The 72089-nt window shown below is 34.0% G+C and overlaps 3 protein-coding genes and 1 pseudogene across 4 annotated transcripts; all 4 read left to right on the forward strand.

Annotated features, from left to right (window-relative positions):
- The first annotated feature begins 11248 nt into the window (after positions 1 to 11248).
- On the forward strand, positions 11249 to 12674 carry LOC150035052 (uncharacterized). The gene is made up of 2 exons (XM_090315215.1): positions 11249 to 12072; positions 12500 to 12674. The coding sequence occupies exons 1-2, from the start codon at positions 11249 to 11251 to the stop codon at positions 12672 to 12674; spliced, it is 999 nt and encodes a 332-aa protein (XP_090171341.1).
- Positions 12675 to 13966: 1292 nt separating this feature from the next.
- Positions 13967 to 14599, forward strand: LOC120080990 (secreted RxLR effector protein 161 pseudogene; annotated as a pseudogene).
- A 2736-nt stretch (positions 14600 to 17335) lies between these two features.
- Positions 17336 to 24508, forward strand: LOC120081876 (uncharacterized). 2 transcript variants are annotated; one of them, XM_039037051.2, is made up of 12 exons: positions 17337 to 17512; positions 17615 to 17728; positions 17854 to 17977; positions 18055 to 18188; positions 18301 to 18448; positions 19018 to 19196; positions 20921 to 21161; positions 21751 to 21849; positions 21996 to 22141; positions 22341 to 22448; positions 22579 to 22667; positions 23732 to 24508. In XM_039037051.2, exons 1-12 carry the CDS (start codon positions 17444 to 17446, stop codon positions 24288 to 24290), a joined length of 2010 nt encoding a protein of 669 aa, XP_038892979.2. In that variant the 5' UTR covers positions 17337 to 17443; the 3' UTR covers positions 24291 to 24508. The 2 variants fall into 2 exon arrangements, with proteins under 2 accessions (XP_090171837.1, XP_038892979.2); XM_090315711.1 differs by lacking the exon at positions 21751 to 21849 and having other exon boundaries at positions 17336 to 17512.
- A 4633-nt stretch (positions 24509 to 29141) lies between these two features.
- On the forward strand, positions 29142 to 34492 carry LOC120081611 (auxin efflux carrier component 7-like). The gene is made up of 6 exons (XM_039036638.2): positions 29142 to 30739; positions 30837 to 31110; positions 31347 to 31432; positions 33028 to 33185; positions 33290 to 33366; positions 33917 to 34492. The coding sequence occupies exons 1-6, from the start codon at positions 29524 to 29526 to the stop codon at positions 33981 to 33983; spliced, it is 1878 nt and encodes a 625-aa protein (XP_038892566.1). The 5' UTR covers positions 29142 to 29523; the 3' UTR covers positions 33984 to 34492.
- Positions 34493 to 72089: the final 37597 nt, after the last annotated feature.

Below are 72089 nucleotides of genomic sequence, written 5' to 3' on the forward strand. Positions count from 1 at the left end.
TGACCGAAAACAATAACTAAACGACTATAGGAATAAGAGTTATTCTGGGAATAGTGTTTGGTCAAAATTGTTTGTTTTAGTGAAAGAATATCGACTGCCCCTCGATAGCACATATTCTGATTCACTAAAATATCATTGCAAATAAATAATGGTTATGGGTACATTATTGCTTTTGCAAAAATTTGATTTTGGATTTAGTTACAATTTGCTAATTAGAATTTGTTTGAATTTTATCAGCATGTCGAATTCTGTAATACTCGCTTCCGATGTACATAACACTAAAATCAAATCAACAAACAAATTACTAGCGGTTGATTATACCAAAAGAGTTTTAATAGAGGATTGTTCTCTATCTCCCAACTCATCTAAAATTATGAATTATGTAGATGAAGATGTTGAATTCGAACAACAAGATAAATATGATTTACTTGTTATCGAAGCATGCTTAATGGAAAACGATAAAATCTGGATAATTGATTTAGGTGTCGTAATCATGTATGTACTATCTCACAGGAAACAAGTTCTTGGAGACAGTTGATAGAAGGTGAAACAATCTTTAAGGTAGGGTCTGAGGAGATTGTTTTGGCCAAAGTAGTGGGAGATATGAAGTTATTTATAGAAGATAAGTACATTTATTTGAAAAATGTATATTATAGTCCTTCTATGAAAAGGAATCTAATATCCATCTCCTTTTTACTAGAACAAAATTATAAAGTTTATTTCGAAAATGGTGAAGTGTTCATCAATATGGGAAATAAACAGATTTGCTCTGCAAAATTAGAAAATAACTTGTACATGTTAAAACCAACTGGGGATTAAGCTGATTTGAACATAGAGATGTTTAAGACTACTGGGACTCATAAGAAAAGGAAGATTTCTCCAAATGCCTATCTTTGGCACTTGAGACTGGGTCATATAAATCTCAACAGGATTGAGAGATTGGTTAAGAGCGGTATTTTAAACAAGTTGGAAGATAGTTCATTACCACCATGTGAGTCCTGTCTTGAGGGAAAAATAACAAAAAGATTTTTTTCTGGAAAAGGTCTTAGAGCTAAAGAACCCCTAGAGCTGATTCATTTAGACCTTTGTGGGCCTCTAAATGTTAGAGCAAGAGGAGGGTATGAATATTTCATTACTTTTATAGATGATTATTCAAGGTATGAGCATGTTTACCTAATACACCAAAAGTCTGAAACTTTTGAAAAGTTCAAAGAGTATAAGGCTGAGGTTGAAAATCAATTAGGTAAAAAGATTAAAATGCTTCGATTCGATCGAGGTGGTGAGTATATGGATATAGAATTCTAGAACTATTTTATAGAACATGGACTTCAGTCTCAACTCACAGCCCCTGGCACACCTCAGCAAAATGGTATGGTAGAGAGGAGAAACAGAACCTTGTTGGACATGGTTCGTTCCATGATGAGTTATGCTCAGTTACCAAATTCTTTTTGGGGACACGCATTTGGGACTGCAATGTATATTTTGAACATGGTTCCCGCAAAAAGTGTTTCTGAAACACCTTACGAGCTCTGGAGAGAACGTAAAGGAAATTTATATCACTTCAGAATTTGTGGTTGTCCAGCACATGTGTTGGTGCAAAATCCTAAAAAGCTGGAACACCGTTCAAAAGTATGCATATTTACAGGCTACCCAAAAGAAACTAAAGGTGGTCTCTTTTATGATCCTCAGGAAGATAAAGTATTTGTATCGACAAATGTAACCTTCCTGGAGGAAGATTATATAAAGAACCATCAACCTCGCAGTAAGTTAGTAATAGAAGAAATGTCTAGAGAAACGACAAATGTATCAACAAGAGTTGTTGATAGAGAAGGTCCATCAACAAGAATTGTTGGTGAAACTGATACTTCATATCCTTCTTGAGAGTTGAGAATGCCTCGTCGTAGTGGGAGGGTTGTGCAATAGCCTGATCGGTACATGGGTTTAATTAAAACTCAAGTCATCATACCAAATGATGGTTTAGAGGATTCGTTGTCTTTTAATCAAGCAATGAACGATGTGGACAAAGACCAATGGATTAAAGCCATGGACCTTGAAATGGAATCTATGTATTTCAATTCTGTCTGTGATCTTGTAGATCAACCAGAAGGGGTAAAACCCATCGGTTGCAAATGGATCTACAAGAGAAAATGAGACCAAGTTGGTAAGGTAAAGACCTACAAAGCTAGACTTGTGGCAAAATGATTTACCCAAAGAGAGGGGTTAGATTTTGAAGAAACCTTCTCTTCAGTTGCCATGATAAAGTCTATTAGAAGACTCTTGTCCATAGCCACATTTTATGATTATGAAATATGGAAAATGGATGTCAAGACAGCTTTTCTGAATGGCTATCTTGAAGAGAGTATCTATATGTCTCAACCAGAACGGTTTATACAATAGGGTCAAGAGCAAAAAGTTTGCAAGCTAAATCGATCCATTTATGGATTAAAACAAGCTTCTAGATCCTGGAATATGAGATTTTACGCTGCGATCAAATCTTATGGCTTTGAACAAAATATTGACGAACCCTGTGTCTACAAGAAAATTGTCAACAAAACTGTCACTTTTCTGGTGTTGTATGTTGATGATATTCTACTCATTGGGAATGAGGTAGAATATCTAGCTGACCATAAGAGATGGTTGGCTTCACAATTCCAAATGAAAGATTTGGGAGAAGCATAATATATTCTTGGAATCCAAATAGTTCGGAATCACAAGAACAAAACATTGGCATTATCTCAAGCATCATCTTATATAGACAAGATGTTGTCTAGGTATAAAATGCAAAATTCCAAGAAAAGATCTTTACCTTTTAGGCATGGAATTCACTTGTCTAAGGAGTAGAGTCCCAAGACACCTCAAGAAGTTGAGGAGATGAATCGAATTCCATATGCATATGCAGTTGAGAGTTTGATATATGAAATGTTGTCTACTCATCCCGACATATGCTATGCCGTAGGAATTGTCAGCAGATTTCAGTTCAATCCTGGTCATGAAAATTGGACTGCTGTTAAAGACATTCTCAAGTATCTTTGGAGAACGAGAGATATATGCTCGTGTATGATCCTAAGGATCTGATCCTTACTAGATATGCTGATTCTGACTTTCAGACTGATATTGATTCGAGGAAATCAACTTCGGGGTCGTATTCACTCTGAACGGAGGAGTAGTTGTGCGGAGAAGCATCAAGCAGAGTTGTATTGCGCACTCCACAATAGAAGCTGAGTATGAAACTGCAAGCGAAGCAGCAAAAAAAGCAGTATGGCTCAGAAAGTTCCTAACAGATCTGGAAGTAGTTCCTAACATGCACTTGCCTGTCACTCTTTATTATGACAACAGTGGAACAGTTGCAAATTCAAAGGAACCACGAAGCCATAAAAGGGGAAAACATATCGAACGGAAGTACCATCTCATCAGGGAGATTGTACACAGAGAAGACGTCATTGTCACTTAGATTGCTTCCCAAGACAACTTAGCTGATCCATTTACGAAGGCCTCTCGGCTAAAGTGTTCGAGGGTCACCTAGTAGGACTAGGTCTACGAGTTTTGTATCACTAGGGCAAGTGGGAGAATTTATGGGTATTGTAATGCCCTAGTTTATTGTATTTGTATATTTTATTCTCTCCATGTAAACTCAACATTGTTTATATTTGTATATATTGATCCACTAGAGTTTTAGTCCAAGTGGGAGTATTGTTGGGTTTTATGTCCTAAAACTCGCAGTTTGTAAAATGATAAACATTTTCTATTATCAATATACTTGTTATTGATCTCATAAATTGTATGAAGTCTAAATCCAATAAACTAAGACCCATGACTATTGTATGAGTACTTGAACTTTATGTGGAGACATAAGAGTGGATCGGGTTCAAATAAATAGTCAAAATGATCTATGGTACATGAATGAGGTTGGGTATCTTATTTTGGTAACACCATTGGATGCAGCTTACTCTGAAGTTGTTGCAAAGAGTTGTAAAGTGCTACATACGATGTGATCCAATTCGTACATGTTATGACATGAGGAGTGGAGGCGTCCTACGCAATGAGTTTGCATAAGATCAGGACCAAGAAATATGTCACTCGTACTTTATAACGCTGTTTACTGTTTAAAACTGACTATTTCACCTAGATGACCTGGGTAACTCGATCTTAATCTTGAGCTAACTATGAACTCCTATTTATTCGGGATTGCCCTTAGATTTGCATAGTTGAGGGTTGGCTCAACACCACGGGCTCAATAAGACTCCTATTTCAGGGGTAAGACCGGATAGATAGCTAGGGACATAGGGTGCAAAACGGAGTTCACGCCTACCCGATTTAGGGATAGAAGAAAGGTTGTCTCTCAAGTACTGAATCCAGGTCTTGAACAAGGGGCCCCACTCTCTCACTGGGCTGAGCGAGTTTGGTTTGGTGATTGGATCACAAACCAGTTGTTCATTAGAGGATTAGTAGGGACTTGAGGAATAAGACATAATCACCGGGGTAAAACAGATATTTTACCCAGCCATTATTACGAACAACCTGTGAAAGGTCGACTTGCTGATTATGGTTAAATCATATGGACATAATATATCTACAGTGAGGGGAGTGCAACTATGGACTTTAGTGGAATGACCCATTAGTTAACAAATGGAGATTAATTTGGTCTAATGAATTTAGCGAATTAATCGCGGATCATTGAAGCCCATGATCTGTAGATTCGCGAGGTCCCCCTAGTAGCTCGTAACGGACTAGCTCTAGAATAGTGTGATAAGTTAATTTGAAATGTTCAAATTGGAATTAAGGGAATTAGTAATTATATGAGATATAATTATGTTTAATTTTAGAACTAAACAGAATAGGAGAATTTATATATTTAAATATGATTTAAATATATAAAGATGGATATGTGTAGGGGTGTTCAAAAAACCCGGTAACCTGACCAACCCGGACTACCCAAACCAAACCGTAAGGGTTGGGTTGGGTTAAAAAATTTTAAAAATATTAAATTTGGGTCGGGTCTCGGGTTACCCCATTCCAGGGTCGGGTCGACCCGACCCAAATATATATATATGTATAAAATAAAACATAAAAGGGAGGGGAGCATTACGCAATATGCACGGCCCAGGCCCACGCCATCCGGAGAATAGAGATTACGCTTTCTTTTTATTATATATATATATATATATATATTCTATTTTTTTTTAAAAAAAAAGAATTGGAATGAACCCTCGTCGTGCCGCTCAGACTCAAGTTAAAATTTTCTTTTGTTCAGTCCATACATACCACACAAATGCAGACCGTTCCCCTCGCCAGTCGACTGCCATTGAATCGCCGGATGCCGCTCCTCTCGCCGCTCCCCTCACCTACTGCTCCAACTCCAAGCTTCACGAACTTCAAGCTTCACTCTCTCTTGCAAATTTATTTTTGTCCAGTCCGGTCTCCACCTCGCCTACTACTCCAACTCCAAGGAAGCTTCACGAACGACTCATCATTAGGGGTATTTTCTTCAATAAAGCAAGTAGATAACTTTTGTTACATTTTTTTGTAGGGAATGCTTTACTGCTCTTTTGGCCCTTTACTACAATTATCCTATTTATTTTTTAAAAAATTAATTAACAAAAATTAAGCTAGTACACTAAAAGGGAATATTATATATTAATATGATAAGGTAAATGTAATGTTGATAAGATAATTGTAATGTTGAAAAGCAGTTATATTCTATATAAGAAGAAGAAAGCAAAGAAAATGGTAGTGTGCGTTACATTTTGTATGCATTTTGTTCAAATATCATTTTGTTGACATTTCAAATCAGATACTTATGTATGCAAAACGTTATGTAGCCTTAATTACAAGCTTCACGCCATCCGTTTAACCGTGATTGATTAATACATTAATTTTCGTTCAATCTCGCAGTGTCTTGAGAACAGTTAGATAGATTCTTTAAAGTCGTCACAACGGACACGGAATCAGACACTGCTGAATCACCATTTTCAAACTTCCTTGTGAGTAAACTAATTTAATTTTTATTATGTAGTGTGTACATATATTGTTTATTGAGAAGCTAGATACTGTTTGTTTGTTATAAGTTAATCTTTATACAGTTAGATAGTGTTTGTTATAGATAGTGTTTGTTTGTTTTTTTCAATTGTATAGGTAAGTGTAATTAGTTGTTTACTAGTTTCATTTATTTTATAGATGGACAGCAGTAGTGGTAATGCAAGTGGAACTAGTAATAATGAAATGCCTCCTCTTCCTCCTCCTCCCCCTCATAATGTTAGCCAAACTCCTAAAAATATACCACTTTTACCTTCCAAGTCCAATCAAAAGAGACCTAATAAACCAACCTCATCTGTGTGGGATCATTTCACAAAAATGGAAGCAAGTGGTCATGATGGAGCTAGGTGCAAGTGTAACTATTGTGGTAAAGATTACGCATGTGATAGTAATACTTGTGGAACTAGTACTTTATGAAAGCACTTAAGAAATCAATGTAAAAAGTACCCATATAAAATAGAAGAAAAAGAAAAAACCACCCTAACTCTCGTACCTTCAAATGATGGAAAAGAAGTCAATGCTAGTAACTTTGTGACGACATTGTTTAGCCAACAAGCGTGTAGACTAGCATGCGCTAAGATGATAATTATGAATGAGTTATCGTTCAAATTTGTTGAGACAGAGTGTTTTAGATATAGTGTTTCGTGTCCTAAGTTTGATGTTCCATCGAGTGTCACAATCGCTAGAGATGTATATCAACTTTATCTTGAGGAGAAAAAAAAGTTGAAATCATTTCTAGTTAAAAGCTCTCAAAGAGTTTGTCTTACTATCGACACATGGACTTCACTACAAAATGTGAACTACATGGTCATTACTGCACATTTTATTGATTCTGAATGGGTTTTGCATAAGAAGATTTTGAGCTTTTGTCAAGTTGCTAATCATAAGGGGAGACTATTGGGAGGATGATTGAGAGTTGTTTGTTGGAATGAGGGATTGAAAAAATTTGTTCCATCACCGTTGATAATGCAAGTTCTAATGATGTGGCTATCTCTTATGTTAAGAGAAGACTTAAAAGTTGGAAATCAGTTGTTTTAGATGGAGAACTATTACACACGAGGCGTTGTCCCCACATTATTAATCTTATTGTGAATGATGGACTGAAAGATATGCATGATTCTATTGCTAATGTCCGTAATGCTGTGAGATATGTTCGATCATCACCTAGGTGAATGGAAAAGTTTAAAGCTTGCGTGAAACAAGAAAAAATTTAGTGTAAGGCTCTTGTTTGTTTAAATGTGGCAACTAGGTGGAATTCTACTTATTTAATGCTTGAACATGCAATTAAATTTGAGAAAGCTTTTAGAACTTTAGAGGAGGAGAAAGAAGACTCATATTTTGTTGATTACTTCGAGGAAGATGATCGTGGAAATAAAAGATTGGGGACCTCAAGTACATCTGATTGGTTGACTGTAGGTGTGTTTATAAGTTTTTAAAGAGGTTTTATGATACCACCACAACGATAAGTGGATCTTCATATGTGACTTCTAATGTTGGTTATAAAGAAGTTAATAAAATTCAATTTGCTTTAAACAAATGGAGCAACAATACCAACTCTATTCTAAGTATGATGGCTACGAATATGAAGACCAAGTTTGATAAGTATTGGGGTTCACTTGAAAAAATGAATAAATTGATGTTTCTAGCTATGGTCATTGATCCTCGGTACAAGTTAAAGTATTTGAATTATTGTCTTTCCAATGTTTATGACAATGATGTGGTTAAGGATATGATTGAGAGTGTGAAATTATATTTGTATCGTCTATATGACTTTTACAAATCACATAACACTTCACTTCGAGTAGTCGTAATACCAATGATTCTCAACAATAAAAAATTGTCAATATAAATGAAGATGATCATGGAGTGGACGAAGATATAGATGATCCGTGGATAACTTTTAAGAGGGAGAGAAGAAGAAAGTTCTTTGGAAGTGGAGAATGTTTTGTCTTCTTATTTGTCTGATAAGGTTATAGAAGATAAAGATGATTTTGAGATATTGTATTGGTGGAAGATGAATGGCTACAAATATCCCATTTTATCAAAAATTGTTCGAGATGTTTTGGCAGTTCCGATATCTCCAGTTGCTTCTGAATCTACGTTTAGTACAGGAAGGAGGATTCTTGATTCCTTTCGAAGTTCTTTGACTCCAAAAACAGTGGAGGCCTTGATATGTACACAAAATTGGATTCGTGGCAGCTCAGTGTTACTAGATCTCCATCCACAACTTGAAGAGTTCGAGACTTGGGAAAATATTGAATCAGGTAATTAAATGAATTTTTTATTGTACATATCTAACCTGTTTAATGCTCATAATTAATATATTTAATTTTGCATGATTTGTTTTGTAGAGAGTCCATCCTCCTCTGGTGTTTTGAAATAAGGAATTGAATTTGGAGCATAATGATGATTTTAGTGGTAAGTTTTATTACCATAAGATCAAATATTATTATTATTTATAAATGATCCTCTTGGTTTAATGTATATGTAATTTTTTTAGGAATTGAGAAGTGAAGAGACCAAAGAATCAAAGATGAAGAAGAAAACTCAATGGAAAAGTCATTCTTCATGCTCATGGTGCTTTTGAATGATTTGGAATTTTATGTAACAAACCAATAGTTATTATTAAACTTGGACTTTTTATTGAACTTGGAATGATTATTATTGAACTTTGTATCTTTGAGTAGAGATTTTGAACTTGAACATTTGAATTGAATTATTTGAGGAAGTTTCTTTTGAAGTTTATATTGAATCAATGAATTTATGGTGGTTGTATTTTAATATCAATGCTAAAATTTCACAAAGATTACATGTTTTTTATTATTAAATTTTTATTAATTGATTTGATATTAGAATTAGTTCACTTTTTTAAATATGAAGGTTTATTGATCCACAAAAATCAAATAGAGAATGAGAAGAGAATGATTAAGGAAGTAACAGAAAAAAAAGTCAAATTTAAAAAAAAAAAAAAAAAAAAAAAAAAAGCAAAACGGTGACCCAACCCGAAAATTTTGGGTTGGGTTGGGTTGGGTCGGGTTGACCCTCCAAAAAAGAACTCATAGGGTTCATTATTAGCCAACCCGAATTTTTGGGTTGGTCTACAAAAATCTTCCAACCCGGCCCAACCCGGACTATGTACACCCCTAGATATGTGTTAAAATTAATTTAATATTTGATATTAAATTAATTAAGTTTTATTTAATAATTAATTTATGAAATTGATTATTTTTTTATTTTTTAAAATCAAATAGATTTTTTAAATACAAATTTTATTTTTAGATAAAATTGAAAAATTGGAAAACTAAAACACAAAATGGAAAAATGGGTTTTTCCATTATCCATCTTTGAACTAGCTTACACATGAAGCAATATATTTGCCTTGTCTTCTCCAAGCATGAGCTGCAACTCATGCAACTCTTCTCTTTGCATGATGATCAGCAATATAATGAGAAGATTTGAGTGAAAATCAGACATGCAATCTACAGAATTTTGAGAGTAAATTCGGTTTGAAGAAAAGTTCTTCAACAAAGGTTGCTACAGTGAGCTTTTCTCCTTCATCCCTTGATTCAAGCTTGTTTTGAGTCCCACAACTCAATCTAGAGCCTCAAGAGAATAGTGGGGAAGATCTTGAGATGGTCTACAACAAGATATGGAGAAGATTGCAGTTGGAGGAAGCATGCTTTGTATTATGCCAAAATTAGTGAATTTGAATGCTTAGATGATCCTTGTGCTTCCACTGCTATTGATACAATCCCACAAAATATATTTGATATGTACTCAAATACGATTGATTTCATAGCAACTTGTTAATTTTTTTGGCGGATTCATGATTTTTTTTTAAATTTATTTTAGAATATTGTATTATATGTTTGCAAATATTCTAACCAATATATGAAATATAAATGTACTCAAATAGATAGTTGTACCATTAAGAAGTTTCGAAAGTTCAATGTAAATCACAATATATATTATATATTATAAATTTCATTTATATATCATAAATTAAAAGTAATTGGATATAGAAAAAAATCTCCACCATAGTATAAGAATCCCCGATAGACTCAATTTTCAACACAAATCATAGTATATATATCATATAACAATTATCATACTTGGGGATTGATATATATATATATATATATCAACATTCGATCATCCATCGTCCACACCCATCTGTCGCCTTTTAACTGTTCACCACATGACCGTCGTCAAGTCAATTCACGCACTGTTCGAGCCTGCAAAGTCAAGCAAATATTCCAGTCGAGTCGTGCATTGTTCAAGTTTGTTGTTTGTTGCCCAGTACCGTTCGAATATATTATGTCGTTGTCGGTGATCCACTCGCTAGTGGACTCTATGAAGGTGGAGAGAATGACGGTGGGTTGCTGTGATCCGCTCGCTAGTGTGGTCGTCAGGGATCCATTCGCTAGTATGGTTGCTGGGAATTTTCTCGCCAGTGTGGTTGTCAGTGGGCTGCTGTGAAGGTGGAGAAGATGAGAGATAAAGAGAAAGAGGGATAGAGAGAGAATTGTTAAAAATAGAATTGGTTATATTTAGTTTCTTGTTGCTAGTCTTTAGAGTTGCTTTTCTTTGTGCTAGTCTTGTGCTATTTGTTTTGGGTGGTTAGTCGGTTATTTATGGTGTACTTTGAGCCTATTTAAGGTCCAATTAGAATGAAATTCAAGTACTGAAGTTTTATATCACTTCCTCTCATAGTTCTCTCCATTCTTTTCTATCAGTGGTATCAAAGCCCGGTTGTGATATCGTTTTTCTTAGCCATTAAACCAACTCTCATTCCTTTATCTTCTACAATAGCTAGCAAGCATAGACAAGGCCTCAGACAACTATGTGTAACCAACAATTCCTTGTTTTGATGGTCATTATGATCACTGGAGCATGTTAATGGAGAATTTCTTATGGTCCAAAGATTATTGGACCATTGTTGAAGCATGAGTGAATGAACCTATTGCTGGAGTTGTCTTGTCAGAAGCTGACCAAAAGAAGCTAGAGGAACGAAAATTAAAGGATCTCAAGGCAAAGAATTATTTATTCCAAGCCATTGATCGTGCCATCTTGGAGACCATTTTGCAAAAGGATACATGCAAGCAAATTCGGGACTTCATGAAGAAAAAGTATCAAGGCACAACAAGGGTGAAAAGACAGCAGATCCAAGCTCTTCGCTGAGTTCGAGATTCTTAAAATGAAGCAAGGTAAGTCCATGGATGGGTATTTCTCACGGACCTTGGCTATAGTAAATAAGATGCATATCCATGGAGAGAAGATTGAAGATGTAGATGTGGTTTTGAAGATTTTTCGGTCGATGAATTCTAAATTTGCATATGTGGTTTGTTCAATTGAGGAATCAAAAGATATTGATACATTATCAATTGATAAATTACAAAGTTCTTTACTTGTGCATGAGCAGAGAATGACGTCAAATACAGGTCCAACCGAAAAACAAGTTCAGAAAACTTCAACTCATGGTGAAAACTCTGTAGGGAAAGGATCAAATAGAGGACATGGTCGAGGTTGTGGATGGTGGCAAGGAAGAGGACGAGGTAGTGGACATGATCCACACAAGCAAACATCCAACAACAACTCGAGACTTGATAAGTCCAACATTCAATGTTATCGTTGCCATAAGTTTGGTCATTACAAGTCTGAATGCACAACCAACTTCAACCATGAAAAAGGAGAGCAATCCAATTTTATAGAGGAAAAGGAGCAAGAAACTCTATTGATGACGCGCCACCACCACGAGGAGTTTGGAACTAACATATGGTGTATAGACACTGGTTGCAGCAATCATATGTGTAATAACAAGTCTCTCTTTTCTCATTTGGATGAAAGTTATCATGCTACTATGACATTTGGTGATAATTTTAAAGTAAATGTTGTGGGTAAAAGAAATATTCAAAGTAAGATAGAAAAAGGCAATGTTGAAATCATATCAAATGTGTTTTATATTCTTGATTTGAGAAGCAATTTACTGAGTGTTGGACAGCTACAAGATAAGGGTCATAACTATCAAAGAAGACGCCTGTGAGATATATGATCCAAGAAGAGGATTGATAGCTTGTGTTGAAATGACCTCGAACAGGTTGTTCCCACTCAAACTAGAAGGTTTGGAGTTATGTTTCAAGACTAATGTAGATCAAGACCTCACATGGCATTGGCATTTGCGATATGCCCACTTGAATTTTAAAGGCTTGCAAGTCCTTTCTCAAAAGCAAATGGTAGTTGGCCTTCCTCAAATTTTTCCTCCCACAAAAGTATGTGAAGATTGTGTTGTTGGCAAACAACATCATGAGAGCTTTCCAAAAGGCAAAGCATGGAGAGCACGTAAATCCCTAGAGTTGATCCATTCTGACATATGTGGCCCATTAAACCCAGTATCAAATGGGAAGAAAAATATTTTATTTCTTTCATTGACGATTTTTCTAGAAAAACTTGGGTTTATTTCTTGCAGGAAAAGTCTGAAGCATTCTCAATTTTCAAGAGCTTTAAAGCGATTTGTTGAAAATGAAATTGGGAGAAAAATCCTTCGAACGGATCGTGGAGGAGAATACATGTCACAAGAATTTGCAAATTTTTGTGCTCAGCATGGAATTCGGCACCAGTTGACAACAACCTACACACTTTAACAAAATGGTGTTGCTGAAAGAAAAAATCGTACTATCCTCAACATGGTTTGAAGTATGATTGCAAATGGAGAGTCCCAAAGAAATTCTGGCCAGAAGCAGTAAATTGGGGTGTTCATGTTTTGAATCGAAGTCCGACTTTTTTGGTGAAAACATGACTCCTCAAGAAGCTTGGGATAGGCGTAAACCATCAGTTGATCACTTTAAAGTGTTCGGGTGCATTGCATATGCACACATTCCTAACGAGAAGAGAAGGAAGCTAGATGACAAAGGTAAAAAAATGTGTCTTTCTTGGCATTAGTGAGCAATCAAAGACTTACAAACTGTTCAATCTAATCACAGGTAAAATTGTAATTGGCCGAGATGTTATATTTGATGAACACACTTAGAATTGGACAGAAGTTACTTCAGAGAAACAAACAGTACCTATGAATTTTGAAGACAGTGATGAATCTTTGACACCTCAACTTGAAAATCTAGTACAACAATCAGTTGAGCTTGAGGCTACTGAGTCTCAAATAGGATGTGCAAGTTCTTCAAGATCACAACGAGTTAGAAGGAGACCAACATGGATGAAAGATTATGAGGTTAGTGGTGATCTTTCTGATGAGGCATTTGTCCATTATGATTTATTATCAAAATGTGATCCATTAATTTTTTAAGAAGCTATCAAAGATATAAAATGGAAGCAAGCCATGGATGAAGAGATTAAGGCGATTGAGAAAAACAACACTTGGGAGCTATCAGAACTTCCTAAAGGGCAAAAATCCATTGGTGTTAAATGGGTTTACAAGACGAAGTTGAATAAAGATGGCCAAGTAGACAAATACAAGGCTCGTCTTGTTGCAAAGGGGTACAAGCAACAAATTGGCACTAACTACAATGAAGTTTTCGCTCCGGTTGCAAAACATGATACGATTCGAATGGTGCTAGCATTGGCAGCACAAAGAAATTGGAAAATTATTTAAATGAGCGTGAAATCAGTCTTTCTACATGGTAACTTGAATGAAGAAGTTTACATAGATCAACCCCTTGGATATGTTCAACAGAGTAATGCAAGAAAGGTATATCGCTTGAAGAAGGCTTTGTATGGATTAAAGCAAGCTTCTAGGCCTTGGTACATTCGAATTGAGGCCTACTTTATTAAAGTTGGATTTGAAAAATGTTCATATGAACATATTCTCTTTATTAAATTCCAACATCCAAACAAGATTTTGATAGTATGTTTGTATGTAGATGATTTGATATACATAGGAAATGACTTGATTATGTTTAAAGAATTCAAGTAGTCCATGATGGCAGAGTTTGAAATGACAGATCTAGGGATGATGCACTATTTTCTCGGCATTGAGGTAATACAATCAGTAGCGGAAATTTTCATCAATCAGAAGAAATATGCACTGGAGAGCTTGGACAGGTTTCAAATGGAGAATTGCAACTCAGCCACAATTCCAGTTGAACCCAATTTGAAGCTCATAAAGGGCCATGAAGGAAAGAAGGTCAACAATACTCTCTATAAACAAATGGTTGGAAGCTTGATGTACTTAACAACTACAAGGCTTGATATTATGTATGTTGTAAGTTTAATTAGTAGGTTTATGGAATCTCCAACTGAGCTTCATCTCCTTGCTGCCAAAAGAATCTTATGTTACTTAAAAGGAACTCCTGGTCTTGGCATACTTTATCAAAAAGGAGAAAAACTAAACCTTGTTGGTTTTAGCGATAGTGATTATGCAGGAGATTTAAATGATAGAAAGAGTACTTCAGGGTATGTTTTCATGCTTGGTTCAGGAGCTATCTCATGGTCTTCTAAGAAACAGTCAATTGTCACATTATCTACCATTGAAGTTGAAATTGTAGCAGCAACATCATGTGCATGTCAAGCCATTTGGTTGAGGAACATTCTTGAGAATTTGCATTATAAGTAAGAAGAAGCATCTATCATTCATTGTGATAACATATCAACAATCAAGCTCTCAAGGAATCCTGTCTTGCATGGATGAAGCAAACACATTGATGTAAGATACCATTACTTGAGGGATCTTACAAATGATGGAATTATCAATCTAAGCTACTGTAAAAGTAAAGATCAAGTGGTAGATATTTTAACCAAGCCTCTCAAATTAGCAACATTTGTGAAGCTTTGAAGCTTACTTGGGGTGGTTTCCTCTACTACTTTAAACTAAATACTAAATTGCATAGTTTTAGTTTATGGGAGGGTGTTAAAAATAGAATTGATTATATTTAGTTTCTTGTTGCTAGTTTTTAGGGTTTCTATTCTTTGTGCTAGTTTTGTACTATTTGTTTTGGGTAGTTAGTTTGTTATTTATGGTGTACTTTGAGCCTATATAAGGTCTAATTGGAATGAAATTCAAGTACTGGAGTTTTATATTACTTCCTCTCTTTTGTTAGTTCTCTCCATACTTTTCTATCAGTGAATGGGGATTTTGAAAAAAGAAGTTGGGTAAAATAAAAATTATACGGGAATCAAGAAATTTTTTAGTTTTCTTTTTTGAAATATTGTTAATTGATTGTAGGTTGAGGACAAAATAATAATAATAATAATTGAAACCTAATATTTGTATAATTAAGAAGTCTACATAACATTCTTAAATAATAAAAAAATTAGACGTAAATATATTATAAGGTATTTGGCAAAATTTAAGGTTTCATTCTACAAAATCGCCCAAGAATAAGTTTTATGTCAGCTCAAGTGACATGCACATGGCCACAAATTCCTAAATCCCTGATTTTTCCTTGTTTGGTTCGTAGTAGTTGTTGTTAATGAAACTATAAATACTAAGTAATTTTAGAATAAAAAACGTGATCGAGTTACGTATACGGAGTAATTGTTGATATTCCTCAATAACAATTGTCCTCCTAATTTTGGTCATGTAGTTAACATAATCTCCATATTTTATTATTATTTTAGATTTTGTTTAATCACTTTTCGAAATAATCTCATCATAATTAAATATCCAGATTTTTCTACCAAAGTATATTTTAAATATCATATATTATTAACTTTTATTTTATCCATTTATTTTATTCAAATCTTTGAATGGTTTTTCATTACTTTATATGTATTTAATTTTATTCAAATCTTTGAATTGTTTTTCATAATTTTTTATATACATTCTTAATAAATTAGCTATATGTTTCTCATATTCTTAATAAATTAGTTTTATATACTGTTTTTGCTACTATTTTAACGATTTCGAAAAAAGAAATACCATTTCATAAAAAAATGGCCATAACTTTTGTTACTCACACAAAGTGTTCATCGATTTAGGTTTTGTTGTGATTTCTCTAACAAGCTATTGTTCTTGCTATAATTTTACAATGGATTAGACTCCTCTTTGATGATCGATGGGAAGAGAATTCTCACTACCGTGATTTTCGAAATTTTGAGGCTCATATATCCATCAAATTCATCGTTCCAACAATTTGTGGAATATATCCAAGGTAAAATTTTTCCCTTCGTTGAGTTAACTATATATTTAGTTTAATAATGTACTGTATTGATTCTGCCAATTCGAATATTGTTAAAGATAACGATATTTTGTGGTTGATGTTAGTTTTATTAGAGTCCCTCTATTTGATGAAACTACAAATACCATGTAATTGTAGAATAAAAAATAGGATCGAGTTATGTATACAAGGTAATTTTTTTTATATACATTCTTAATAAATTAGTCGTACATTCTCATATTCTTAATAAATTAGTTTTATATACTGTTTTTGCTATTATTTTAACGATTTGGAAAAAAGAAATATCACTTGTTCTGGTTTTTTTAACAAGCTACTATTTTTGCTATGATTTTACAACAAATTAGACTCATCTTTGATGGTCGATGGGATGAGAATTCTCACTATCATGATTTTTGAAATTTTAAGGTGCATATTCTATCAAATTCATGGTTCCAACAATTTTTGGAATATATCCAAGGTAATTTTTTTTTCACTCTAGTGAGTTAACTATATCTCGTTTGACAATGTACCATATTGGTTCTACCAATTCAAATATTATTAGGATTGTTGAAGATAAAGATATTTTGTGGTTGATGTCAGTTTTATCACAGTCCCCTCAAATTGATTTATGTGTAAGGGTTGACCATATCTTTGTTGCCCCGAACACTAGAAATACACTATATTTGAACAATGAATCAGTAATCATTCTTCCCGACCTCCTGAGGACAACATTAAAATAGTTGATTTCTAATATTTCGATTCCTTCAATCTTATATTCCCATTAGAGTAGGTTTACTTTTTAGGAGCAAGTCTGTATTGAAGAAAACAGTTTATTTCTTGTACACGTGGATCAGGCACTTTGTCAGAATGCATTGTTTAGTGTGTGATAGTTGTCTAGGTAGAGTGTATTTGTTGTTTTCAAACGGTTTTGGAACTCTCACTTCTTTAGAATTCCATGTGGGGTAGTTTTGACAATTGTTGATCATTATTTTCTAATTTTCTAATTTATTTTCTAATTTTTATAATTTAAAAATTTTTTTTTGCTATTCATCCGAATGAAAACTTAAATTTTGTTATTTATCTAGTTGACTCATATTTAAATAGACTATTAACGTAGAAAGCGCAAACCTGATTCCAATCATTCATCACTTCCAATGGGCCGAGAGCGGTTAAGAAACACAGCGCCGGGCCCAGGTTCAGAATCCTTCTCGTTTGAGCTCGTCTTTGTACTCAACAGTTTCCCGCCAAATCAATGGCAAATGCAACTGCAAGCAAAGTGAAAACGAGCTCCTCAACCTAAAATGGCGCTGCTCTGTTTTCTGCTTGATCTGAGAACCTTACCTCCTCCCATTCTCGCCGGCTTAACGGATGTAAGAACAGTTTGGATTCCGATTCGTATAATCTTTCATCTTGCTTCTATCTCCGGCTGACGAATCTCACGATTTCTTTTTTGTTCCGTGTTCATATGTTAGTCTTTGTTGCAGCTCGCCAATCTCTATGCTGTTTCATCATCATCATCCGCTGCTAGAATCGGCTTGTGCTATATCTTGAAGAATGTCTCCTCTGTTCCTGATGATGACGCTCTTGTATGGATCTGCAAAAACTTTTCACTGACTCGCACACACAAAGATAGACAGGCGCTATTAGATCAAAGGCGTTTGAAATTTTAGTTTTCTCGGCTCTGAATTGCTTGACTAGCTGAATTGAACAGTTGGAGGTTGCGTACAGTCCTCATAGAAGTTTTAGTCTCCGTGAATTCCATCGTGCTGTGGGGAATTTGCCAACCGATGCCTTTATTCCCGAAATCAATGGCTATGAAACCCTCTCTTGTCGCGGTATCTCTCTTCATAACTGCTCTCTACTGGCATTTCTGTTGAATGTTTATGAATTGAATTTGGTTGCTGCCTGATAGATGTGAAATTATCGGCTGTGTTAAGTGATCAAGTTCTATACTCGTGGGGAGGTGAAGATGTAATGAGGAAAGTGATTGTACTAAGCGCATCTGCACGTTATGATTTGGATTCCAACTTGGAAAGGACACTTATGGTTGGCAATTTATTTCGCTGAACTGCTAAGATTTTTGTCCATCTTCAATTTGGATGATAACGCTGAAGGGTTTCTTTTTTCTTTTTTCGGATTGTGTTTTTAATTTCCTCAGGAGGCGGTTAATATGCGCGTTTCAGTTGAGTTTGTGATCTTTAAGCAAAAGTCGAGCCATCTCAACGTCATTGAAGAGGAGGATTCTAATGGGCTCGTAAGACGTATTTCGGACTTTGATGGCTTCTCTCTTAAATTATATCTTCCAGGTAGACGTAGAACAATAGTTTACTATCCTACACATATATCAAGTAAAAAGAAATTAAGTTGAGAGTTCATGAGATGTCCTTACTCTGTGGGCGTTGAGTAATGTGGTGATCTTTCACGTGATTACTTTTAATTAATAAGAAGCAACAGTTCCACAAATTCTTAGTAGTTGGTGCTGGTGCATATCTTGTTCATTTACATCTGGAGAATTTCAACCATTTCTGATCTAATGTAAAAATGGAAGTCCTTGAGCAATCTTGATGATGGGGAAAATTGTATCAAGGATATTACTTCATTAACAACTGGGAGTGACTAATGCATATCAGCATCAATCCTCTTGATCTATTAGTTGGCCCTCATTAAGAAATCATCCTTCCTCATTGTCTATTCGTCTGTTTAACCATAATTGTTTATTGTAGTTATGGGTCCTTTTTTAACCTTGTTAGGGACCTTCACATCACAAATTGTAATCCTCTGTTATTTCCTATATGTAGTCCATCGTATCTGTCTATTGGCAGTGGATAGAGCTGAAATAAGAAGCTAATGTTTAAAATATTTTACAAATTTGCAGATGTCAGAATATTTCAAAGCCTTGTGAGACGATGGTTGCAAGACCTCAAGGATGATATGAAAGAACCATTATTGGCTTGCTTTGATTTCAAAAGAAACCTCATTTATTCCACGAACCAGATAACCTGCAACTTATATATGACTGTCACGCAGATGATTGATGGTTTCTCCCCTTGTCAGGTATATTCTGTCAATCAGATTATTGATTGCTTATCTAAAATTTTTACCGTCAAAGTAATTCTAGAGTAATCAATTCTGCATATTCTGATGGGAAAATAAATTTGGGTTGAAAAGTATTTTTGGGCCCAATACTTTTATTGAACTATTGAATTCATCGACATTGTTTCAAACTTGTAACAATCTACTTCCTGCAATTTAGTATGTAAAAATCTAGTTTCTCTAGTATAACAATGGAATGATTTATTCATTACTATGTAAAATATAATTAAGATTTATTGTGGTTTTCTTACTAATTATATATTATGGTTTTCTAGAAAGATCGCTGAACTGCTTAGTGCTTACAAACTATTGTGACTAAATTGTAAAATAATAAATGGTAACACTTCCACCTATATTAGATTTTTAGAGATAGGGACTACATTATGACAAATTTTAAATAATAAGAACTTAATTGTTATTTTTAGATCGGTTTTACCTTTTGGTTGGAAAGCCATCCTCCATTGTTTGTTATTCTCCATGTCCTATAAATAGAAATTTTATTATTATTATTTTTTTTTTTTGGAGAGAATTAAGAGAATTGTATTTTCTTGTAGTTACTGATAAGCTCATTCAACTTTATTCAGTAGAGAAGTAAAAATATATCCAAGTTCATTAGTTTATGAGAGCTTTCATGGACTATTTCCTGTTTCGATAATTTTCAACAATTCAGCAATAGTTATCAAAGAAACAGAAGCGAGACGCGATTAAGAAGAAGAGGATAGAATCACACAAGTACTTATAGTGGTTCGAGAGAAATTTACATCCACTTTTCAATCAGAGAGGGAGAAATTTCATTCATTGGAATTCTGACAGAGAAACGAGACGAATAAAATCGACCATAAACTCAAACTTGACACTCTTACAACTAAATTCCATGTAAAAAGTATATATCAAGTTAGTTTACACGCCAGTTGTCTAACCTAACGCCCAAGCTAACAGTCAGTACCAAATTAACTGTCTCATAAAAACAAATAGCAAATTAACTGTGATAAGTGAAAACAACAATCAGAAACCAAAAGTAAAAGCATTACAGATGTGAGTCAATGAATCAATCATAAAAAACCAACATTTCCGTTTATGCCTGGCAGTAGAGAAAATAACCTTCTTACTTCTTGAAGCTTTCTGACGGTACCATGCTTTATCCTGATTCCAAACTGTATTATTCTTTTAAATATTTTTTTTTCCAAAAGCAATTTTTGATAGGATGCTATTGGAGTATTATTAAGATATTAACGATATAGTAGTAATTAGAGTAGAGTCTAGACAGTTGGTAGAGGATTTGTTATAAATTGAGTGAGTGAGGAAGAAGAGGTATACATTATTCTGGTGAGTGAATTTGGGCGCGAGAGAATTCTCAAAAAGGAGGATCTAAGTACCTCGAAAAACTTTTGGTTTATCTGGTAGTTTTTTACCTTTAATATTTCAATATCATTTTAGCTCTTTTCGGATATGGTCAAAATTCTAATAAAAAGAAATAGCTCAAGTTTGTATGTTTATTTGTAAATGTTGCAAAATGAAATGGTATAATAATGTTGAATTTTCATTTCTGGGAGTTCAATTATAGACTTCATATTCTCCTAAGTAGGAATATCAAATACCAATTACCAAATTGAATGATTTGGTAGCTTTATTCTGTATTCTTAGGCTGTGGGTAAGAATTTTAACTGTTACTGAAAATGTTGTAGACATGCAGATGCCATGGTATGCCATTAGAAGTCTACAGAAGAAAAGGGATAAAGGAATCTTCCTGCGCGATTAGCGGGGATTTTCTGGATACCTCTGACATAATAAAAAACTCAACGAAAGTTGGAGAGAAAACAATCCTATTTCTGCCATCAGCTCAGTGCCTTACCAAGTCTCAACAAAATTCTTCACAAATTAAATTTGACATCGTACAACGAACCAACTTGGGAACCTTATGCGAAAGTAAGTTGGTTCTGAAGCTCATCTTTTGTCAATTGCCTCCCATCTGCCTTCCCTGTTGACATGTTTACAATTTGGGAATTTTCCTTGAGATATTAGGGAATGTATGCTAATTAGCATTTGTCTGATACTTTCCTTTTCTGTTGCTCCACTACTTTAGTCGTGGAAGAAGATTTTTGAGCTCAATTTACTACTCTTCGTACTCTGTTGGCTGCCCATGTTTGCGTCGTATATCTATGAATCTTCCGAAATAGTTTTCCGAATGAAAATTAGACACTGTTACTTATAGCCGTTATGTAAAGTATCATTAATAATTGGTTATCTTACCTACTTTAATTTTTATAATATAAAAACCCTATCCCTGCTACCCTTTAAGTTGACTTGAAGGTTATGGGTTGGTGACTTTTCTGACTAACCCAGGACATGACATAGATAATAAACTATCATATATCAATGCTTGCACGTACACTAAAGACTGGTGGTCATTTTTTATTTTCTTCCCAACCTTTAACTTCTGTCATCAATGATTCAATTAAAATGTAGTCAACTATTTAAGGAATCTCTTTTTCTAAGTTTTGACAGTTTGATGTAGGTGTTATTATGGGAGCCGCTTATGTTGTAGTTCCATCATCTTTATGTGAGTTAGAATCTGCTTCAGCAGGCAATGATCGGTTTGCATTGAACGCTTTAGGTGCATAGGACTACCTCGACTTATTTTGTTTCATTGTGCTTTACCTCTACTTTATATGACATCCCCATATTACCCCTTCGCCCCTGGTTTCATAAGAAACTGATATTTTTTTTTATTACTTCTTTATTCCTTTCTTTATTTGGTAGCTTTTCAAGGACTTTGTGGTGCTCTCCACTCATTAGATCAGGGGTTGGTTTGCCTTTCAAATTGGAATATGGAGACCTTGAATGAATCTACTTTCCCTTGCTATTATATTCTACAACCGTCACAAAATGGATCAATGTTTCTTAGGGTAATAATCGAATCTTTCTTATGATATATGGAGTGTGTTCTTTCCTTTATGTAATGATAATTGTCTTGACCTATGACTTTGTGTTTTATCATTTTGATTTAGAATCTATTCCCCATGATCAACTACAAAGTGTGCAAAACACAATTTTGGTTTAGCTTTCTTGTCAGCTTATCTCTGAATTATTAAAGGAAAATTGCAGCGTCTTGCCGGCTCTGAGGAAGTTTGCTATGTACCAGACATCAAGACTTTGATTACCACTCATGTTAGCAAGGAGATCCGGAGTTCCATTCTAGTCTCATTGGAGAAGGTTGAATTTTCCTTCAAACTTTTCTAGGTGCACTATTATATAAACTGAGGAAGAACTAAGATGCAATTATGGTACTCTTTTAAATTATTTCTTCGTGGGGTTTAAAAATTATTTTCTCTCTCATCTGCAGGTTGGACTAAAAGACTACAACCCGTTGATGCATGAAAGAGGCCTCCACCAAAAACTGAACGTTCTTGTGAAAGATAGTTTGGAGTTCAGGTACTAATCTTCTTCTCCCTCCCTATTGTATACCAAGAGTTATATTATAATTTTTTTTCACATTAACTAAGGTGTTAATGAATTTAATTTATTACATGTTAAATTTTCTTTAAAAAAAAAACTTCTGAAAACTATTTTCAACTCTGTTTTCTTTATTTAGTTTTCAACTGGTTAAAAGAAATTTTTGAAATACTAGTCGCATGCTAAAAACGTATACATTTTTTCTCTTAGTTTCCGAAGTTTGGAAAAGATTTAAAAAAGGTTTTGGAATCAAATTACAAAACTAGAAACAAATTCTAAATATAATATCCTAGCTGGCTCTACATTCCGGATTGGTGATGAATGCACTAAAACAAAGCTGTCAGAGTCGAACGAAATCTAATCTATCTTGATTTTCTAATTAAAGAAGAGCTTCCTGGACTACGATTATCCTCCTTTCTGAAATCTAAATAATGTCAAATAATTTCCTAGAGACAAAGATAACATACAACATTGTCGCCTACAATAATATGTGTCACATTTGTGTGTCACATCCCACATTTCAAGGAAATTTGTGGGGATTTCTTGTAATTATGAAATTGACAAATAAAGATAATAGAAAATGTAAACAATAGAGAATCAATATAAAAATTTATATGATTCATTAACAGTGTATTAGTTACGTCCACGGGTGGAGGAAACAATTTATTTTTAGAGAAAATAATTCAGATTACATGTCAAATGTGCCTCTAGAGTTAGTTTTAGAGAGTTTATATTAAATACTTTTCTAAATATTAGGGTCAAAATCATAAACAAAGTAAATATGACAAATGCAAATACAACTTATCGTTAATCGATCGATGAGATTCCATGTACTTGGTCATTTAAAACACCAGATAACATATTCAAGATATTCTAACATATATCCAACTTAATATGTCATCACATCTAAGAAAAAAACAATTAAAAAATTATATATTGCCCACATTCTGTATCGCCCAATTGCGTAGCCCTTAATTTACTTTTTGAAATTTTGGTTATAACGATGATTATTAAAGCTGAAAAATAAAACTTGGTGTACACAGGTCGTTAACTCCTACAGCAGAAGAAGGAACCTCCGGCAATGAAGCTAACGGCCAAGATTCTTTGAAAGGAACTGTGAATTCTGTAAAAGACGTTGAAATTCTAACCGCAATGGATGGCGCCGGTGAATCGAACGGCCCAAATTCTTTGGAAGGAACTGTGAACTCCATAAAAGACATTGAAATTGTAACCGCAATGGATGGCACAGAAGCTGGAGTTGCTGAAACTTGGGAGCAGCTAGTAACCTATGAATTCTCTGAAACCTGTCCAGTTTATGTTTCGAAAGACAAATCGGATGGATTTTCTCTCTCACTTCCAGATGGCAACAGACAATTGGGTGTGAAAACGTCAAGGATTTTAGAGAGACTTGAGGCACCAAGACAAAGAACTAAGGCTATATCTCCTAATACTCTAAGCACTGGCTTGGTTGATTCAAATGCTCCAACAAAAAAGCCACCAATCCCGTTGGTGCCAGTTCTGACCCGAGACCAAGGCTTCACAGGTACTCAATCTCAACTTATGAAACCCAATTTCAACAAACTCAAAAGAAAACGTACATGACCACCCCTCCCCCCAAAAATAGAGTTTGTTTTTTAATCCCATAGATATAACTTTTTAAAAAATATATATGGTATGATGGGACATTAGAAATGACATTGTATTCCATGTTTGTACACCCTTACTAATGGTTAGAACCATTCAATTTTAGTTAATAAACATTGAAAACAATATCAACTCTAATATTCCTACATATAGTATGTATTTTTATTAGTTGTTCATCTAGATTTTGCCATTTTTATAAACAGGACCGTCTGATTTCTAGTAATTAAAAGTTGGGTGTACTTTTTCCACCGTTATATCTTTGATAACTTAGAGAGTGAAATGTGGGAAGAACGAAAAAGGTCGATTTGTTGTTTTTTTTAAAAAAAAAAATTAAGTAGTTGTAAATTCTTAATGATGGTTTGTGGCAAAGTTTTTAGTAGTTAGTTGAAAGATTGCGGTTAACCGGTGGGGAAGAAGTTTTGTTATTTTTTCAGTTTGGTATGGTTTTTAGATGGACATAAAAATGCTGAAATTTAAATGTGGGGTTTGTGGGTTTTCCTATTTTTTGTGGTTGATTGAAGTATGAAGAATGTAATGTAATGCATCTTTTACTCATAAAATTGGAAACCAAAGTTGATATTCGTTGCACTAAAAGGGGATTGGAGTTGAGGTTTCGTGCAAGATACAGGTTATAAACTGTCACTTTTATATAACGAATTTCACAATTTTATATATATAGTGTACTATTTAGGGTAAAGATCAATGACCTCGTCTTGTTATTCGGTAAGCATGCTGCCCCCTCCCTCGGGTTTCATTTCAACTCTGGTGGGTTATGATCGGAGTTTACAAACACATATTCCATCTATTGATTTCAAGCTTTCATAATCTACTTTTTAGGATTATTTTCAAAATTCAAGCAAACTTTTGAAATGTTGTTTCTATTTTTTGAATTTTAACTAAAAATTCAAATGTTTACTTAAGAAAAATAAAAACTATGCTAAGGAAATTATGAGTAAACGTACAATTTTCAGAAACCAATTAAAATGTTGATTTTGTATATTTTATAGAATCATTAGAACAATTATCAACCTTTTACAAAGGTGAATAAATAGATACCAAAAAATCAATAAAGGAAAAAAAAATAAAAGAAAATATTAATTAGGAATAAATCTTAATTTTAAAAAGTCAAATAGTTATCAAATGGGCACAGATAACAATTCTGTTTTTAGCTTTCTGTATTTGAAATTAAGCTTTAAAAATGTTTTAAAATTGCAAGCCAATTTTTAAAAACTAAAAAAAAATGATGTAATTTTGAATGAGTAGATTTAGAAAGTAAAAAAACTTGGCAATGCCGTCTTTTTAAAAATTTTCCCTTTATAGGACAGAATCCAAAAGCAATCTAAATAGAAATGGAATTGATGCACATAGGCTATGCTTAAATCGACAAATATAAGGATTTAAAATATAATTCTAAAACATTCGATGATCAAATTTGTATTATTTTGTTTTCCTTTTTTACTTTGAGTTTAAATAAGAAAAATTATTCTAAATGAAAAAAAAAAAAACAGGAAATATTTATAAACAATAATAAAATATCATAATCTATTTGTGATAGATTATCATAATATAAATAGATATAGATAGTAGTTTATCGCGATCTATCTTAGATATATGATAGTAAAATTTTGTTATGTTTATAAATATTTTAATTCATTTTTTATATTTAAAAATATTTTAGTTCATTTTCTTATATTTAAAAAAAAATGAGAGTGAAATTAAAGGCAAACATCGTTGGTCGATTATTAGAAGATGGAAAAACAATTTATTTATAAACAAAATCTTCCATTTGTCATAAATAATATTTGATTTAAGGTAAATCCAAGAGGCTAAGGAAAAAATATATAGAATATAAAGATAAAATGAGCTAAATTTATTATTTATATATACCGTAGGCGAATATCTTGTTAGGAGTACGAGAAGATGGAAAGAATAATTCAGCGTTAGAATAATTTTATTATTTCATGTGAATTTTTTTTGGAAAAATCATTATCCCTAATTGGTTCGACATATCTCTTGAAACAAATGTGAGAATCAATGGACTATAATTCATAAAATAGCACAAACACTCAACGATCAAGCTTCTTTTTTCATCATGATTTGTGAAATTATATTTTTTGCAAAAAGAAAAAATCTTGACGATCCGGTGTCAATACTCAAAGTTTGGTGTAAATAGGGGATCGAAGATGCCTTCTCACTCTCATTTCATTTCTCATTCCAGCGAAATACTCGATTTAACTTTATAGCGATCATGTTCTCCATGTCGTTTTTACTATTTTATTTTTTGAAAAAAAATAAATAAACCAACTACCATGGAAAAATTTAATTAAATAGTTAAATTTTACACTAAGGGTTTTTCATCTATATGGTTAATTAGACAATATAAACTTATAGAGAAATTATTCATATTTTCTCAAACTAAATAATAACTTATTGATTTTTTAAAGAAATAAACTATCAAATTATTCATATATATAATCTAAATCTAAATATTTAATTCAAACATATATATATATATTCATTATCTTGACCATTAAATAGTAAAATTTGAAATTTAAATATAATAATAATAATAATACAAACAATAATCATAATAATAAATTAAAAAAGAAAAAATGGGACAAGGATGGAGAGTAGGATGGGGGAGGAACCTGTTTAGCTTACGATTATTTTTTTTTAATTTGGGTTTTTTCGTAAATTCACTTCATTAATGGTCTACTTCAATTCTTTCTTAAATAAACTTGTGAAATTCTTAGTCAAATTCAACAAACACAAAATAAGTTTTAAAAACTATATATATATTTTATAATTTTAAGAAAAATTTGGACTTGATTTTTTGAAGCATTAGTGAAATATGGATAACAAAGCAAGGAATGTAGAGGTAGAATGAGTGTCTATAGACTTAGTTTTTAAACAAAAAAACTAAATGGTTATTAAACAGAGCCTTAATGTTCGATTTTATATATTAGATCATACGATTTTCATAAATGATCACCGTTACCCTTTAAATAATGAAAAGAATGATTTGAAATTTTGAATATGAAAAAAAAAGTGATTTTAATCCTTTTTAAATCACTCCAAAAAGTTATTGCAAGAGTCTTAAATGCATTCATATCATTGAGGTATCTCTATCTTGAAAGTGCTACATCTAAGAAATATATATACCCTAAAGAAATACCCTAATGTTCTAGCTTTGCCCTAACCAAGGCATCATCGTTCTTAAGTATATAATGTCATAAATTTTCAAACACTTCTAGAAAAACGATCCTTCCATCTACCTATAGCTTGAACTTTTATTTGTGAAATATTGACTTTGTAGATAGTGATGATAATATGCTTTTCATATGACATGGCTAATAAGTATTAATAATTAGTTAAATATCATGAAATTTATAGATTATTCATCTATTAAAATACTATTTTGATTCATATAATTTGGATTTTGTTTCATTTTAGTTTATATATTTTTTTAGTGTCTAAATTTAAGGATGAGGATTAAAACGTGCCTGACCCAACTGACATATAGTATGTGTTAGTGACTAAGATGTTTGTGATTTGAATCTCTCATCTCTACGAACTCTCTTTTGTCCAGTTTGCAAGAAAACTAGACTAAAAGAGTATCTTTCTTCAACCATCACAAACGCAACTTTCACTATACGTTAGGTGGGAGATTTAAACCTTTATCTTTGCTAATTGATAATTTATCTAAACTTAATTTAAGTATGAAAAAATCTAATTATATATATGATTTCACCATCCTTCCTTATATATATATATAAATATAGATATACCATATCTCTCATTAATGGTTAGGATTCTTCATTGAATTTACCATAGAGTCATCCTTATTTTACTTTTGGCAAAATCTAATTATTTCCTAATTAATTATTTATGCCTTAGGGGAAAATATGAATATCACACAAAAAAACTTATACTTCAAAATTATAATGGACAATATTATATTAGTGTAAAAATAGGAACAATTAAGAATATATTTATGCCCATTTCACTTAAAAACTTCTCTCTATTTTGCTCATGGTTTTTATTTTTTTATGCTAACTTCCTCTACATGCATGAATACCAACTCTTTTCTCACAAACTTATCTACACATACTTTCTTTTACAAATTTCTAACTTTAGCTCCCTTCTAACTAATCTTTTTCCAAATATTTTCATACTCTCTCTACCTTAAAAAAGAAAAAAGAAAAAAGAAATAAAGAAAAAAGAACTTTCCACGTATAAATTCTTTGTATACATACCTTTTTTCCTTGATGTCTTTTAAGACGTGGTCTACAATGACAAAGAAATAAAAGAATATTTGTATAAATAACCCACTTAACTGTTCAATCACAAAACGTCACGTTGTAATTTTTTAAAAGAACTATATATATATAGCTCCTTGTTATTGACGAGGATGCATATAGATGCGGTGCATCTAAGTATTACTCAAGATCTGATATTTTTAACCATTTTAAATGAGTAAATTAGGTAAGTTTGAGCATAAAGGTGAACTAATTGAAATCCTGTCGTTCGAAAAGATTACAAATAACAAAAGAAAATGGAGTAAATACAATAGTTATGAATCCTTATTTTTAATGTTTGAATTGTGAAACTAAAAATTAAAAAAGGAATAGGAGAGAGCAAAAAAAAATGGTTGAGATCTCATGGTGGTGGGAAAGGAAGTTTAAAGTTAACCCAAGGGTTAGGTTAAGAATGAAGAAGACAACCACATGGTATGGTTAGTTAGAGAGAGTAGTGTCCCAATTGTTTAGGGAATGGTCCCCTTAAAAAAAGCCCAAAAAGTCATAAAGAAAAAGAAACCAAAAGAACCCAAAAGCCACATCTCCATTCCATTCCACCCACCCCTTCTTAGCCACAACATCCTCTCAATCTATCTTCTCTTTTCTTCTCTATATATAAATTATAGATTCTTCTTCTTCCATCTTCCCTCTCGCCTTCTACAAATCACTCACTCACTCACTCTTTCACAGTGGAAAACTCCATTTCCACTCTGCAATTTGCCTCTCTGCTCTGCAACCACTCAAAAAATTCTCTACAATTCGTTATCTAACGGTTTTGTTCTTTCCCAAATCTACCCATCATCGAGAATCGAATTTTCAGTCACTTCCCTTCATACCCACTTCAATTTTGAACCTCTACAGAAACCCCCATTACTTGTTTTTCCTCGCCGGAGATGATCACCGGAAAGGATTTGTACACTGTCTTGACGGCGGTGATTCCTCTGTATGTGGCTATGATTTTGGCCTACGGTTCTGTACGTTGGTGGAGGATCTTCTCCCCCGACCAATGCTCCGGGATCAACCGCTTTGTCGCCATTTTCGCTGTTCCTCTGCTTTCGTTTCATTTCATCTCTACTAATGACCCTTATGCTATGAACTTTCGGTTCATTGCTGCTGATACTCTGCAGAAGATTATCATGCTTGTTGCTCTTACAATTTGGGCGAATTTCACTAAAAATGGAAGTCTGGAATGGATGATTACCATTTTCTCGCTTTCGACTTTGCCGAATACGTTGGTGATGGGGATTCCTCTGTTACAGGCTATGTATGGAGGTAACTCTGGAAGTTTGATGGTTCAAGTTGTTGTTATGCAGTGCATTATTTGGTATACGCTTTTACTTTTTCTGTTTGAGTATCGTGGAGCGAAGATTCTGATTATGGAGCAATTTCCTGAAACTGCGGCCTCCATTGTTTCCTTCAAAGTCGATTCCGATGTGGTTTCGCTAGATGGGAGGGATTTTCTTGAAACCGACGCTGAAATTGGCAACGACGGCAAGCTTCACGTCACTGTAAGGAAATCAAACGCTTCACGGCGGTCGTTAGGGCCTTGTTCGCTTCCTGCGTTGACGCCACGGCCGTCGAATCTCACCGGAGCAGAGATTTACAGTTTAAGTTCTTCCAGAAACCCTACGCCGCGAGGTTCGAATTTCAACCACACGGATTTCTACTCTCTGATGGGGTATCAAGGACGGCACTCCAATTTTGGCCAGCCGGAGTTGTATTCCGTTCAATCGTCCAGAGGTCCGACGCCACGGCCGTCGAATTTCGAGGAGAGTTCCGGTATTCCGGCGGCGAATTCTCCGAGATTCGGTTTCTATCCAGCGCCGAATCCAGAGTTCACGAAGAGCGGTAAAACACAACCACCGCAGCAGCCGCCGCCGCCGCCGCAGAACGGCGGCGGCCCGATGAGTAAAGCCAGCCATGACGCGAAGGAGCTTCATATGTTCGTTTGGAGTTCAAGCGCTTCGCCAGTTTCAGAAACTGACGGTCTCCATGTATTCAACGGGACCGATTTTGGAGCTACTGAACAAATTGGACGACCCTCCGATCAAAACGCCAAGGAAATCAGGATGTTCATCGCCGATCACCCACAGAATGGGGAGAAAAAAGGTAAAATCGCAAGAAAAAAAAACCCAAAACCCAGTAATCAAAAACCTTATTTAATGTATTTAACAATAAACTATTTGTTGTGATTATGATTAATTAGTTGCTGAAAGTGAGGGAAAGTTGATAGGAGAAGAGTTGCATTTAGACAATGAGAAAGAAGAACATGTTCCTATAGGGCTCCACAAGCTTGGCTCCGGTACCGCCGCTGCCATCTCTGCAGCCACCCCAGCTCCGGAAAGTGGGGCGGCGAAACAAATGCCTCCGACGAGCGTTATGACACGTTTGATCTTAATCATGGTGTGGAGAAAGTTGATTAGAAATCCAAACACATATTCAAGTCTCATTGGCCTTGTTTGGTCCCTTATTGCCTTTCGGTACTATATTTTATATTTTAACGTCATTGATTTTAAGTTATATTTACTGTTTCATAATCAAAATTACTATAATGATAATAATTTATTTTTATTATTCATATTTCACATAACATCGTTAACTAATTTTCTGAAAATATATCTAAATAAATCCTACTTTTTATATTAGGATCGATTCATCTAAGTATTGTTAGTTGAAGTGTTTGGTTTGAATCTCATTACTGTGTGTGAATTTGCAGTTGGCATGTGTCTATGCCTAAAATAATAGCACAATCAATCTCCATTCTCTCAGATGCTGGGCTTGGAATGGCAATGTTTAGCTTAGGTAAGTCAAAACTTACCATTACTACAAATTACTATTTACTATTTACTTTTTATATGCTTGCAAACGTGTTAATCTATGGCTGTTTAAAAGTTTTGGGGTTTTGATTTTCTGATTTGGAAGAGCACAAAATGGAATCATTATCGAAAAGGGTGTAGACTTGTAGTTGATTGATTGGTCTTTTGACCTTCAAGACAAAGTACTGTTCATTCTTTTATTTGGAAACTTTCCAATAATTGACTATTGAAGTAGGCTATCAAAATATGCTCTTACTAGGTTTCTATGTTTGTGTTTGTGAACTTGAAGTTTTATTTATTCTTATTCTTTTTTTTTTTTTTTTTTTTGAAAAGAAACTTGAAATATTAAGTTATCACTTGCTTATAAATACTTACGTATTAATTTATTTGTTTGTTATCTATTTTTTAATGGCGGTTTTAAAATTTATGCTAAATTTTGAGTAGTTTTTAAAAATTAGTTTTTAGTTTTTAAAATTTGAGTAAAAATTCTAATGTTTAGTTAGGAAAAATGACATTAATATATAGAAGTTATAAGAAAACAAACACAAATTCAAACACCACAAACCAAAAACCATGGTTCAGTTGGGTAGAGATATTATTTTTAGATTTTAGTTTTTGAAATTTATACTTATTTCTTCTTAAATTCCATATTATAGTTTTTATATTTTTGTGAGAAAGATTTTAATTCTCTGTCAAATTAAAAAATATAAACAAGTTTTTGAAAATTATTTTCTTCTTTACTTTTCAAAATCTGGTACAGTTTTTAAAAACGAATATGAATAATAAAGTAATGGGGTATTTGGCTCATTGACTAGTTAGTGTTAAATAACTCAACTCTACAAAACTTCAATAGTATTCATTATTGAAGTTTGCATATCTTTTTTTCTCTCTTTTATACATTTATCGACGAACTCCAACTAAATAACCTCGTACCTCAAACATAGATTTTCTAAAACCAACATATTAACCCCAAACTTCAAAGCTCATCCCAATCCCCAACTACCCTCTACAAAAACTTATAGGTGGAAATAGTATTTACAAACTTAATTTTCAAAAACCAAAAACTAAAAATCCAATTACTATCAAATAGATCTAGATGATTGTCCAACGGAGTCTAAGGTTTCAATTAATTGATTGGTTTTTATCTTTTGACCAGGAGAAAAAGGGTACATTTTTTGTTTGGAAATTTTCAAAATTTCCACTTAGCAATGGTGATTTATTGTATGTTTGGATTTTTTTTTTTTTTTTTTCTTTCAATCCCAAATTAAATTTGGCAGGTATTAGGTTGGTGTTGTTGTCCACTCTATCTGAAATTATGGCTTTGGTCCTTATACTGCCAATTAACACCAACTCACAACCATCCATTTGCTTCTCTCACATTCTCTGTCACAAACCAAATCCATAAATATTTATCTTCTTCACTACAAATGAATCTCTACCACCCAACATCTGGGTCCCAATCCTCAGTGTCTTTGATGGTTTAACTTTTAAGTTCCTTGTGCTCACATTTCCTGTTCATTCTTCTTCTTTACTTTCTGAAAATGAATCTCATTAAATGGTCCAAATGACTTTTTCCCATAGGTATATTCATGGCTTTACAACCAAAACTAATTGCTTGTGGAAACTCTGTTGCTTCATTTGCCATGGCTGTGAGGTTCCTCACTGGCCCGGCTGTGATGGCGGCTGCTTCGGTCGCTATTGGTCTGCACGGAAATCTCCTTCGCGTCGCTATTGTTCAGGTTAATTACTTGTACTATCTGTTTCACTGTTAATTATAGGATTAAAAACTTGTATGTCACATTAATGTAAGTGATTAAAGGTAACCTTGATCTGTTCTTTGTAGGCTGCATTGCCTCAAGGCATTGTTCCCTTTGTTTTTGCTAAAGAGTACAACGTCCATCCTGCCATTCTTAACACCGCGTAAGTTTCTGACAAAATCTAACTTTTCGGTCATGTTTGGTAATGGTTTCGACTCCCTTTAATAACTATTTGGTTTTTTTTTTTTTTTTTTTTTTTTTTAAATTAAACATATTTTCTGTCAATTTCTAACCATAGTTATTTATTTGTTTTTTTAAATTTATACTTGTTTCTTCTAAAGTTTGAATTATGGTTTTTACATTTATTAAAAAAATACTTGAATTTATAGTCGAATTCTAAAAACAAAAATAACATCTAAAAACTATTTCTTTTTGCATTTTCAAAACTCAGGTTTGGTCTTTGTAAACATAAGTAGAAAGTTAATACAAAGCTTATAAGTGAAAGTAGTGTTTATAAGTTTAATAAACTAAAAACCAAATAGTTATCAAAACGTATTTAAAAAACTTTTTGAGTTCAATAATGACTTGATATTAACAAAGTAAAATTCCATGTTGAATTTGTTGTAATATTATTTCATTCCCAATTAATATTAATATCTATTTCTTGGATTTTGTTCTAATTAAAGAAAGATGGGTGTTTCCATGTATTGCAGAGTCATCTTTGGGATGTTAATAGCACTTCCAATCACTCTTGTCTACTACATTCTTCTCGGGTTGTAAAAATCTCACCATTACCAAAAACACAACCAAAATCCAAGAAAAATTTATAATTCTTTTCTTGTAGCAAATGGAAGAACATCATCTCAAAGATTTGATTTTCAACGACCGAATTAGCAAAAGGATGTTCACTAAAGGTTTGATTTTCCACTCGACATGCGTTAAACTCAAATTAGGTTAGCAAAAAAGTTCCAAATATTTGGGGAGATTACTTGCTCTGTGGGACCAAAGCTTAGTACAAATCATACTAGAAGAAGGCCAAAAAAAAAAAAAAAAGAGTTGAAAAGACAAGAGCAAGCAAAAGTAAATGCTAATTAAGCTGCAGAAGAAAGGAGGGAGAAATAATGACAAATGGGGAAACATTCATGAGGAAATCAAGGAAAGTGGTTGTTTTTCTCTCTCCTTTTTCAACTTTGCTTGTAAAGTTTGTTAAATTTTCAATGTTTTTTGTGTTCAAAGAAGAGGACAAATTTGACTAACTTTGATAATTTTATAAAAACCATATTCTCAAATGTGGATTGCAATGAACAGAAAATTCTCACACAAACATATAGGCTTATTATTATTGTTATTGAAGTTTTTGTAGTCAATGGCCATTATTGTCCTTTGAACTTGATTGGTCATGCAATTATATGATATGGTTTGTCATTTTGCTTTGTTTTGTTGTTGTAAATTTAGAGAAGCACTTTTTGCAAAGATAAAAAGTAGATGAGGAGATGATAATGTACTTTCAGCATCATACAGTACAACACAGTGGGTGTTATGGACTTTTTGGGTTACATAAAGGGAAAAAGGAAAAAAAAAAAAGTGCGAATAAAAGCATCTTTTAAAGCAAAAGGAAAGTTTGAGAAAAGTATTTGAACTTGAATTGGGGGAAAAAAATAAGTATACCCTAATATATGTTTTTCAATGGTTAAACACATTCATTACCGTTCTAAATACTAATGGTTTGATTTTCAAATTTGCAATTGTTGAATTCAACCGAAAAAAGAAGGTTCCTAATATTTTTTGTTTTAATTTGGTATCTATGGTTTAAAATATTTCTATTTAGCTCAAAATAATACACAAATATTAAAGACTAAACAATATAGTCCAAGAACATATTATGCCAAATTAAAATTTAAAATATATATTAGGCAAGTTTTAAAATTTAAAGTCTATTAAACACAACTCTAACTTTAATATTGAATATATGTATTAAAGTGCTATTTAAACATACTTGATATATACTTACCTTAAATTGAGTTTTCAAGAGAGATTAATTTTTCTTAAGAATAAAAATGGTTATTATTGTCATCATTATTTTAAATTTAGATGCTAAAATAGATTTCTAAAAAATATTGGAGTCAAATTTAGGTCGTTGAAAATGTAAGCATAAGTTCTATTCTTTTTCTTTTAAAATAATATTACATAGACATTTTGATGAAACTATGACTCATATTTTTTTTAAAAATATATAAATATATTATAATTATATCATAATTATAGAATTATGCTCATGTTAGAGTACAAAGAGGAGAAAGATCCTAAAAATAAACACCTCATTGGTATGAGGTTTTAATGAAAAACCATGTTAACTTAATTAATTAAAAACAAAAAGGGAAGGATATCAATTTAAGAGAAAAAAAGAGATATTTTTTTCTACCAAAGAAAAAAAAAAAAAAGAAAAGAAAAGAAAAGAAAAAGGAGGAAAGTAAGAGAAAGTATGTTCTACTTTTTTGTTTTTGTTTTTGTTTTTTTTACTTTAGCCTTTTTCACTTTATTTTTAAGATGTGTTCCCACTAAATAAACTACACTTGTATAATTCTTTCAACTAAAGCCAAGGGGGCTTCTCCAAAACCAGTTTGTTTGATAATTTGGGTGGACATGTCAACTAGGTTTTTAAACAACTTTTTTGTACAACAAAATTTGATGGGACTTTTCCTAAGATATTTATTTTTCCATATTTCTTAATCATAAGTTAGTGGACAAAGTTATTCTTCATATTCATTTTTTTCTCATTTTTATCCTATGGTTTGTGATCACATTTGTATCATGTAATGTGCATCTATCTTAGAATTACCCTAGGCGTGTTTTAAATATTATTCCATGGACTTTTCTTCAGTTTTGACGAAAATAGTTAATTCGACTGATATTCGAAACGTTTCATATACGATTCTAGAATTTACCTATAGATATGTTGGAATTTATTGGGTGGAGGTTTTAAATATTATGAAAATGATATATATATTAGAGACATCTCATTTAATTCTTAATCAATGATTTGACAATACGACTTGTAGTCAACAAACTCTATATGAATTGTTAAGTGACAAGTAAATTCTCCATATGCTCATTATAACATAACATAGCACTCAAATGAAGCATATTAGCTCAACTAATATTCAACGACTCATTCTTAATATTGATTAAACATCTTGTTAACATGGTCACTTGAGGTATTCTTCTCATATTGAAATCTTATAGAGTTCTCCTCTCATACTTGTTATCAGTTGAACATATTTTAAATTAGTACTAATTAATCAAGCATTTCACAAAATTTCCTTTTTTTGCAATTTTCGTGAAATGTGGACACTTGATTTCCACCCTCCAATATAGATTGTGAAATAAATAATACTTAGGATTTCATAAGTAAATGAGAAAAATGAATTAACTCATTAATAATGTAAATAAGTAATAAGGTGAAAATTCAAAATTACAATTTTTAAAAGAGCAAGTGAACAAATTATTAGTATTTGGATCCATTTATTACAAGAAAAAGAGACTCTCTTAATTCATGGAGAGATGACTAGTCGAAAGAGAGGCTCTCTCCCGACGCCGTAAAGTAGGCGCATCGGGAGTATGAACTCATTCCCGACGTCGTATAGTGCCCGTCGGGAGTTGGTCCATACTCCTGATGCTTGAGGAAGGAGTGTTGGGAGTTAGGCAATATCTCCCAACGCCTTCATTAAGTCATCGGGTGTAACGACTCGACTCCTTAGGACTTGTGCTAGGATGTTGTTATATGCATGTATATATCTAAAAATGACATTTTTCATGAATTGGTTAAAACCAAATAAATAAATTTTATTAAAATTAAATAACTAAAAAAAATCATTAATCAGGGTACTCTTAATTTTAAATAAAACATTACTAAAAAATTCGTCTAAAACAACCAACAGTGCAAGTACTGAATGTTTTCTAAATTCAATTACAAAACTAATATTTTAAAACATGATAACATGAAATCATGGGGCAGAAGCATTGACTAGTCCTAGTGACATGGTTACAAATTCCTCTTGTCATTCCCAAGTGTGTCCTTACCCTTACCTGAAAAAAATATAATAAAGAATGAGTATAAAATATTCAGTAAATAACTCCACTACCGGGGTCAGGCTATGCACTTATATCCAATAAATGCAATATACTAGTGGGACATGCATATAATTAATTAAATCCTAGATGGCCATCTAGTGAGTGATTAAACAAAACCTAACACGTATCTCGTGGCTCGAAAGCTCACAAATATATTAGGGCACCAATCGACACTCAGTAACATAGTAGTGTTAGGAACTTATCTATTGACATATAATGCTTTCAAAAATTTTTACAACATAAATCATAGTACATGTCTCAAGGTTCCACACATAGTCATATCAGTAACATACTTTAATCATAGTCATATCAGTACATTCTTTAATCATCATGCTCATCAAACAGTTCTAGTCACATCTTGCTTCTGAATATCATCCAAATAAATCTATTAAATTATACTGTCTAGGTTGCCTGGCTCAAAGATGATTCTAGTAGTAAGATTACTTACTTCGAAATTAAATTCAAATATACTTAAGCAAGCTTATCTTCTCCTTGTCAAACAAGACCTAAAATAATAAATCAAATTTAATCTCAACATTAAGGGGCTAATTCCAATAAAAAATTAACCAAATAAATCCAAACAACTTTGCAAAAATGTGTTTTAATCCAAACCGCTCCCAATCTCTCCAATAGATTGGTTCTAAATCAATCACCACAACTTGAGGATTAATATCCCAAAACTACATCATAAATTAATAAAAAAAAGGGTTCTAAATTTTGATACTTACCAAAAATCTTACTGAACTACCTCCAAATATGTTGCACAACAACCAACCACACTTCTAACCTTCAACCAAACCCCAAAATGTGATGGGTAACAACAAATTAAGGCCAAAATCACTGGGAAACAAAGATCTTCAAGAAAACTCACATAAATACCCATTATCTTATCCAAAACAAACCAATCCTTACCTTGTTGGGGTTGGTGCCCTAAATCTCGTAGGGTCCTATAGATTGTAATTGTATTGTACAAACATCTTATTTATCTAATAAAATATGTGATGTTTTATTTGACATTTAGTTGCATTAAACTCACAAACCAATAAACTAATATCCAAGGTTATCTTGTAGCTTAAACATGTATGTAGAGACAAGCGCGTGGATCATGTTTAAGTGATAACCTAAATGGTCTGTAGTAGATGGATAAGGCTGGATAACTTATCCTGGTGACACTACGAGTATGACTCGCTTTGTAAATGTTACAATTGTTATAAAGTACTACAGATGATCTGATCTTGATCATCCATGTGGAGACATGTGAGCGGGGGTATTCTATACAAAGGTGTTTGTATAAGACCAGATCACAAAATTTTTAGTCTTATTATATAACATTGTTCATAATAGAGACTTACATTTCACTAAGATGACCATAGGTGACATGACCTGAATCCTGAGTGAGTTGTGAAATTCTGCTTATGAAGGCGGTCCTTCGATTTGTATGGGTGAGAGTGATCAAATCGCCGACTCAACAAGCTTACCATTTTGGGGATTCGTCTGATTGGGGAGTTGGGAACCTGTTACATAAGAAAGAATTCACTCCTTCCCCAACATCGGGGTAAGTAGATAAATTTCTCCCTTAAGGGTTAATTGTGGGGCTTGAACAATGTGGCACCACACCTTCTCCTAGCCTGAGAGGGGTTTGGGCATAGTTGGACTATGATTTATCGTTCATTAGAAGGATTAGTGGTACTTAAGGAGTTAGATATAACTATAGGGGCAAAACAGGTAATTTTGGCCCAAATGTACTTACGAGAAATTTTGTGAAGGGTCATTGTACTGTTGATTGATTATATCCATTGGACACAGAAATATATCTGTAATGCGAAGAGTGCAACTGTCGATCTTTAGTGAAGCGCTTGATAGTTAACAGATGGTGAATAATTTAATTACAACTCCTGGATTCTCACCCAGAGAATACAGAGGTTTCAATCGTGGTAGTGTCCTTTTGATCAAGGGATTCTTCTTGAAGAATGATTCTCCGAAGGTAAGGGTTTCTAAACCATTTTTCTTTTCTGCAATTTATTTCAAGCATGTTGTATTTTAATTAAATGCATACATTTTTCTATATGTTTGCTGTAAAATTTATATTTTGTAAATTTTGAGTTTGGATCCGATCCCGTTTCTGCTCAAGGACCTTCCATGGTTCATTCAATTGGTATTTGAGCGGGGTGTTTAGCCCAAATTTTTTTCAGAATTTCCGAATTATTTTACAGTTTTTTGGTGGGATTTTGCATTCTATAATTTTTATATGATGAATGTTTGAGAATGTGGATGTTTAAAATTGTTAAATGTTTAAAATGGTGAATTTTGTCATATTTCATTGCAAAATAGATGTCACTTAGGGTACGTTAGATTATTTTGCTAAAACTGATCGATTTTTCCTAATGATTTAATGCAAATAGACTAATATAAATAATTTGTATGGTTTCAACAAATTTATTCATAATGACTTCCGTGACTCTTAATTTACTCGCCGCCTACAAGCTAACGGGTGATAATTACACAACTTGGAAAAATACAATCAACACTATTCTGATCATCGATGACCTTTGGTTTGTCCTAATGGAGGACTGTCCTCCCATTCCAGCTCCAAATATTGCTCGAAATGTTCGAGAAGCATATGAGCGATGGACACGGGCAAACGAGAAGGCACGAGCATACATCTTGGAAAACCTTTCTGAATCTTGGGCAAGAAGCCTGATCTCATGCTCATGGCCTGTGAGATCATGGAGTCCCTGAGGGGAATGTTTGGACAACCGTCCGCACAGCTCAGGCATGATGCTCTCAAATACATCTTCAATTCCCGTATACAAGAAGGGACATTTGTTAGAAAACATGTTCTTAACATGATGGTCCACTTCAACGTGGCAGAGATGAATGGGTCCATCAACGATGAAGCTAATGTTGTGATTGGTGTCCTAAATCTCCTGGTAGTCTCGTAGTTTGTAAACATTCTGTCAACATATTGTTATTAATAAAATAAGTATTATTTTATAAGCATTTACTCAATCCAATAAACTAAGATCCGAGTTTATTTTATGTAACCTAAGTATGTATGTGGAGACATACAAGTGAATCATGCTTTAAGTAATAACCTAAATGGTCTATTGTAGATGGATAAAGGAGGGATACCTTATCCTGGTGACACTACGGATACGACCCACTTTATAGATGTTACAAGTGTTGTAAAGTGCTACAAATTGTCAGATCCTAACCATTCATGTGGAGACATGCAAGCGGAGGTATCCTATATAAAGAGTTTGTATAAGACCGGACCACAAAATGATTAGTCTCTTTATTAACTGTTGGGGATGATGCTCTAAACTCTCGTTGGGTCCTATAGTTTGTAAACATAGTTTTGAACAAACGCTTGTGATGTAATAATATATGATATTTTCTTCACTTTTGTCTATGAACATTGGATGTTTTAATTGCTTTACCACAAACCAATAAACTAAGATCCCTGGTTGTCGTTTGTAACTTAAGAATGTATGTGGAGACATATAGGTGGATCATGTCTTAAGTGATAATCAAAATGGTCTGTAGTATATGGATATAGGAGGGAAACCTTATCCTGGTAACGCTATGGATGCGGCCCGCTTTGTAGAATAGTTACAAGTGTTGTGACTTGCTACAGATGGTCTGATCCTGATCATTCACGTGGAGACATGCGAGCGGGGGCATTCTATACAAAGAAGTTTGTATAAGACTGGACCACGAAGTGTTATAGTCTCGTTATATAACTCCGTTCATGAAAGAGATTTCACTTCACTAGGATGACCATAGGTAACATGACCTCAATCCTGAGTGAGTTGGGAACTCCTACTTTTGAGGGTGGTTCTTGGATTTGTATGGGTGCGAGTGGCCAGATCTCCAACTCAAACCTACCACTTTGGGGATTCGTCTGATTTGAGAGATGGGAACTCAGCTAGACAAGATGGAATTCACTCCTTCCCTGGAGCAGGGATAAGTAGATAGACTACTCCCTTAAGGGCTGATTCTGGGGCTTGAACGATGTGGCGCCACACACCTTCTCATAGCTCGAGGGGTGTCCACACATAGTAGGACTATGTTGTATTGTTCATTAGAGGGATCATTGGTACTTAAGGAGTTAGATATAACTACAAGGGCAAAACGATAAACTGACCTAGCTATACTTACGAGCATCGGTGAAGGGTTATCGTACTGTTGATTGTTTATATCTGATGGACACATAAATATATCTGTGGTGAGAAGAGTGCAGCTGTTGGTCTTTAGTGGAATGCCTGACAGTTAATGAATGGTGGATCTCGTGGCTAAAGAGTTTAGTCAGCTATTCACGTACTGTTGGAGTTTCGAGCCATAGGTCTATAAGGTCCCCTTGGTAGCTCAATGTATTCAAGTTAAGAATCAGTTTTTGGGTCAGTTTGAAGTGTTGAAATTGACAAGAGGGAGTTTGATTATATGATTGAACTAGTCAATTATATATGATATGATTGACATTATGTATGAGATCCACTATTTGGAGGAAATTGATATAAATATGATTTATATCTAGTGTAGGAGAAAACACTATGATTTATATGTTGCATTTGATGTGATATTAAACTATAGGTTAATGAATATAATATGATTATATTTATTATTTAATTCTAACAATTTTAGGATAATTGTGCCGATTTTTTCTCCATGACCAAATGATAGTGGGAGGTTGCATTCAGTTTTCATAACTGAAGGATAAAATGAAAATTGTTTTCATTTTGCATTAGATTAGACATTCACTCACGAGTGATGTATACTGCCTATCGCATAGCAAACCGAGAGCCTACACGATAGCTCAACGTTTCTAAACGATCATATACACACATGCAGTTTACTAAACGATTGCATTGGATTTGCTAAACGATCGTCTAGCTTTTTCCTAAACGATCGCGTGCCCGAGCATCTTACTAAATGATTGTCTATACGATCGCAACCTTTTTATTAAACGATCGTGTACCTCTACCTAAACGATCAAGCATCGTCTATACGATAGACACCTGACTTCTTCCACTTGCTTGGTCGTGGTATACGATTGGCTTTTCCTCCTTCCCTCTACCAAATCCAACAAAGTCCACACCTGCTGGATTCTCACTCAGAGAATACCGAGGGTTCCAAGTGGTGGTGTCTTCTTTGCTACTGAGTTTGTGAAGAGTCCATTCGTAGGTAGATGATTTGGTGGACGATAGCTTGAACATTCTCTACGAGAGCGAGAGGAGCAGTCCTTGGATGAGAATGAGTTTGAGGCGAAGAATGGTTCTTCAGCTGGTATGTATTTCGTTCTCGTGTTGTTTAAGTTTCAAAGCGTGTCTGTAATTTGACAAAACGATAAATTGGCCCAATTGTACTTACGAGTAATTTGTGAAGGGTCATCGCGTTGTTCATTGGTTATATGGACACATAAATATATCTGTAGTGTGAAAAGTGCAACTATCGGTCCTTAGTGGAGTGCCCGACAGTTAACGGATGGTGGATCTCGGGATTAAAGAGTTTAGTCAGTTATTCACGTATCGTTGGAGCTTCAAGTTACAAGTCTATAAGGTCTCCTTGGTAGCTCAACAAGTTCAAGTTGAGAATTAGATTTTGGGTTAGTTTAAAGTGTTCAAATTAAAAGAGAAAATTTGATTATATATGATATAATTAAATTTATTCAATTATATGTGATATAATTGATATGATGTATTTGATACATTATTAATTGGAGGAATTAATATAAATGTGATTTGTATTAAATGCCATAAAAGAGAAAAAAAAACTATGGTTTATATGTTGCATATGATGCAACATTGAAACTATAGGTTATAAATATAATATGATAAGTTAGTTATTATATTTATTTATAATATATTAATTATATGATAATTAATTATTTTTTTTCTTTAATAACCGACTTGAATGGGAGGTTATGCACAGTTTATGGTAACTGTGAGATAAAAAGGAAAATGGTTTTTCAAAATTCGGAGAATGATTCATTATTATATCGTTTCAAAAAAAGCAAAAACTATAGAGTAAAAGAGTTTTACTAAACGATAGTATCTCACAGCCTACACGACCAAGTATCAAGTTTACTATACGATAGTTACTCGTTATTACATGATCGAGTAACAAGTCTATACGATAGGATTCTTCTTCTACACAATCGAGTATCAAGTCTATACGATAGATTTTCTTCATCTGTCGCATACTCAATCGTCTTCTCGATCGTTTACCTCATTTATTCCTCTATCCAAAGTCATATAGAGCTCACAACTCCTGGATTTTCATACTGAGAATACCAAGGTAACTTTTGTGGTGGTGTTCTTGTTCCGTTCGAGGGTCAAGGATCGAGTTGCACTGGATAGTGATCGAGGATTCTTCAGTTTGTGCTGTTGGTTGTACTGATCGTTGCTTTCAAGTTCTTCTTTGGACGCGTTGCAGATTAATCGAGGGAATACTAGAAGAAGGAGTTCTTCAAAGGTATTGTATACTCGATCCTTTATGTTTAATTAAAGAAGAATGCTTGTAATTTATTGTTTATGCATAATCTCTTCCGTTAGACTGTAATTGTTTGTGTTCTTTCTCAATGGACTTTGGAGCGATCCGCTTCCGCTTACTGATTCTCTATTTAGAGTTCCTTCAGCCAGTCAGGTTAGCTTCATCCTGGATACTTTACCTGAAAGTTTCCTACAGTTCTGTAGCAATGCTGTTATGAACATGATTGACTACAACCTGACCACCTTGCTCAACGAGCTATAGATTTTTCAATCCTTGATGAAAACTAAGGAATAGAAGGCTGAGGCAAATGTTGCTTCATTCTCTAAGAATTTCTTCAGAGGTTCTACCCTGGGACGAAGTTTGTGCCTTCTTCTTCCGACACCAAAAATTGGAAGGAGAAGAAAGGTAAAAAGGGGAAGCTAACCCACCAATTGCGGCCCAAAAGAGCAAGAAGGCTAAGGTTGCAAAGGGAATCTATTTCCATTGCAACCAGGAGGAATATTGGAAGAGGAACTGTCCCAAATACTTGGCAGAAAAGAAGAAGACCAAGCAAGGTAAATATGATTTGTTTGTTTTAGAAACCTGTTTAGTGGAGAATGATGATTCGACCTGGATAATTGATTCGGACGCCACTAACCATGTTTGTTCTTTATTTCAGGGAATTAGTTCGTGGTGGCAATTGGAAGCTGGGGGACGATGCGGGTTGGAACTGGGCACGTCTACCCAGTTACAGCAGTGGGGGGACTTTGACTTTGTTTATAGAAATCTTATGTTATATTAGACAATATATTTTTGGTTCCAAGTTTGAAAGGGAACCTTATTTTTGTAAAATTTCTATTTAAGCAAAACTATACTATCTCTTTTAATGTAAATAAATTGTTTATTTATAAAAATGGTGTAATATATCTGTTAGTAAATCTCGAAGATAATGTTTATGTGCTAAGGTCGTTAGCAACTAAATTCCTCCTTAACACTGAAATGTTTAAAACTGCAGTTACTCAAAATAAAAGACTTAGAATTTCTCCTAAAGAAAATGCCCAACTTTGGCACCTGAATTCAAACTCTCCTTAAATTAAATTTCAATTCTCAAATCTTTTATTAAAGTAAATTTCAAATCGAACTATTCTTGCATAATAATTCAATTTAACCTCAAAATTCAAAATAGCACCAAAATATTTCAAGATAATTAAATTAAAATTACCTAAAAATTTGGGATGTTATATTCTTCCCTCCTTAAGGAACTTTCATCCTCGAAAGTTCTATTTAGGTACTGTATTCTTATCTCATCCTCTCGTTCCCAAGTTACTTCCTCAAACGGATGGTTTTGCCATAAAACTTTCACTAACGCTATCTCTCGATTGCATAGAGTCTTCATTTCCCTTGCGAGAATTCGAATAGGCTTCTCCTTATAACTCAGGTTCTCATTCAATTGTAAAGGCTTGTAATCTACCATATGATACAAATCTACTATGTATTTCCTCAACATAGAGACTGTTGGGATTGGTGTCCTAATTCTCCCGAAGTCTCGTTGTTTGTAATTATACACATTGTTTATGAATAAAATAATCGTTATTTCATTTTGGCATTTACTAATATCCAATAAACAAAGCTCCATGGTTATTAGGTAAACTTAAGCGTGTATATGTGATATACAACTTGATCATGCCTTAAGTGATAACCTAAATAGGTATGTAGTATAAGGATTAAGGTGGGATGCCTGATCCTTGTGATACTACGGATGTGGCCTACTTTATTGAGGTTTGCAAGGGATGTAAACTACTATAGATGGTAGATCCTAACCATTCATGTGGAGACATGCGAGCGGGGGTGTCCTATACAAAGAGTTTGTATAACACCAGACCACGAGATGAATAAACTCTGTATATAACACCGTTGATACTGGAGACTTACATCTCACCTAAACGACCATAGGTGACATGATCTCAATCTTGAGTGTTTTGGGAACTCCTGCCTTTAAGAGTAGTCCTTTGATTATTATGGGTGAGAGTGGCCAGACTGCCAACTCAACATGCCTACCTTTTTGGGGACTTGTCTGATTTGGGAGCTGGGAACTCAATTACACAAGATGGAATTCACTCCTTCCCCGAAGCAGGGATAAGTAGATAGATTGCTCCCTTAAGGGCTGATTTTGGGGCTTGAACAAAGTGGCACAACTTCTCTTTGGAAGAGAGGACTCAGTCATAGTAGGACTATGACTTATGTTCATTAGAGGGATCAGTGGTACTTAAGGAGTTAGATGTAACTACAGGGGCATAATGATTATTGGCCGAGTTGTACTTACGAGCGATTTGTGAAAGGTTGTCTCACTGCTGATTCTTTAAGATGGACACATAATACATTTGTAGTAAGGAGAGTTCAGCTGTCAATCTTTAATGGAGTGCCTGGTAGTTAACGAATGGTGGATCCTGTGGCTAAAGAGTTTAGTCAGTTATTCATGTACCGTTAGAGCTTTGAGCTACAGGTCTATAAGGTACCATTGGTAGCTCAATGGATTCAAGTTGAGGATCAGTTCTTGGTGTTGATTTGAAATATTCAAATTGACAAGAGGTAATTCGATTATATATGATATGATCGGTGTGGTGTATGAGATACATCAAGTGGAGGGTTAATATAAATGAAATTTAAATTAAGTGCCAAGGAATAGAAAAAGAGCTATGGTTTGTATGTTTCATTACATGAAATATTAAAACTATAAGTTATAAATATAATATGATAAGTTGGTTATCATTTATATTTATAATAATATGAATTATTGGATAATTATCTTTTTTCTCTAATAACCAATTGAGTGGGAGGTTATAGGTGGTCTCATGGTAACCGTGAGAAAAAAAGAAAAATGTTTTCCTAATTTTTAGTAATGTTGTTTTTTGAGATTTCCAATCTCGGAAATTACTCACGGAGAAGTTGTCAAGTAAATTAAACTTACTAAATGACAACAAATTAGGTTTACTAAACGACAACTTGGAGTTAGATAAACGATCATGAAGTATTAGTACACAATAGGCACTCAGCTAAACGATGAGCTAAATGATCTCATAGCTTTTGCTAGACGATCGCATAGCTTTTCCTAAACGATTGGGCATCGACCTATATGATACGTTATTCCATCTCCCACTTGCTCAATCGTTTACACAATTGTGGTTCCTCTGGTTTTCTATCTCAAACTAAGTCCACACAGAGTCCACCCTCTGGATTCTCACACAGAGAATACTAAGGTAACCTTCTTGGTGGTGTCATACTCAACTCGACATTGTCGAGGTTCTATGGAGGCCATTCGTGGTGTTCGAGGTGTTCGTGACCTTGGCGATCGCTTAGTTCGAGTGTGTGATGTTCGTGCAGTGTAGCGGTTATATTGGACGAATGTTCGTTTGTTGCTATGTTGCTGTGATCGAGCATTCGTGATTAAGGAACTAGAAGATGAGTCTGCAAAGGTTTGTTATTTCTTCTCCTTGATTTATAGTAAAACATGTTGTAATTTCTGTATTTCACATAACTATATATTTCCATTTGTGATTGTAATTGTAATGTTCATATATGATTGATATTTGGAAAGATCATTCTGTTGCTCATAGAAATTGTCATGTTCGAATTCCTTTAGAGACATGAAAAACATTATGAATTGTAGAAAGAGACGGTGGCAAGGCTAACCAATAAGCCACAGGGTCGATCCGCTCTAAAACCTTGAAAAGCCCAATATAGCATGGACTTAGCTTTCCCTTTCTATCAAATCTCATCACCTTTCACAGGTGTTGTTGGATTTAGTGTCCTAAATCTTGTATATCTTATAGTTTGTATTTTGAAAGAACAAATTATTTTTTTAATAAACAAGTATTTTATTTGACATTCAAACTGCATTAATTCAATCCAATAAACGAAGATCAGAGGTTATGTGATGTCACTTGAACAATATGTGGTAACATACAAGTGGCTCATGTTCAAGTCATAATCTAAAAGGTCTGTAGTGAATGGATAAGGTTGGGTGGCTCATTATGCATATGACCCACTTTTTAATTGTTACATGAGTTGTAAATGTTACAGATAATATGAGGCATATTGTTCATGTGGAGACATGCGAGTGGAGGTATCCTGTATAAAGAGTTTTTACAAGACTGGACCACGAAACCATTTATTGCACTGTTACTCGAAGAAATCAATATTTCACTAGGATGACCATAGGTAACTTAACCTTAATCTGAGTTGTGAACTCCTGTTTATAAGGACAATCCTTTGATTTGTATGGGTGAGAGTGACCATGTTAATCGACTCAACAAGCCCACTATTTTAGGGATTTGTCTGAGTAGGGAGTTGGGAACACACCTACACAAGAAAGAATTCACTCTTTAAGGAAAGTAGATAAATTTCTCCCTTAATAGCTGATTCTTGGTCTTGAGCAATGAGGCTTCAACCTCTCACTGGCCCAAGAGGTGTTAGTTTTATAGTTGGACTATAAGCTGTCTGTTCATTAGAGGAATCAGTGGTACTTAAAAAATTAGATGTAACTATATTTGTAAAACGGTATTTTGACCCAGCTATAGTTATGAGCAATTTGAGAAGGGTCGACTCACTATTGATTGGTTATATCCATGAACACAAAAATACATCTACAGTGCGAAGAGTGCAACTATCAATCTTTAGTAGAGTGATCAGTAGTTAATGAATATTGATTGATTTAATTAAAAGAGTTTAATTAAATTAATCTCATATCATTGGAGCTTCTAATCTGTAGGTTCATAAGGTCCTTTGTTAGCTTCCTAAGGATAGTAAAAAAGAATTATTTCAATTACTCAAATTAATTAAAAGAATTTTATATTAATATGATTAATATAAAGTATAGTGAATTCTGATAGATATGATCTATAATCCAAACTATATTATAAGAGAGATGTATTTGAATGAGATTCAAATATTAGATTTATATGGATTGGACTCATAAAGTGATATATACATATAAATATGTGATATTTGTATGTTAATTAGTTAATTAATTTTATATTAAACTTGGTTTAGTATATAGTTATTTAATTTGTATGCTAATTAATTAAATAATAGTTAATTAATTAATTAGCTAAAAGGAGGAAAGTGGAAAAGCTTGGAGAAGAGGTTACCCTCTCTCTCTATAAATAGACTATTATAATCCTTTTTAAAGTAAGGTTTGTTTTTGTGAAAAATGACCGGTTTGTTTTTGTGAAAAATGACCTAGCCTCCATCCTTCCTTTCTAATCTCCATTCTCTAAAAATAATTTCTCTCTAAAAATTCCTCCATCAAAAGGTCTTGGAGCCCACAATTCCAATCTTTTTTTTTTTCATTCCAAGAGAATAACAAGGTAGCCTTAGAGATGATGTTCTTGTTCTTGAGAAACTTGAGATTGTTCTTGACCTTTGGAGGGAAAAACGTGAAGAAGAAAAGAATCCACAAGAGTGAGTTCATTTCTTTCCTTCTTGTTCATTAGAAGCATTCTTATGTCATTTTATATGTTTATTTTTTTTGAATATTTCCATGAGTTCATTGATTTTAGTTTCTCATAAAAATGTTTTTCCATGTAAGGCGACCACATGTTTTTGCGGGAATTGGATTCCCTTCAATTAGTATTATAGCCCAATTCTAGATATTTTGATTTTGGATTTATTAGAAGCAAGAAGTAAAGAAAAAGATGGGTTGTTTTCTCTACATTATGAATGTGGGTTAGCAAATAAATGTTTTCGAATTTGGAACTTTAGATTATTGTTTTTACTTGATTTGATCATGTAAGGGCCTGATGTTTTGGAGCATTTAATTTAGTAATTGAGTCTGTAAGTTTGGGTCACAAGTTTTGCAAGTGTTGCTGATGATCGGGATGGAAGACAGAGGATTTCGGTGCATTTTCGGAGCAGACTGCTGCATTATGTGATGCAGTGCCACGATGCTATACCCTAGCGTCGCGGCACTCCGACGGGAAGCAAAACATGAGGATTTTTTGTAGCGTCACGACCCTAGGGTACAACGTTGCGATGCTCCGAGGCGAGGCGCGTGTGTGGCAGTCCGTCCAAGCAGTTGTAGGTTCGAGTCTTCCTGTGGGCTTTGGCAGTGAATTTCCTTGTTTTTTTTTTTTTTTTGTATTTTAGTTCATTTTAATTAATTAGATTAATATAAATTAGTTATATTAATTTAATTAGTATTATTTTAGGGGTGCCAAATTTGGTCTATTTCGCTATTTGATTTAATTTTGTGTATGATGTATGATTAAATTAGTAATATGCATAATGTATGTCATATAATTTAAAATCCCACCTTAGGATAAACATATTTCATGCATCTTTTTTTTTATATAAGTGTTATATTATATAGTTGCATGATTAATTAAGCATGCTCATGAATCATACTAGAATATAATTGTTATATAGTATGATAGTATGTGAATTATTTTCATTAGCAATAATATAATTATTATATTGTTTAATGAAAATGAATATGTATTTTTATTTTCATGGATGATAATTATAAGTGTTATTATTATTGGATGAAAATAAACTCTGCATTGAGCATGACATTACTTAGATAAATATAATTGTTATATTTGATCAATGTCATTAGATGCAAATGATTGGTTTTAATAATTTCATTATTTTATAATGATTATAAGTTTAATGAACTAGATTAAAAGCTATAGTCAAGAGTTACCTAAAAACATAGGTCCAAATTAATTTTAAATGGTTTAAAATTGATTAGCCTAGACATATGTTAAAGGTATTTCTAATATGATTAGAAATAGGTTAATATTTTAATTTGTTTTAATAGGGTTAAAATGAATTTCATAAAACATTAAATTTATAAAATAATTGCCTATAAAGGACCTTTGTCCAAGGAACGTTTTATCTAGGCTGAGGTATTTAAGCTGACGAAAACGGAACATCCCTACCTGGGAACCGACTTGGGAGGTGAGTTAGTCAAATATTTTATAAGCATGAATAAATGTTTTTGTTTATTAAAGTGTTTAATAAATAATATCACATATTGTTAAAATATTCAATACAAATGTTATATTGAACAATTTAACAAGGACTTAGTTAAATTATTTAGCCAGATTTTTCTGAGTTAGTAAACCCATTTTTTTTTTAAATACTTAGTGGGAGGACAAAGATGTATATGATATGTTATTTTATTTTTTTTTACTTATATTCTCCCTAAAAGTTCACAAGGTGAGATTCATTCTCAGCCTCGTGGTGTCCTAGGCGTACCCTCATTTAGGAAGGTGGTTGTATGGGTCAATATCAAGATGAATGGAGAAAGTGTTTATAGTAAGTGGGAGAAGGGCGTGTATGAACATATCCTGCAGTCTCCTTCATTGGTTTGAAATATTTTTCCCATGCTCGTCCTCGTGATGCTTAGGAGCATCCCGTTTATGAAGATATTTGCATGGGAAAGGGACATAATAAACTCTAGAAATGGATAAGATCACTATAATCAATTGCACCAATTACGTTCTACCCTGAGGCAGACTGGTTGAGGTAGGATTATAGGGTTGAAAATGAAGAGTTACACTTACAAGAAAAATATTAAGATAGTTAATGATTTCTAGACTAAATCAATGGTAATTAAATATTATAGGAATAAGAGTTATTCTAGATAATATTTGATTGAGAATGTCTCAGTTCAGTGAAGGATTAATTGTTCACCCCGAGGTGATAATTATTCTAAATCACTGAAGTATCATTGCAAATAAAATGATGTTGGGGTTTATTATTTCTTTTACTAAACTAATTGGATTAAAACAAATTTTTGCATAAGTTTTTAATATAAGTAATTTGTTTTGTATTAGCAAAATGACTAGCGCTACATTAAACATTCTTAAAGTTGGAAAATTAACCGAAAAAATTATACAACTTGGAAGAATATGATAGATACTATCTTGGTCATAGACGGCCTTAAATTCGTTCTGATAGAGGAATTCCTCCGATCGCTAGGCTCAACGCGTCACAAAATGTTCGTCATGTTTATGAGAGGTGGATCGATGTTAATGATAAGGCCAAAGTCTACATTTTGGCAAGCTTAACTGAAGTTTTGATAAAAAAGCATGAGACCATGATCACTGCATGCGAGATCATGGAATCACTATGTGACATGTTTAGAAAACATTTCTCACAATCCATGCATGTTGCTCTTAAGTTCATCTTCAATGCACAGTTGGCAGAAGGATTATTTGTTCTTAACATGATGGTTCGTTTTAATGTCATTGAGATGAACGGAGGTCTCATAAATGAGCCTAATCAAGTGAACTTTATTATGGAATCTATGTTAGATAGTTTCCTGCAATTTCGTAACAATTGTGTTATGAACAAAATTGACTAAAACCTTACCACCCTTCTTAATAAGCTGCAAACTTTTGATTCTTTAATGAAAGTCGAAAGGACTAGTGGGAGGCAAATGCTACCGTATCCAATAAGAAGGACCACAAATATTTGACCACTGAAACTAAGTTTATACCTCCTTCCTCTTCCGGTGTCAAGAAGTGGAAGAAGAAAAATGGTGGAAAGAGGAATAAAGCCACCACTACTTCTACTATCTAGAAGAGCAAAAAGGTCAAACTTGCAAAAGGAACTTGCTTGCATTGCAACCAGGATGGGCACTGGCTGAAAGGAAGAAGACAAAAGAAGGTAAATATGATATACTAGTTCTAGAAACATGTTTAGTGGAAAATAATAATAATACCTAGATGCTTGATTCAGAAGGCACTAACCATGTATGGACTTCTTTACAGGAAACTAGTTCCTGGAAGCAGTTTGAGGCTGGAGAGATGACTCCATGGGTTGGAATAGGGAAGGTCGTCTCAACGGTTGCAATTGGTAGCTTAAAGTTATTTTTTAATTCAAAGTTTATATTATTGGTTAATGTTTACTATGTTCTTAATTTTAAGAGGAACTTGATTTCAATTTCATGTTTGTTAGAACACTCTTATAATATATCTTTTATTCGTGATAAAGCGTTTATCTCGAAAAATGGTGTTGATAAATGTTCTGCAACAAGCAAAAGTAACTTATATGTATTAAGATCGTTAGTATCTAAAATGCTCCATAATGTTGAAATGTTCAACACTACAACTACACAAAACAAAAGAAGAAAGGTTTCTCCAAAAGAAATGCTCATCTTTGGCATCTAAGACTATGTCATATTAATCTTAATAGGATTGAGAGGTTAGTTAAGAATGGACTGCTAAATGAGTTAAAAGAAAATTCTTTACCAGTATATGAATCTTGTCTAGAAGGAAAAATGAAAAAAGCAACCTTTTTCTGGAAAAGGTTATAAAGCCAAAGAACCCTTGGAGCTTATACATTTAGACCTTTATGGCTCGATGAGTGTTAAAGCAAGAGGAGGGTTTGAATAGTTTGTCCTTTCATTGATGATTATTCTAGATATGGGCATGTTTACTTGTTTCGACATAAGTCTGATGCACTTGAAAAGTTCAAGGAGTATAAGGTTGAAGTTGAGAATTTATTGAGTAAAAATATAAAAACAATTCGATCGATCGAGGTGGAGAGTACATGAATATAGGATTCTAGAAATATATGATAGAATATGGAATCAAGTCTCAACTCTCAGCACTCGGTACATCTCAACAAAATGGTGTATCAGAAAGGAGAAATAAAACCTTGTTAGACATGGTTCGATCCATGATGAGTTATGCTTCTCTACCTATCTCATTTTAGGGTTATGTAGTGGAGACTACAACATACATTGTTAACCAAGTTCTGTCAAAGAGTGTTTCTCAAACACCTTTTAAATTATGGAAAGGTCGTAAAAGTAGTTTACATTATCTCATGATTTGGGGGGTGTCCAGCATATGTGCTTGTAGCAAACCCAATGAAATTGGAACCATGTTCAAAATTATGCCTCTTTGTAGGTTACTCCAAATAATTGAGAGGTAGTCACTTTTATGATCCAAAAAAGAATAAAGTATTTATGTCAATAAATAAAACTTTCTTAGAGGAAGAACATATTAGAGAACATAGACTAAGAAGTCAAATCATATTAAATGAACATACCAAAGGAACTACTGAAACATCAACAAGAGTTGTTGAAGAAGAAAACAGTTTATATTGCTTGATCCAGTCAAGCACATCCTACTCAGGAGCTAAGGGAGCCTTGATGTAGTGGGAGGATTGTAACCCAACCTACTCGTTATTTGTGTTTAATAGAAACTCAAGATGTCATACAAGATGATGACGTTGAGGATTCATTGACCTATAAGCTGGTACTGGGTGATGTGGACAAGGATGAGTGGATTAAAGCTACGAATCTAGAAATCGAGTCCATATACTTCAATTCTATCTCGCAACTTGTCGATAAACCTAATAGAGTTAAACCTATAGGTTGCAAGTAGATCTACAAGAGAAAAAGTGGTGTAGATGGAAAGGTGCAAACCTTTAAGGCAAGATTAGTAACAAAGGGTTATACCTAGGTTAACGAAGTGGACTACGAGGAATATTTCTCGTTTGTTGCTATGCTAAAATCTATCCAAATTCTTGTGTCCATTACCACATATTATGAATATGAAATAGAGCAAATGGATGTCAAGACTTCCTTTTTGAATGGTAATCTTGATGAGATAATCTACATGTCTCAACCAGAAAGATTCATTGAATAAGGAAAAGAACAAAAGCTTTGCAAGCTAAATTGGTTCATTTATGGATTGAAACAAGAAACTTGATCTTGGAATATGAGGATTAATGCTGCGGTCAAATATTATGACTTTGATCAAAATGTTGATGAACCTTGTGTTTACAAAAAGATCATCAACAGTTTAGTAGCTTTCTTAGTGTTGTATATGGATGATATCCTACTCATTGGGAATGATATAGGTTTTCTAACTAAAATTAAGGAATGGCTAGCTGCTCAGTTCCAAATGAAATATTTGGCTGAAGCAAAGTTTTTTCTAGGGATCCAAATTATTAGGGATTGTAAGAACAAATCACTAGCCTTGTCTTTAGCATCATATATTGACAAAATGCTTGTCAGGTATTCGATGCAGAATTCCAATAAAGATTTATTACCTTCTAGGAATGAAATTATTTTGTCTAAGGAACAATATCCTAAGACACTTCAAGAAGTTAGGAAATGAGACAGATTTGTATGCCATGCATTGTACTAGGCCCAACATATTCCATGTAGTGGAAGTAGTCAACACATATCAATCTAATCTAGGATTTGATCACTAGACAACGGTTAAAACCATTCTCAAGTATCTTAGGAGAATGAAAAACTATATGCTTGTGTATGGTGCTAAAGATTTGATCCTTATAGGATAATCGACTCTGATTTTCAGACTGATTAAGGATTCTAGGAAATCCACATCAAGATCAGTGTTAACTCTGAATGGAGGGGCTATAGTATGGCGTAGCATTAAGCAAGGATGTATTGTGATTCATCTATGGAGGTAGAATATGTAGCAGCTTATGAAGTTGCTAAAGAAGCTATTCGACTCAGAAACTTTTTGACAGATTTAGAAGTCATTCCAAATATGACCTTGCCTATCACCTTTTATTGTGATAATAGTGGTGTTGTGGCAAATTACAAGGAGCCTCAAAATCACAGACAAGGAAAACATATTGATCGCAAATACCATGTCATTAGGAGATTGTGCAATGAGAAGATGTGATCGTTACAAAGATCATTTTGGAGCACAATGTTACTGATCCATTTACAAAGGCTCTCACGGCTAAAGTTTTTGAAGGTCACCTGGAAAGTCTGGGTCTACAGGATATGAGTCATCTAGTCTGTGAAGAGATCGACCTTGCCGCGGAAGCGTCTCATGTAAGAATGCTTTGCATTCCACAATTCGATTTTACAATAAACAAAATCGTTGTACTAGATGAAATAGATAAACACGTAAACTATCGTGATATTGGGGAAAAGGTTAGAACAATTCTTACCTTTGTAGATTCCCCAAGTGCCACAACAATCCTCTCCAAGGTTCCAACGAACGGATTTCCAGTCTGTCTTGATCATGAACAACTCCTTGAGTGACCTCGAACACTACCACAAGAGTTACCTTATTATTTCGATAGAGGGATAAGTAGTATCCAACTATTGGGAGAGGTAGAGGAGAATAAGATTTTGGAGAGTAGAGAGGTTTAGAGAAAATTATGCACAATAACACAAGGGAGTTGTGTATTAGCTGAGCTTCTCTGCAATAAGAATTGTGTATTTAGTGCATTCCCAAAGGGCATTGCAGAGGTCTTTATATAGAAAAGGGCTAAGCCCCTTTCCCAATATATTTTCCTTTTCTATAATTAATTAAATAACACTTAATTAATTAAATAGCCTAATTAAATAACACTTATTTAATTTTCACAATTAAAAACACTTATTTAATTTTAATTTACACAATAATTAAATAACTACTTATATATTAAATCCAATTTCATGTATATATTTAATTATCATATACATCCCATGAATGTGTGCAAAACCTCTATATTAATTAATTCTTTGTGAACCTAATTCACTTGAATTAATTAATTTGAATCTTATTCAAATATTACTTTCCAATTTTATTATAGATCATATCCATAATTAATTATATATTAATCACATTAATACATAGTTTCCTCAAATTAATTTGAACAATTCAAATATCCTTCTTAAGTATCCTCTAGTGAGCTAACGAGGGGACTTGATGGACCCTAGATCAGAAGCTCAAACGATATGAGATTAATTAGTTAAACTCATTAACCAAGTTAATCAATATTCCTTAACTGTGAGTACACTCCATTAAAAATCCACGGATACCAATATTAGATAGTTAGTCCTTCACGAGTGTTTATAACTCCGATTGGGTCAAATTACTGTTTTACCCTTGGGTTACCTTTGGCTTCTTAAGTAACAGTGCTTCTCTAATGAACAACCTGATTATGGTCCAACCAATAAATAGAAATCCCTCTCGGGCCAATGAAAGGGTAAGGCCCTTTGTTCAAGTCTCGGAGACACTACTTAAGGGAACAGTCATCTACTTACCTTCAAGAAGGGAATGAGTGAATTTCATCTTGTATTATTATGTTTCCAGCTCCCCACTCAGTCTCATCCCCAAAATGGTAGGCATATTGGTTCGGCGAACTAACCACCCTCACCCATGCAAATCAAAGGACAATCCTTCGTGAATAGAAATTCATAATATACTCAGGATTAAGACTAAGTCGCCTAGATCATCCTATTGAAATAGAAACCTAACTAGTCAATAGTGTTCCATCTAGTGGTTACTATTTCGCGGCCCAGTCTTGTGAGAACTCATTGCATAGGATACCTCCACCTGCATGTCACCTACTTGAACGCATTGGATTGTTACGTTTGTATGAAATACAAAGTGGGCCATCTCCATAGTTTTACGAGGATAAGATACCCAGCCTAATCCCTATACTATAGACCCTTTAGGCTGTATTTTGAATATTGATCCCTATATGTCTCCACATATAGTTCAAGACTCATGAGACAACGTTGGATGTTAGTTTATTGGATATAGAGTTATTAAGACAAAATAGACAACAATACAAACAATAACATTTATTAATTTAGCATCTATAACTCTTTATTAACAACGATGAATTAATAACATTTACTATCTACGAGTTTTAAGGATAAAACCTAACAAACTCCCACTTAAACTAAACTTTAGTCAGTGGGTTGTACACAAACAAAAGGCGGGATAATGCTAAATATAATAAACTAGGGCATCCATATACCCATTACATACCATTTTCCCTAGATTATGCAATGTACATGTCTCTTAGAACTAGATTGTCTAGATGACCCTTGAACACTTTAGTCGAGAGAACTTTCACAAATGGATCAGCAATGTTGTGCTTTGAGGCAATCTTTGTGACGATCACATCTCCCATTTGCATAATCTCCCATATCAGGCTATACTTCCTCTCAATATGCTTTCCTTGTTTGTGACTGCGAGGTTGTTTAGAGTTTGCTATTGCCCCATTGTTGTCACATAATAAGGTGATGGGCAAGTTCATATTTGGAACCACTTCCAAATCAATTAGGAATATCCTTAGCCAAATTGCTTCCTTTGCGACTTCACAAGCAGCTACATACTCAGCTTCCATAGTGGAATCTACAATGCATCCTTGCTTTATACTACACCATACTACAACTCCTCTGTTTAGGGTAAACACTGATCTTAATATGGATTTCCTAGAATCTTTTTCAATTTGGAAATCAGAGTCTGTGTATCCTGTAAGGATCAAATCCTTAGCTCCATACACTAGCTTGTAGTCCCTTGTTCTCTTGAAATACTTGAGGATGTTCTTAACCGCTGTCCAATGGTCTAACCCTTGATTGGATTGGTATCTACTGACAATCTCACTGCATAACAAATGTATGACAGAGCATAACATACATTAAGCTGCCTACAATTGAGGCATGGGAATACATCTCATATCCTCAACTTCTTGAGGTTTCTTAGGACACCGTTCCTTAGACAAGTGAACCCTGTGCCTAAAAGGTAACAAACCCTTCTTAGAGTTCTACATCTACATTTGCACCCTTTGGGTTTGACCCCTTCTTCCAGCTACATCTGTCTTTCTTTTGTAAATCCATTTACGCCCTATAGGTTTGACCCCTTCAGGTAAATCTACAAGCTCTCATACTGAATTGGAGTACATGGACTCCATTTCAAGGTCCATGGCTTTGACCCACTGGTCATTGTCTACGTCATTCACTACCTGCTTATAGGACAATAGATCCTCAATGCCATCATCTAGTATGACAACCTAAGTTTCTGTTAAATCCAAGTAACAGTCCTGTTGTATCACAACCTTCCCACTGTATTAAGGCTCTCTCAACTTTGAGAAGGACGAGACTGACTAAAGTGCTAGCTCCTTCATTAACTCTTGATGAAGAACTAACCCTTGTTGATTATTCAGTAGCTTCATTTAATATTACTTTGCTACATGGTTTATGACCTTTCATGTGGTCTTCCTCTAAAAATGTAGCATTTGTCGATACAAACATTTTATTTTCTTAAGGGTCATAGAATAGAACACCTCTCATTTCCTTAGGGTAACCAACAAATGGGCACAATCTTGAACAAGGTTCCAACTTCTTAGGATTTGTCACTAACACGTGTACAGGACAACTACAGATTCTGAAGTAAAGTAAACTCAGTTTACACCCCTTCTATAACTTGAAAGGTGTTTCAAAGACACTTTTTGAGGAAACATTATTCAAGATGTGAACTGCAGTTAATATCTAGTTTTAAGGCATAAAACTCAACAATTTAGGGCATATGGGAGATTTTATTGGGTATATTGTATGTCTTAGTTTATTGTATTGTATTTGATACTGCACATCCCACTCACTTTAGGACAAGTGGGAGATTGTTGGATTTAGTGTCCTAAATCTCGTATATCTCATAGTTTGTATTTTGAAAGGATAAATTATTTATTGAATAAAATAAGAGGTATTTTACTTGGCATTCAAAGTGCATTAATTTAATCCAATAAACTAAGATCAAAGGTTATGTGATGTTACTTGAACAGTATGTGGTAGACATATAAATGATTCATGTTCAAGTCATAACTTAAAGGCATACAGTAAATGGATAAGTCTAGGTGCCTTATCCTGATAACATTGTGGGTTCGATCCACTTTGTAATTGTTACATGAGTTGTAATTTTTACGAACAATATAAGTCATATTGTTCATGTGGAGACATGTAAGTGGAGATATCCTGTATAAAAAGTTTATACAAGATCGGACTGTGAAATGATTGGTTTCTCTTTATAACACCATTACTTGAAGAAACCAATATTTCACTAGGTTGACCATAGGTGACTTGACCTTAAGCTTGAATGAGTCGTGAACTGCTGTTTATGAGGTCAATGATGGGTTAAACAAGCATGCAACAGAAGTACTCATAATCAATAAGCACTCTAATTACATTTAATTTGAGTTCTAAAAGCATGCAAACATAACATTTATCAAAGTAAAAGGTTTCAGAATTGATACATTTGATGGATCTTCCAATTCCAAGTTGCTCTTCTTGAAATCCCAGCTTCAAATCTATAGTGAACCACCAAGAGATCTTCTCTACTATTCTCAGCCTTGAATTTGAGTGGTGGAACTTAAGATTGAAGTGAAATGTGAAGGGAATGAGTGAGGGGTTCTACAGAAACTATTTTATGCAGTAGTTTTGGAGAAATTCAACATCTTCATCCCCTTCAATCTGAAATTGAAGTGTTTTATATAACTTATACATGTAGCCATTAAGCTTGAATCTGAATGCCACCTTAATTATCAAAGAGAAAGTGGGAAAAGGTTTTAATTTGAAGAAGACACCAAGCAACTTAAAAAAATGTGGAAAAATCCACTTTCTTTCAATTTTCATTTTTAATTAATTAATTCATAATTAATTAAATTCAATATTCAAGAAAACAATTTCTGAAATTGAATGAAATGAAAAATTAATTTATTTAACTAATTAAACTAATCTAATTAGTTAGATAATAATTTAATATCAAATATTAAATTAATCAAACACTTAAATTAAACATGAATCCTATAATATTTTAAACTCTCCAATTTCATTTAATTTTGATAAATTAAACGCTAATTATATCAAATATAATTGTTTAAACCCTAATTTAAAATTGAACAATTCAAATTCAAACCCTAATTTTCAATTTGAACACTTCAAATTGAAACCCTAAAATTAATTTGAATATTCTAAATTGAAATCATTTCAAATTCACTTAAGTCACTAATCTAAGGTGTTCATGTTTTATAAGCTAGTAGAAAGACCTTATGGCTCTATAAATCATGAGCTCCAATGATTTGAGATTAATCGTTAAACTCTTTAGACCAAATTAATCAATATTCGTTAACTATCGAGACACACCACTATAGCTCGATAGTTGCACTATCCTCACTGTAGATATATTTGTGTCCACTTGATTTAACCATAATCAGTAAATTGATCCTTCACAAATTGTTTGTAATAACGACTGGGTCAATATGTTGTTTTACCTCCGAAATTTCATCTTACTTCTTAAGTTCCACCAATCCTCTAATAAACAATTGGTTTGTGATCCAATAACTAAACAAGATCCTCTCAGGCCAATGAGAGGCCAGGGCCCCTTCTTCAAGACATGAATTTAGTACTTAAGAGAATAACCTTCCTCCTATCCCTAGATCGAGTAGGCGTGAATTCCATTTTGCACCCTCTATCTACCGGGTCTTACCCTGAAATGGGAGGCTTATTGAGCCGATACTGTTGAGCCAACCCTCACCTATGCAAACCTAAGGATAATTCAGAATAAACAAGAGTTCATAGTTAGCTCAGGATTAAGATCGAAGTACCTAGGTCATCTAAGCGAAATAGTCAGTCTTAATTAGTAAACAACGTTATAAAGTAAGAGTGAGTTATTTCTTGGTCCGATCTTATGCAAACTCATTACATAGGACGACCCCACTCCTCATGTCAATACATGAACAAATCTGGATCACTTCGTTTGTAGCACCTTACAACATATTGTAACAACTACGAAGTGGGCCACATCCAATAGAGTTACCAGAATAAGGCACCCAACCTTATTCGTATACTATAGACCATTTTGGCTATTTACTCAAACTTGATCCATCTTTATGTCTCCACATAAAGTTCAAGTATTCATATAATAGCCATGGATCTTAGTTTATTGGATTTAGTCTTTATAAGTGCAATTTACAAATTCAATAACAAATTTATTAAATAAATGTTGAATAACATGTTTATTGATAAAAGAAAATGTTTAACTTTACAAACTGTGAGGTTTAGGACATACAACCCAACAAACTCCTACTTGGACTAAAACTCCAGTGGATAAACATATATTCAAATATATACACAATGTTGAGTTCAATGAGAGAATAAATACAATAAACTGGGCATTAGATACCCATTATTTCTCCCACTTGCCCTAGTTCTAACTGTCTTGTAGTCCTAGTCCCACTAGGTGACCCTTGAACACTTTAGCCGAGAGGGCCTTCATAAATAGATCAGCCAAGTTGTCTTGTGAGGCTATCTGCGTGACAATCACGTCAGTGTACAATCTCTTTGATGAGGTGGTACTTGCACTCAGTGTGCTTTCCACGTTTATGGCTTCTAGGTTCATTTGAGTTTGCAAGCGCTCCACTGTTATCACAATATAGGGTGACTGGCAGTTGCATATTTGGAACTACTTCCAGGAACTTTCTGAGCCGTACTGCTTCTTTTGCTATTTCACTTGCAACTACATACTCAGCTTCCATTGTGGAGTTAGCAATACAACTTTGCTTGATACTTCTCCATACTACTGCTTCTCCATTTAGAGTGAAAACTGACCCCAAAGTTGATTTCCTTGAATCAATATCGATTTGGAAGTCAGAAGCAGTGTATCCAGTGACCTTAGTTCCATACATGAGCATGTAGTCCCTCGTTCTCCGAAGATACTTGAGGATGTTCTTAATCGCAGTCCAATGATCATATCCTGGATTGGACTGAAATCTGCTGATAATTCCAACTGCATAGCATATGTTGGGACGAGTACACAACATGTCATACATTAAGCTTTCTACTGCTGATGCATATGGAATTCGTTTCATAACCTCAACCTCTTGAGGTGTCTTAGGACATTATTTCTTAGAAAGATGAATTCCATGTTTGAAGGTAACATGCCTTTCTTTGAATTTTGCATTTTATATCTAGACAACATCTTGTCTATATAAGATGCCTAAGATAATGCTAAAGTTATGTTCTTGCGGTTCCAAACTATTTGAATCCCAAGAACATACTGTGCTTCTCCCAAATATTTTATTTGGAATTGTGTAGCAAGCCATCTTTTGACGTTAGCCAGTAATTCTACCTCATTTCCTATGAGTAGAATATCATCAATATACAGAACCAAAAAAGCGATAGTATTGTTAATGTTTTTCTTGTAAACACAAGGTTTGTCAACATTTTGTTCAAAGCCATAAGATTTGATCGCGGTGTCAAATATCATATTTCAGGATCAAGATGCTTGTTTCAACCCATAAATGGATTGATTAAGCTTGCAAACTTTGTGCTCTTGATCCCGTTCAATAAACCCTTCTGTTGAGACATGTTTATACTCTTTTCAAGATAGCCATTTAGAAAGGCTATCTTGACATCCATTTGCCAGATTTCATAATCATAAAATGCAGCTATGGACAAGAGTATTCTAATAGACTTTATCATGGCAACTAGAGTGAAAGTTTTTTTTTCATAGTCTACCCCCTCCCTTTGGGTAAACCCTTTTGCCACAAACCCAACTAGGGGTGAAAACGGTTCGGTTTGGTGGTCAAACCGAACCAAACCAATTTTTTTAAAATGTGAAACCAAATCGAACTGAACCGTACCATATAAATGTGGTTTGGTTCGGTTTCAAATTTGGTTTTGGCATTTTAAAAAAAACCATGTTATATTTTTTAATTAAAAAGAGGTTCGGTTCGGTTCGGTTTTGTTCTTTAAATTAAAAACGGCTCGGTTTTAAATTCGATTTTACATTTTTTTAAATATATAAATAAATAAATATATATATTAGTTAAAAATGGTTCGGTTCGGTTTCAAATTGGTTTTCGAAAGTGAAACCGAAACGAACCGAATTAATTCGATTTCAAAATTTTTTCAAACCGGATCGAAACGCATTTTTTTGATTTCACTAAATTTTTGGTTCGGTTCGGTTCGATTTTTAGAAATGGTTGGGTTTTTGCAGTTTGAATGACCACCCCTAAGCCCAACCTTGTAGGTCTGTACCTTACCAGCTTGGTCTTATTTTCTCTTGTAGATCCATTTGCAACGAATGGGTTTTATCCTTTCTAGTTGATCTACAAGATCAGACTGAATTGAAGTACATTGACTTCATTTCAAGGTCCATGACTTTAATCCATTGGTCTTTATCCACATCTTCCATTGCTCGTTTGAAAGTTAATGGATCCTCTAAGCCATCATTTGGTATGATGACTTGAGTTTCAATTAAGCCCATATACTAGTCAGGCTGTTGCACAACCCTCCCACTACATCGAGGAATTCTCCACTCTTGAGATGTGAAGTAGCAGTTTCATCAACAACTCTTATTGATGGACCTGCTTGATCAACAACTTTTATTGATGCATTTGTCGTTTCTCTGGTCATTTCATCTATTACCAGCCTAGTGCGAAGTTGATGAACTTTAATGTGGTCTTCCTCCAAGAAAGTTACATTTGTCGATACAAATATTTTATCTTCTTGAGGATCATAAAAAAAAAAAAAACTACCTTTTGTCTCTTTAGGGTAACCTACAAATAGGCATACCTTTGAACGACGTTCCACCTTCTTAGGATTTTGCACCAATACATGTGTTAGGCATCCCCAGATCCTGAAGTGATTTAAACTACCTTTACATCCTCTCTATAGTTCGTAAGGTGTTTCAGAAACACTTTTCAAGGGAACCATGTTCAATATATACAGCGCCATCTCAACTGCGTGTCCCAAAAAGAACTTGGCAACTTGGCATAACTCATCATAGAATGAACCATGTATAACAAGGTCCTATTTCTCTTTTTTGTCATACCATTTTTTCGAGGTGTGCCAGGAGCTATGAGTTGCGACTGAATTCCATGTTCTATCAAATAGTCCTAATATTTTAGGTAAGGTTTGTTTTTGTAAAAAATGGCCTAGCCTCTCTTTCTTTTCCAAAAAGAATTTCTCTCTAAATATTCTTCCATCAAAAGGTCTTGGAGTTCACATTTCCAATCCTTTTTTTTATTCCAAGAGAATAAAAAGCTAGCCTTAGAGGTGGCGTTCTTGTTTGTTGAGAAAATCAAGATTGTTCGTGACATTTGGAGGGGAAAATGTGAAGAAGGAAAAGAATCCACAGGGTGAGTTCATTTTTTCCCTTCTTCTTCGTTAGAAGCATGCTGAGGTTCTTTTGTATGTTTATTCTTTGAATATTTCCATGAGTTCACTCATTTTAGTTTCTCACAAAATCGTTTTTCAAAATTGTAATGTGATCACGCATTTCTGCGGGAATTGGATTCCCTTCAGGCGCTACTTTCAAAAACACATTATCACCTACGTCGAATTCCAAATCTTTACGCCGAACATCGACGTAACTTTTCTATCTACTTTGAGTTGTTTGCATGCATGCTCTAATCTTCTGTATTGTCTCGTTTCTAATTTGTACTAACTCAGGTACTATGAATTTTCGTTCACTGACCTCATCCCAATAAACAGGAGACATGCAACTCTTCCAAGACAAGGACTCAAATAGCGACATGCTAATAGTAGCCTGGTGACTGTTATTATAAGAAAACTTCATCAAATGTAAATGAGAGTCCCAACTCCCTAAAAACTCCAACACACAAGTATGTAACATATCTTCCAATGTTTGCTTCAAGCGCTCCATCTACTCATTAGTTTGTGGGTGCAAAGTTGTACTAAAATCTAATCGAGCACCCAATGTTGTCTAGAGGCTCTTCCAAAATTAGATGTAAAACGAGGGTCTCTATCAGACATGATAGACACTTGCACCCCATGCAATCTCACCACCTCTTTTATATATAACTACACCCACTTATTCACCAAATACATAGACTTCATGGAATAAAGTGCGCTAACTTAGTGTGTCTAACCACTATGATCCTGTATAGCCTTTTGATGTTCTTGGTAAACCCACATTGAAATCCGTAGACACATTCTCCCACTTCCATTCCGGCATGCTCAAAGGCTGAACAATATTGCCGACTTCTATCTTGGAGCTTTCACTTGCTGACACACTAAGCACTTACTAACAAACTCCACTATATCTCTTTTCATATTATGGACCAATAATATCGTTTCAAGTTTTGATACATGTTAGTGCTGCCAGGATGTAGAAAATATGGGGAGCTATGAGTTTCTGTCAATAATTAATTCTTAAGGTCACTATCTGCAGGTATGCATAATTATCCCTAATAAAGAAGGCCATTATTTGAGGATATTGAGAACTCACCATCCTGTTCTGACTCCACATGGTGAAATTTCTCAACAAGGTAAGGATCACCCTACTGTGTATCAATATTTTTCTGTCTCAAGGTCGATGATACTGTCAATTGTGCCAACTGTGCAGTGATTTTCCTCACTACTACTGTAATCTCAGCCCATTCAAGATCATTGCATAGATGAGTCTGTCTGGTAATTAGAGTTGCTGAATGGGATGTCTTTCTACTTAGAGCATCTGCCACTGCATTTGCTTTGCTTAGATGATACTAAATCTCACAATCATAATCTTTCACCAACTTTAGCCATCTGCGCTGTCTTATATTTAACTCATTCTGAGTGAAGAAGTAATTCAAGCTCTTGTGGTCTGTGAAAATCTGTATCTGCTCTCTGTATAAATAATATCTCCAAATATTCAAGGCAAACAATACTACTACCAACTCCAAATCATGTGTAGGATAGTTTCGTTCATGGTTCTTCAACTAGCGGAAGGCATAAGCAACCACCTTACCATGTTGCATCAACACGCACCCCAATCCTGTCTTAGAGGCATCAATGTAAACAATGAAACTTCCTGATCCATCTGGTCCTGTGAGAATTGGTGCAGAAACCTTTTTGTTTAACATCCTCAAAACTATCTTCACAAGCTCTATTCCAAATGAAGGAAGCTCCTTTTCTGGTCAACTGAATCAAGGGGGTAGCTATATGAGAAAAATTCTTTAAAAATCGATGATAATAGACTATTAACCCCAGGAAACGGTGCACCTCATTGACTGTGGTTGGACAAGGTCAACTCGTAACTGTCTCAATCTTTGTAGGGTCAACAGATACTCTCTTCTTTGACACCGCAAGTCCGAAAAAGGACACCTGTCGGAGCCAAAATTCACACCTAGAGAATTTGGCATACAACTTATTCGACTTTAGAGTCTCTAAAAATTTTCGTAAATGCTTCTTATGCTCTGCCTTTGTCTTGGAGTAAACCAAGATATCATCTATAAAATCTGCCATAAAAGTGTCAAGGAATTCCTTGAACATCTTATTCGTTAGGTCCATAAATACTACAGGAGCAATAAACAAGTCAATGACATTAGGATTAACTCATAATGCCCATATCTAGAACGAAATGATGTCTAACAAATATTGTTGTTTTTTATCCTTAGCTGATGGTAACTTGACCAAAGATCAATCTTGGAAAAGACTGTAGCTCGCTGCAACTGATCAAACAAATTATCAATCTTGGGAAGATGGTACTTGTTCTTGATGGTTGCCATGTTCAACTCTCTATAGTCAAAGCATAGGCATAATGAGCCATCCTTCTTTTTCATAAACAACATTGGTGAACCTCATAGTGACACACTCGGGCATATGAAACCCTTATCCAGACACTCTTACAACTAACTCTGAAGCTCTTTCAATTATGCTAGGGCCATTCTATAAGGAACCTTCGAGATGGGAGCTATACCTAACTTTACTCGATAGCAAAGTCTATCTCCTGGTATGGTGGTAAACTTGGGAGGTCCTTGGTCAAGTCAAGTTTACTGTAGCCCATAAACTCGCGCCCACGCAAATGAAATTTGTATGCACCGAACTAACCCCTTATACTAACTAGTAGTATAAGTAGCGAGTCTGGGGTCGATAAACAGAGAGCTGATTTGGACCTCAAAAGTTGGAACTTGTAGGAAGTAACCAAGGGGAGGGGGGGGGGTGTGTGAAAAATTGTGATATAAAATTGCGAAAACTAAAAGTGCACAATGCAAATGAATGTGAGAATAATCAATCGAACAAAATACTTAGCTTGAGTATTTTTAGTTTAATTCATCCCTCATCAATTCTATCCTAGACTATTCAAAAGATGCATGAGAATATTTGAATTAAAACTTAGCCTACTCGATTAGAATCCTAACCGATAGTCCACAAAATCAAGTTAATTAACAGAAAAGCGAGAATCCTCAACCAATTAATCAATCAACAAACATTAAGATTCAAGGCAAAGCTAAGCCAATTAATCGATTTCCATCGTCTAGCCAATTAATTGAGTGAGATTTATCTAAATTAGAAAGTAAATGCTTGCTAAATGGAATCCCAATTTAACACAACAAACTAACTTAACTCATGCCTATAGGTGATGACTACCTCATGGTTACAAATTAGGGCCAATCAAAGTAATCAATTAAACATGCATAGCTAATTTGTCAAATTACCCCATACACGAAAATTGAAGAATATGCTCAAGATAAATTCTCATAAATTCATAATAAACTTACAGAATTACAATACAAGTCTCAAGAATCGAATTGGAATGTAATTAAACTAACTAACCCAAGCTAAGTTCTTACCCTTTAGCCATGTAATATGCTCAAATTCAATACAATTGGCAAGGGTAAGATTTTTTTTGCAGAATTTTGCTGTAAAAGGGAGCTAAAACGAGGCTGAAACAGAGCGGCGACATTAAAAAATTAAGTGTACTCGATATATCATTGGCTGACCCAAATTGTTCTTATATAAAACAACCGCAGCATCACAACGGTAGAAAGAGCGTTAGGACATCACCGGAGTGTTGCTAAAGGATCCTAACGGGAGAGAATCGTAAGCCGAAGCAAGATCGACCCAAATCCCATTTTTCATTGTATATAAATTCTACAGTAAAATAAAGAAACAAGATATGCATTTATATGTAAATTACAACATGCTTTCAAAAGGTTTTAGAAACCTTACCTTTGAAGACTTTTCTTCCAGATTCCCTCTAACAGTTCACAAACTCCTTGAAGACTTTCTTCAAGAATAACCTCGAACAAGAACGAACACGACCATAATGACTTCCTTGGCAATCTCAGGTTGAGAATTCAGGAGTGGTGGACTCTGGCTATTTTGGAACTGAGGGAAACTTAGGTAGAGAGAAGAAAGGAGATTTGCAAATTGTTTAGCAACGATTCCAATACAGAGAACTTTTTTGTCTCTTTATTTACTGCCAAATTCGATCAATCAAGCAAGCAGCAGAAAAAAACTCTTTTTCAATATGCCAAATATAACAACCACCCACTTACGTGGGTGGAGAGAAAAGAGGGGGAAGGGAGTTGTAACTTCCTTCTTTATTTTTATTTTAGAAAAGTAACATTTAATATATATATATATATATATATATATATATATAAAATTATATGTTATATTAAATTGGCGTACAATATAACTTATAGTTTCTTTTCTCTCTTATATCACATTTATATTAAATTTAACAACTATGAATCCAATTTATAAAATTTCTATTTGAATCTTATTCAAATATTTATTTCCTCTCATTAAGCTATAATGTATCAAATACATTATAATAATTATATCACATATAATTAAAACAACTTAATTATATCATATATAATTAAATCCCTCTACTAATTTGAACAATTCAAATTAATCCAAAAACCGATTCTCAGTTAATTCTATTGAGCTACCAAGGGTACCTCATAGACTTGTAGCTTGAAGCTTCATCGGTACATGAATAATTAATTAAACTATTTGATTAAATTATTCAGCATCCGTTAACTGTCGGATAGTCCATTAAAGACCGACAACTGCACTCTTCACACTACAGATATATTTTTGTGTCCATTGGATATAACCAATCAATAGTACGATGATCCTTCACAAATTGCTCGTAGGTACAATTAGGCCAAATTACCATTTTTCCCAATAGTTACATCTAACTTCTTAAGTACCACTGATCCCTATAATGAATAATAGATCATAGTCCAACTATGACTAAACTCTTCTCAGATAAGAGAGGGTGTGGCGTCACATTATTCAAGATCTGGAATTAGCCCTTAAGGGAGAAATTTATCTACTTATCCCTACCTCGGGGAAGGAGTGAATTCCATCTTGTGTAGTTGTGTTCCTAGCTCCCTAATCACACAAATCCCCAAAATGGTAGGCTTGTTGAGTTGGCGATCTGGCCACTCTCACCCATACAAATCAAAGGACCGCCCTCATAAAGAGTTCACAACCCACTCAGGATTTAGGTCATGTTACCTATGGTCATCCTGGTGAAATGTAAGTCTCCAATATGAACGACGTTATATAATGAGACTAAACATTTCGTGGTCCGGTCTTATACAAACTCCGTTGTATAGAATATCCCCACTCACATGTCAATACATGAATGATTAGGATCAGATCATTTTAGCAATTTACAACAACTGTAACACCTACAAAGCGAGCCATACTCGTAGTGTCACCAGAATATACCTTATCCATATACTACAAACCATTAGGTTATCACTTAAACATGATCCATCCATATGTCTCTACATACATGTTTAAGTTTCAAGAATAACCTTGGATGTTAGTTTATTGGTTTGTGATTAATGCAGCTAAAATATCACATATTTTATTAAACTAACAATGAGTTTGAATAAAATATCATATATTTTATTAAATACATAATGAGTTTGTTCAATAATGTTTATAAACTATAAGACCCTATGAGATTTAGGACATCAACCCTAATAGTTGCAACACTTGGGGCAGCATTGCAACGTTGCCTTGCATCCAAGCATTCTGTCCAATAGCATTAAGCTAGCATTGGACTTAGGTTTAATGATAGCGTTGCAACGCTTAGCAGGGTAGCATCCTTCAATCTTTCTTCATTTGATCAATTTAGCTCCCAACTTTTTCATTTTAGCGCCTTTTTGTCCCGAATGCTTAATCCGTCTGCTTGTACAATCAAGTCCTACAAAATATTCAATTTAACCAAATTAAGTAACTAAACAACTGTTAGCTCTAAAAAAGAGCTATTATTCCTAGCTTAATTTAGGCTTGTTATTGGATTTTACGTGTTTATTTCCCTATTTTGTAGGTACCAAGAAATCAAGAGGTAGAATTAATCATTTGGTGAAGAACGGGGTTAATTTGAAGCAATTTGCAATTGATTTTCTGGGCTTCAAAGGAGTTGAAATTACCAAGATGCAATCGAGTTCCATTGAGTATAATTAGCCATTGAGTATCAATGAGTACTATCAAGTAAAATGCTATAGAGTAAATGAGCATCGAGTATCAAGTCATCGTGCATCAAATAGCGAGTTTCTGACAGAATACTCAGCATTACAACGCTACTCCTAGCGTCACGACGATCTGAATGTTCAACCTCGTCACCGTTGCAATGCTTCACTCCAACGCGCGTGGCCTTTCTTGTCGAGCGTTGCAAAACTTTTTGTAGCATTGCAATGATGTGATGATTTCCTCCTCGGCCCTAGGTCAAAACATAATTAATTTAGGAGGCCGAATTGATGGAGGCCAAAGTAAAAAATTATCCTTTTTCCTTTTCCTCGATGTTTTCAGTATTCTTAGGTTCCTTCTTCTTTTATTTTCGGATTATGAATGTGTACTGGAACGTATCCCATCGGTTTGTCTATGAATCGATGAGGTAATTCTTTCATGTATTTCTTGGATCAAACATTCTTTGTATTTGATGAGTTTCTGTTCAACTTTCAGCTTAATTCAGAATTATATTTTTCTTCAATCTTGTGTAATTTAGACTTCCTTTTATGTGTTGGATTGACGCCCCTATCATGATCGGATGTCTTAGCTAGTTAAATTCAAGCTTACATGTATCCTTGTAATCGTCCATGCTTTGAATTTACCCTTGTAGTACTGATTAGATGAGCATGCTTAGGTGTATAGGCTGACCTTGAATCTTTACACTGCACGTGTAATCTAGATTTAAATAATAAATTGATTATTTGCACATGGCTTTCCTGACACTTAATCAACATAGTTGAATCCTTGTTCTTAACGCATGTGTTTCTAGGAGCATGTAGGTTAGTTAGGGCACAATCTTTCCAGCCTTAATTACGAATTAGGAAGCTCGATTGGTGATGCGTTGTTTTATGTGATGAAATAATGGAATGAAATACGATGATGGAAATGTGTTGAGCAAAAAGTTTTCTCAGTGGAATCCAAGTATAAATCCCATTGAGTTTCCTGGTAAGTCCAGGGTCGAACTCAGGGACTAGGAAAACGGTATGCGATGATAATTTATAAGAAGACTTTGCGGTAACCAATCAATCAAACAGTTATTTTTTGGTTGTTGTTTGTGGTATAAAAAGTATGCGGCGGATTTGAGAAAAGATCGATTATGCGGTAGATACACTGAGTATGCGGAGGAATGGGTTGAGAAGTAGTAAGCTAGCATTTCCCGGGAGTGCGTCAAACTATGCGATCATGCTACACTCATGCGACAACAAATAATTTTCCAATGCAAATGTCGTGCTCCTAGTTCTAGG

The sequence above is a fragment of the Benincasa hispida genome, chromosome 7, assembly GCF_027475165.1.
Source record: "Benincasa hispida cultivar pf3 chromosome 7, pf3_genome.v1.1, whole genome shotgun sequence".
NCBI lineage: Eukaryota > Viridiplantae > Streptophyta > Magnoliopsida > Cucurbitales > Cucurbitaceae > Benincasa > Benincasa hispida.

Excerpts from the sequence above, each read along its gene's own strand:
- LOC150035052 (XM_090315215.1), top strand. The coding sequence starts at position 11,249 with ATGGATGGGTATTTCTCACGGACCTTGGCTATAGTAAATAAGATGCAT. Across the intron at positions 12,073-12,499 it reads AACTATCAAAGAAGACGCCT|GAAAAGTCTGAAGCATTCTC; the intron begins GTGAGATATATG and ends TATTTCTTGCAG.
- LOC120081876 (XM_039037051.2), top strand. The coding sequence starts at position 17,444 with ATGGCGCTGCTCTGTTTTCTGCTTGATCTGAGAACCTTACCTCCTCCC. Across the intron at positions 21,850-21,995 it reads GTTTGCATTGAACGCTTTAG|CTTTTCAAGGACTTTGTGGT; the intron begins GTGCATAGGACT and ends TTTATTTGGTAG. Across the intron at positions 22,449-22,578 it reads TTCTAGTCTCATTGGAGAAG|GTTGGACTAAAAGACTACAA; the intron begins GTTGAATTTTCC and ends TCTCATCTGCAG.
- LOC120081611 (XM_039036638.2), top strand. The coding sequence starts at position 29,524 with ATGATCACCGGAAAGGATTTGTACACTGTCTTGACGGCGGTGATTCCT. Across the intron at positions 33,186-33,289 it reads TTCGCGTCGCTATTGTTCAG|GCTGCATTGCCTCAAGGCAT; the intron begins GTTAATTACTTG and ends TGTTCTTTGTAG. Across the intron at positions 33,367-33,916 it reads CCTGCCATTCTTAACACCGC|AGTCATCTTTGGGATGTTAA; the intron begins GTAAGTTTCTGA and ends CATGTATTGCAG.